The 70,776-nt window shown below is 36.8% G+C and overlaps 6 protein-coding genes across 13 annotated transcripts in view; 5 read left to right on the top strand and 1 right to left on the bottom strand.

Moving 5' to 3' along the window:
• The first annotated feature begins 1,100 nt into the window (after positions 1–1,100).
• On the top strand, positions 1,101–5,517 carry LOC136061326 (mechanosensitive ion channel protein 6-like). Its single transcript, XM_065782759.1, has 5 exons — positions 1,101–3,228; positions 3,559–3,682; positions 4,281–4,574; positions 4,663–4,865; positions 4,994–5,517. Exons 1-5 carry the CDS (start codon positions 1,379–1,381, stop codon positions 5,310–5,312), a joined length of 2,790 nt encoding a protein of 929 aa, XP_065638831.1. The 5' UTR covers positions 1,101–1,378; the 3' UTR covers positions 5,313–5,517.
• An 11,480-nt stretch (positions 5,518–16,997) lies between these two features.
• On the top strand, positions 16,998–32,683 carry LOC112000780 (serine/threonine-protein kinase ATR). Of its 5 annotated transcripts, XM_065782760.1 has the most exons (16): positions 16,998–17,308; positions 17,407–17,551; positions 17,636–17,748; positions 18,344–18,678; positions 18,837–18,961; positions 19,648–19,792; positions 20,009–20,587; positions 20,668–20,743; positions 21,207–21,522; positions 22,638–23,894; positions 24,189–27,537; positions 27,642–27,909; positions 28,144–28,211; positions 28,534–29,157; positions 29,559–29,753; positions 31,797–32,683. In XM_065782760.1, the coding sequence occupies exons 1-16, from the start codon at positions 17,125–17,127 to the stop codon at positions 31,962–31,964; spliced, it is 7,947 nt and encodes a 2,648-aa protein (XP_065638832.1). In that variant the 5' UTR covers positions 16,998–17,124; the 3' UTR covers positions 31,965–32,683. The 5 variants fall into 5 exon arrangements, 4 of the variants coding, with proteins under 4 accessions (XP_065638832.1, XP_023888711.1, XP_023888709.1 ...); XM_024032943.2 differs by having other exon boundaries at positions 20,668–20,772; positions 21,230–21,522; positions 27,642–28,211; positions 31,797–32,682; XM_024032941.2 differs by having other exon boundaries at positions 27,642–28,211; positions 31,797–32,682.
• A 66-nt stretch (positions 32,684–32,749) lies between these two features.
• On the bottom strand, positions 32,750–34,681 carry LOC112000812 (pentatricopeptide repeat-containing protein At2g17033). The gene is made up of 2 exons (XM_024032983.2): positions 34,337–34,681; positions 32,750–34,059 (listed from the first exon to the last, which is right to left on the bottom strand). The coding sequence occupies exons 1-2, from the start codon at positions 34,640–34,642 to the stop codon at positions 32,980–32,982; spliced, it is 1,386 nt and encodes a 461-aa protein (XP_023888751.1). The 5' UTR covers positions 34,643–34,681; the 3' UTR covers positions 32,750–32,979.
• Positions 34,682–36,686: 2,005 nt separating this feature from the next.
• On the top strand, positions 36,687–43,867 carry LOC112000818 (pentatricopeptide repeat-containing protein At1g62260, mitochondrial). 3 transcript variants are annotated; one of them, XM_065782762.1, is made up of 4 exons: positions 36,687–39,210; positions 40,319–41,573; positions 41,922–42,476; positions 42,726–43,867. In XM_065782762.1, the coding sequence occupies exon 1, from the start codon at positions 37,058–37,060 to the stop codon at positions 39,044–39,046; it is 1,989 nt and encodes a 662-aa protein (XP_065638834.1). In that variant the 5' UTR covers positions 36,687–37,057; the 3' UTR covers positions 39,047–39,210; positions 40,319–41,573; positions 41,922–42,476; positions 42,726–43,867. The 3 variants fall into 3 exon arrangements, with proteins under 3 accessions (XP_065638834.1, XP_065638835.1, XP_023888757.1); XM_065782763.1 differs by having other exon boundaries at positions 40,319–41,422; positions 41,501–41,573; positions 41,922–43,867; XM_024032989.2 differs by having other exon boundaries at positions 41,922–43,867.
• A 5,691-nt stretch (positions 43,868–49,558) lies between these two features.
• On the top strand, positions 49,559–54,651 carry LOC112000811 (uncharacterized). 2 transcript variants are annotated; one of them, XM_024032981.2, is made up of 5 exons: positions 49,559–49,957; positions 51,060–51,311; positions 51,763–51,906; positions 52,343–53,095; positions 53,799–54,260. In XM_024032981.2, exons 1-5 carry the CDS (start codon positions 49,838–49,840, stop codon positions 54,141–54,143), a joined length of 1,614 nt encoding a protein of 537 aa, XP_023888749.2. In that variant the 5' UTR covers positions 49,559–49,837; the 3' UTR covers positions 54,144–54,260. The 2 variants fall into 2 exon arrangements, with proteins under 2 accessions (XP_023888749.2, XP_023888750.1); XM_024032982.2 differs by having other exon boundaries at positions 49,562–49,957; positions 54,179–54,651.
• Positions 54,652–69,034: 14,383 nt separating this feature from the next.
• LOC112000808 (uncharacterized) overlaps positions 69,035–70,776 on the top strand; it is a 3,492-nt gene continuing 1,750 nt past the window's right edge. The window contains exons 1-2 of the mRNA XM_024032977.2: positions 69,035–69,278; positions 69,385–69,488. Coding sequence (XP_023888745.1) covers positions 69,158–69,278; positions 69,385–69,488 — 225 coding nt within the window. The 5' untranslated portion in view covers positions 69,035–69,157. The remainder of the gene's footprint in view (positions 69,279–69,384; positions 69,489–70,776) is intronic.

Here is a 70,776-nt window from a genome sequence, read left to right on the forward strand (position 1 = left end):
TTGTTCTACTGCCTTTAATATCACTCGAAAACAAATAATATTGGCTAACACAATAATTAATAGTACCATTTATCACTTAGTCTTCTGCCTCATGTGAATTCCACACACCTACAAAATTTGTATATTGTGAGAGGGTCACTTCACAAAATGCAAATGAAAATGCCTTAATGTAACACAAAATAAGATTATCTCTATTTTAAAATTTTTATATTTAACTATAAAATACATCTAATATATCCATTTTTTTAAGAAGCTTCTATTAAATCCATTTGAAATTGGTTTTGAGGAGTCCACTTTTTATGGTATAAAGGGTGATGAATACCCTCCCTACATTTGAAGGAAAATAAAAAACCATGTGTGACCTAAAGAAAAATCACAAACCTTCCTATTTATAGCCAAGTTTACGATGAGTATATATATACATTGGAATGGACCTTTGTACAGTTTCAATGAAATTTTGAAAGAGAAGTACCATTTTGGTTTTTTTTTTTTTTTTTAAATGATATGCATACTATTGTCATTTGTCAATCTGTTTTATTTTTGGATACGTCAAAATATGGTATAATTTATAAATATATAATATATTATACTAATAATAACTTTTCAAATGTATCTTTACTTTTTTTTTTCTAGAAGTTAAATATTTTTCTTATTCTCAATATCACAAGACAATCTATTAAAATAATACTCTCAAAATAACTCCACTTTGTCTTTTTCCTTTTCCTTTTCATTTTATTTAAAAAAAAAAGTGGCACTAAAGTAAATTGTGCAGAAAATCAAGACCTTTTTTTCTCAAGGTAAAAAGACTACTCAAAACTCACAAAAAATCTAAAATTAAAATAAATAAATAAAACCCTAGGACAATCTATTAAAGTAAATTCTCATAATAATTACTTTAAGGAAAATATTCTCAAAATAACTCCACTTTTTCTTTTTCCTATTTCATTTTATTTAAAAAAAGAAAGTGGCACTAACGTAAATTGTGTAGAAAATCAAGACCCTTTTTTCTCAAGGTCAAACACCTAATTAAAAAAAAAAAAAAAAAAAACAACCCTCATGCGCGGCGACCATTTTTTTCTCTTTCATATCCCCGAGTCTTCTGGCACTACATGCTCTCAGCTTCACAAACGAACTCCCTCCTGAAAAAGCAAAACTCTCCATATTTAAATTTTAATTCACACTCAACCAACAAAAAAAAAAGTAACACGCGTCAAACACACTTTCCTTACAAAACCTTAAACAATGTCCTCCACTTTTTCATCTGATTCCGGCACCAAACCCTAGCACCTTCCTCACTTAACACTCTCCCAAATTATTATTATTATTTTTTTAATTTTTTAATTTTTTTTTTATCCCCTAAAATATTCCATTGATTCACATGGATTTCTCACTCAGAAAATCCTTCAAATCCCACAACTCTTACAAACACCTCAGAAAGCTTTCCGCGGATAAATCCAACAACAGCCACGAACACCTCCCTATGCTCTCCCACCACGACGACGACTCAATGCGAGCCGTTGATTTGTCTGACCACCGCGAAGAAGTCATTGTCAAGATCGACGACGGAGATTCCTCGGCGATGAAAGGCTCTGAAACCACCACTGGCGGCAAGATTTGGAGAGAGAATAGTTACGACTTTTGGAAAGGCGAAGACAAGTTGGGTTTTGATTTCGTGCGACGCGGCGGCGGCGAGAATAGTAATGCGGTGGCGGCGGAGGATGAGAAAGATCCGCCGTCCAAATTGATCAAGCAGTTCCTGCACAAGCAAAAGGCTTCGGGCGAGATGTCGTTGGACATGGATTTGGAAATGGACGAGCTCTGCAACGAAAACGACAGGCAATTGCGTCCCGTTTCCGAGTCCCCACACAAAGCGACGCCCTCGAGAGAGCTCCGGGTGTCGTTTCAAGAATCCGAATCTTCAACCCCCACCCTCACCGCCAACAACAACAACAACAACAACGACTCAGTACGACGCCGTTTTAGCAACGACGACAATAACAACAGCAACAACAATGACGTGGTGACGTGTACGGCAAACGCGTCGATTCAGAGGAAATCGAGCTTGTTGAGAGCGAAGACTCGGTCGAGGTTGATGGACCCGCCGCCCGCTGAAATGGAAAAGCCTTCGGGTCGGATTCCCAAGTCGGGTCAGGTTCCCAAGTCGGGTCAGTTCCGATCCGGGATGTTGCCGAAAATGGAGGACGAAGACGACGACCCGTTTTTGGAAGATGATGTGCCGAACGAGTTCAAAGGTGGGAATGTGAATGCATGGACTATTTTGCAATGGCTGGGCTTGGTTGTGATTATAGGAGCTTTGGTTTGCACGCTCAGTGTACATTACTTGCGGCACAAGAATCTGTGGAAACTGAAGCTGTGGAAATGGGAAGTTATGGTTTTGGTTTTGATTTGTGGGAGATTGGTTTCTGGGTGGGGAATTAGGATTATAGTTTTTTTTATTGAAAGGAATTTCCTTTTGCGGAAAAGGGTGCTTTACTTTGTATATGGGGTCAGAAAGCCTGTGCAGAATTGTCTTTGGTTGGGACTTGTTTTGATGGCTTGGCATTTTTTGTTTGATAAGAAGGTTGAGAGGGAGACGAAGAGTGATAACCTTAAGTATTTTACTAAGGTTTTGGTTTGTTTGTTGGTGGGTACTTTGGTTTGGTTGGTTAAGACACTTGTGGTTAAGGTTTTAGCTTCATCTTTTCATGTGAGTACTTATTTCGATAGGATTCAGGAATCTTTGTTTAATCAGTATGTGATCGAGACGTTGTCCGGGCCGCCCTTGATTGAGATACAGAACGCGAAGGATGATGAGTTTAAGCTTGTTAATGAGGTTAGGCAGTTGCAAAATGCGGGTGCTACTATGCCTCCGGATTTGAAGGCGACTGCTCTTCCTTCGATGATGAGCGGAAGGGTTATTGGGAGTGGTGGGCTGCAGAAAAGTCCGAAAGTGAGGAGTGGGAAGTTGTCGAGGACACAGTCGAAGAAGGAGGATGAGGGGATAACTATTGATCATTTACATAGGTTGAATCCTAAGAATGTGTCAGCGTGGAATATGAAGAGGTTGATGAGGATTGTGAGGCATGGGACAATTACCACATTGGATGAGCAGATAATGGATACTACCCCTTCTGGGGGCGATGATTCTTCTACGCAGATTAGGAGTGAAGTTGAGGCAAAAGCCGCAGCAAAGAAAATTTTTCAGAATGTTGCTAGGCGCGGGTCCAAGTAAGTCCTTTTTCCTTTGACATTGATTCAATTCAATTTACATCATGTGAGGTGATGATTGCCTCTCCATTTGAAACTTCTTTTATTGCAATGTTGCCTTATTTACTTTCATCGCGAGTACTTGAACTTATGTGATGAATTTTGTTATTAATTGTTGCTTCCTGATACGGAAAACTATGAGTCATTCTGTTTCTTGTTCAATTTACTTTGTTATATTTGTTAAGTAGATGGAGAACGTATGGTGCTGTTGTAATTATCCTTAACTTGACTTCTCATGCATATATGATGTCACTCTTCCTAATAAATTTCAATGAACTGTTTCTCTGACAGGTTCATCTACATGGAGGACTTGATGCGTTTCTTGCGAGAAGATGAGGCTATGAAAACCTTGAGTCTCTTTGAAGGAGCCTCTGAGACCAGGAGAATCAGTAAATCATCCTTGAAGAACTGGGTGGTAAGGATTGGGCAAGAAATGGTTTAATTTTTATTGCTTTTTTTCCTTTTTCTTGGTCAATGCTAGAAGTGAATCTCTTAGTCGATAAGTTGGAATAATCATGATTTACACTACATAAGTTTCACCATGACAAAAGTTTGTTTGTGCATTCCTCTGCATGCATTTTTGTTACTCTTTACCTATCAAGCAAGGTTCAAGCATCAGGGAACTCAGAAGCCTGGCAGTGAAATCTGCGGCCACATATGTTGAGCATTGATCATATAGTTGATCACAGCAGTTTTAGATTGGGATATACAAATTTTTAGAAGCCTGGTCTATAAAAAAACTGATTAGAGCATCAATGCTCTAGACACTTATGATGATTTCCTCTCATTTGAACATGCCATCAAGGATAGCTGCTTAAAAAGATTTGATGAAAATGTTGTTTTTAAGGTTTTAAATCTTTGTTATGTTCTTTTGGTCATAAGAAAATTAAATCTTCAAACAATGTCTATTTTCATATTATGTGGATGCCCTCCTAAAAATTATCTTGATTTTGACAAAGTTGTGTTTGTGTTTTACTCGGTGCTTATAATGGTAATGTATTTGATTGTTCCAGGTCAATGCCTTCAGAGAGCGAAGAGCACTCGCTTTGACGTTGAATGATACCAAAACAGCCGTGAACAAGCTTCATCGAGTGTTGAACATTCTAGTTGGCCTTGGCATATTTGTGGTTTGGCTTCTGATATTGGGAATTGCCACAACCAAATTTCTGCTCTACATAAGCTCTCAGCTCGTCCTCGTTGCATTTATTTTTGGAAACACCTGCAAGACAGTGTTTGAAGCAATCGTCTTCTTATTTGTAATGCATCCGTATGATGTTGGAGATAGGTGTGAAATTGAAGGGGTTCAGGTAATTTTCCATCTTTTTCTGTGTTAATATCTTGCAAGTTTTTGCCCTTTTATGTGTGGGGACTAATATGTTCTAAAATAAATTTCAGGTGGTTGTAGAAGAGATGAACATCTTGACTACCGTATTTCTGAGATATGACAATACAAAGCTCATTTACCCAAACAGTGTTCTTGCTACTAAGCCCATCAATAACTTCTATCGTAGTCCTGACATGGGAGATGCCATTGAATTCTTTATCCATATAGCAACACCTGCAGAAAAGATTGCAGCTATGAGGCAAAGAATAATTAGGTATGTACAAAATGATTTATGGCTAGGTCACTATGATTCATGCCTAGGCCACTTTACGTTGACTGTACACCTGCTAGGTAAGTATCTGAGTTGATGATTCTTTTCTTCATTTATTGTTGCCACTGCAGTTATGTTGAGAGCAAGAAGGAGCACTGGTATACTGCACCTATGATTATATTGAAGGATTTTGAAGAGTTAAACAGACTGAGGTTGGCCTTGTGGCTGACACACAAAATGAACTACCAAGACATAGGTGAGAGGTTTGCAAGGAGATCTCTTTTGATGGAAGAGATGGTTAAGATTTTCCGTGAGCTTGACATTCAATACCGCCTGCTTCCAATTGACATTAATGTCCGTGCCATGCCTCCTGTGATCTCTACCCGGCTTCCAACCACTAGGGTGGAAAATACGCCTTTGAGTGAGGAAACAAGCAAGTTTGCCAACTAATTGTATCTCCATGGTATGCACATGACAGTTGGCAATTGACTTGCAAGGCACCATTTGAGTAGCATTCTGTATAAAATGACAGTGATTTTGTATATGATTCTGTTTAGTTGGCTTATCTTGTCTGAATTTTGTCTTCAGGCTTTTATGTATTATGAACCTACTACCTATCAAATAAGAGTAATTTATTTCTATCTTTTTCTCATTATTCTATTTCTCTTTTGAAACATGTCAATGGTTTATAGGGAATTTGAGTCTCTCTCTGAACATAAGTTCAAATTTGATCTTGGAACTGTTAAATTCGATTGATCATTATTGGGTGTTGACTTGGTGAGGGTGGAAGATGTTCGTATGACCCTCTATGTAGCACGCAATTTAGAGGCCTTGGTAGATTAGGATTTTTTTTTTTTTTTTAGGGTGGTGGTTTGAAGGAGGAGAGGTAAAACCGAAAAAGTATGGTAAAACAATGATTACTTTTTATTACCAAATAAATACAAACTAATTGGTGTTTCTCAAATTTTTTATTCGACGGCCAAGATATTTTACCAATTTAACTAATTAGAACTAACTTTTTTGTTCTCATATTTATGTATAATTTTTAGAGCTTCAGATAACATTATTATTATTATTATTGTTCATTTTCTCTTGTTTTTGTTATATATATATATATAATGGGTTGTGTGGGCATTATATGGTCAGTTGTCTTCTCTGTTAAATCTAGGCCCAAGAGTAAGCCTGTCAAGCACGGACCCGTATATGGGCCGTATGTGCAGAACAGTGTTAAGTAATATTTAGTGGGCTTTCTAGCATATAACCCCAACCTCAATTGCTTAAATGGACTACAAGTGCAAAATTAGTTTGGTGTTTTTTTCAATTATTCCAGAATTTGTTACTTAATAATAAATATTGATGAACTTCTCTCAAAGTCAAGTTTTGCTTTTAGGCGTAAATACACTTTTAATCCCTACATTTTGGCGTCATTTTCATTTTAGTCCTTACCGTTACTCACTTAACAGAAGAATCTTACGTGGCAAACAGAGTGCACTATTAGTACAGTAAATGCTGATATGTCCATTAAAATACTATTAAAAAAAATTAAAAATGCCACGTCAACTTAGAATTTTAAAAATTAATTTATCAAAAAAAAATTAATTTATTAATTTTAACAAAAAAAGAAAAGAAGGAAAAAACAGAACTAAAAATAAAAAACACACAAATTCAGATCTAAATCAAACAAACCCAGAAAATCATACAAACCCATCAAGAACAAACAAGAGCACAAACCCAGAAAATCAAACACAGAAAAATCATAAAAGGAATATTGTGAAAAACATAATCAATCCATATATATATGCACAAACCAAATCATCCAAAAGAAAAAATAGATTTAAATCCAAAATTTAATCAATACAATCATTAACAAAATATCCACAAAATTGAACAAATCCAGTTCAATCTCTCAACCATACCAACAACAACAAACACAACTCCCACCCAAACAAAATACCCTCAAAACCATTAACCCAGCAAACCTCAAACTCTTTCTCTAAGTAAACTCCCTTGACCGAATCTTAAGCCCTCATTAGCAAACCAAATTTGAACATGGTGAAAACCCCCACTCAGATCAACAAAAATCATCAACCACAAACCTACCATCGGAGTGCACTGCCACCTATCTCCATCGAAATCTCTACCACTGAACTGAGAGATAGAGAGATGAAATAGAGAAAGACCCACCGATTTGAGACAAAAACCACCTACCGATCCAAGAGCACCCATTGATCTGAGGTAGAGACCCACCGATCTGAAAGAGAGACCCACTGCTCTGAGAGAGATAGTGATCTGAGATAGAGAAAGAGAAACCTAATTGAGAGAGAGAAGGATTTGGGGTTTTCAGCTAAGAGATTTAGAGAGTTTGAGAGAGAAAGAGAGAGAGTTTGAGCAAGATATTTTAAGCTCAAAAAGGAGAGTTCGGGGAAGAACATGAACAATCATGTTCTAGTGAAGAACATGTCTTCCAAAAATATAATGAAAAGAATATTTTATTTTATTTAAAAAAAATAATAAGTTTATTTTAATGATTTTATTTTATTTTTTCTGATTTGGCTTTATATATATATATATTTAAAATGCTAATTTGTCATTTATTAATTGCCAAATTATTTTTATATTATTATTTTAATAGCCACATCAGCATAAAGTGTGTCAGCACTCTACTCCGTTTGCCACATAGGATTCTTCCGTTAAGTGAATGACGGTAAGGACCAAAATGGAACGTGTTTTTCATTTTAGGGATTAAAATTGATAAAATAGAAATGTAGGGACCAAAATAGAAATGACCCCAAAATATATGAATCAAAAGTACATTTATACCCTACTTTTATATGTATAGAATGGTGAGTGTTCTCATTTGGTACATGTGTTTAAATAACAATTTTCATTTTTTTGGAAATATTTGCGGGTGAAAAAGTGTGTGAAAATTCGTATAATATTATTTAAATACTGAAAACATGTGTTTGAATTCTCATACCAAACGAGACCTAGATTTTAGAGTATCTCTCTTAAGAGTGAGTGCTTTTGATATTTTAGATCAATAATTCATAAAAATTGAGAGATTGAAAAAATAGTTTAATCACATGCAAAGATTATCAATTAATGCATTAATGAGAAATAGTGAATTAGTTTCAAGTCAAGGGAAAGAAAAAAAAAAAAACCTAAAATAACATTAATAGAAGTAATAAAAAATAATTTCTTTTCCATAATGAAAAAATAAATAGTGCAATATATATAATTGTGACTAAATTTATCAGTTTATTAATGATACATGTTTGCAAGTTGTAGTTCTTTGTTGTTAGAACTCTTAATAACTAAGCCTCAATGTTGCACGTGAAATCACCCAATTGAATGGATGAATCTCTAACGTAATTTTCATTTTATAAAAGTTATGATACAGTATAAGGGTTAATATTCTATGGTGATATCTAAATTGTATTGCCATGTTTAGTATGTTTGGCTTTAGTCAGAGTTTGATTCAATTTACATAATTCACTATTGCCATGGTTGGATATATCTAATGAATTCATAAATGACAACAGTATTTATAATTGTCTAGAAGGTCATTCAATAACCATTACATTCTTCTAATGTTGTGTTTTCTTCTGCATTGGATTGTGTTTTGCTTGTTATTCTAGAAACCTCTTATATGTCTGAATATAAGATAACAGATTCTAATAAAACTAGTAAGAAAGAATACAAGTTGTTCATGATACATTATTGTCATGTTCGTAGGTATGGTAACATTGTAGCTCACTTGTTAGCGAGACGAGCAATTTTTATTTCTCAAATGCAAACCTGGATGAAAGATCTACCATCAAATATTATTCATGTATTTCAGGCACTTTAACAGCCTTTCCGTGAGCTTGACATTCAATGCCGCCTGCTTCCAGTTGTCATTAATGTCCGCACCATGCCTACTGTGATCTCTACCCGGCTTCCAACCACTAGGGTGGAAAATACGCCTTTGAGTGAGGAAACAAGCACGTTTGCCAACTAATTGTATCTCCATGGTATGCATGTCCGCACCATGCCTACTGTGATCTCTACCCGGCTTCCAACCACTAGGGTGGAAAATACGCCTTTGAGTGAGGAAACAAGCACGTTTGCCAACTAATTGTATCTCCATGGTATGCATATGACAGTTGACAATCAACTTGCAAGGCACCATTTTCATAGAGTAGCATTCTGCATAAAATGACAGTGATTTTGTGTATGATTCTGTTTAGTTGGCTTATCTTGTCTGAATTTAGTCTTCAGGCTTTTATATATTATGAACCTAATACCTATCAAACTAGAGTAATCTCTTTCTATCTTTTTCGCATTATTCTATTTCTCTTTTGAAACACATGTCAATGGTTTAGAGGGAATTTGAGTCTCTCTCTGAACATAAGTTCAAATTTGATCTTGGAACTGTTAAATTCGATTGATCATTATTGGGTGTGGACTTGAAGAGGTCAGAAGATGTTCATATGACCCTATATGTAGCACGCAATTTAGAGGCCTTGGTAGATTAGGGTTTTTTTTTTTTTTTTTGGGGGGGGGGGGGGGGGGGGGGCATCAAGCTTGAAAAACGAAAACATGTGAAACACCCGAAACCCAGTAGAGAATATCACCAACCGTTATGACAGTTTTATCAAAAATCGGCTGACTGCTACCCTAATTAGCTTGCGTGGAGGAACAAGTTCTGCCCAAGATCGATCCATGACATTGTATACGTAGAAAGTAGTAGTATAATTACTCTTATAAAATTCACTGTATGTGTCACGGTGAAGTAAAACAACGAGAATCTGTTTTTTATAAGCAAGAGAAGCAGTGACATCTCATGACCGCGCTTCCAGCCACGGTAATCAGTGGCTGTCTCAAGCATCCAAATCTCGATGGAGTTATCGGAATTAACGGAAAAACACAGAGAGTGGAGGAGCCGAGTGCGGAGAACGAGCTTGCTTCGAGAGAGCAATGTCGAAAAGGGAGTGAGAACTGCGTTCCTTTCCGAAGGTGGAGGTTCTTTTTTTTTTTTTTTTTTTTTTTGCGGAATCAATGTCTGGGATTTCTGGGGATGAGAGCGGCGCGGTTAGGAGTCCTTGCCCCGATATATATATACACANACCTCTAACATAATTTTCTTTTTGTAAAAGTTATGATACAGTATAAGGGTTAATATTCTATGATGATATCTAAATTGTATTGCCATGTTTAGTATGTTTGGCTTTAGTCAGAGTTTGAATCAATTTACATAATTCACTATTGCCATGGTTGGATATATCTAATGAATTCATAAATGACAACAGTATTTATAATTGTCTGGAAGGTCATTCAATAACCATCACATTCTTCTAATGTTGTGTTTTCTTCTGCATTGGATTGTGTTTTGCTTGTTATTCTAGAAACCTCTTATATGTCTGAATATAAGATAACAGATTCTAATAAAAATAGTAAGAAAGAATACAAGTTGTTCATGATACGTTATTGTCATGTTCGTAGGTATTGTAACACTATAGCTCACTCGTTAGCATAACGAGCAATTTTTATTTCTCAAATGCAATCCTAGATGGAAGATGTGCCATTAAATATTATTCATATACTTCAGCCCCTTTAACAGCCTTCCATAAATGACAAGTTTTGTCTTTCTTCTAAAAAAAACAAGGTTCTAATAAAAATTATGAAGATTAGCACCACTTTAAGTTGGTCCATAAGAGAGTAATAAAAGATATTTTACACCAACAGGGCACCTTTAATTACTAGATGGCGAGGTACAAGATATTTTTCCATGGACACAACTGCAATATTCAACTCCCTGAAGCCTTCAGGGTCCTTGTCCTTCTCTAAATTAGGAGAAAGCTCAAGTATCATTGAATATAAATAAAAATCGAATTCCCGTAGCTTGAAATACTGACTTCTCCTCCTATCCTTATCCTTATTATTAGGAGAGATGGAACACTGTAAGAGTATGCAAAATTTCTGATCACATAAATGGATAAGACGGTAAGGATTCAAATTTTCACGATTTCACCCATTTCAAAAATTTCTTCGGAAACATTCAGACAGCCCTCGAACCACTCGTCCTTAAGCAGATCATAAGCTTGAAAAACGAAAACATGTGAAACACCCGAAACCCAGTAGAGAATATCACCAACCGTTATGACAGTTTTATCAAAAATCGGCTGACTGCTACCCCTAATTAGCTTGCGTGGAGGAACAAGTTCTGCCCAAGATCGATCCATGACATTGTATACGTAGAAAGTAGTAGTATAATTACTCTTATAAAATTCACTGTATGTGTCACGGTGAAGTAAAACAACGAGAATCTGTTTTTTATAAGCAAGAGAAGCAGTGACATCTCATGACCGCGCTTCCAGCCACGGTAATCAGTGGCTGTCTCAAGCATCCAAATCTCGATGGAGTTATCGGAATTAACGGAAAAAACACAGAGAGTGGAGGAGCCGAGTGCGGAGAACGAGCTTGCTTCGAGAGAGCAATGTCGAAAAGGGAGTGAGAACTGCGTTCCTTTCCGAAGGTGGAGGTTCTTTTTTTTTTTTTTTTTTTTTTCTGCGGAATCAATGTCTGGGATTTCTGGGGATGAGAGCGGCGCGGTTAGGAGTCCTTGCCCCGATATATATATACACAGACAATAGTATTTTACTGTACAGTTTATTTTTGTTACTGATTATTCGATCGTATTTTTTGATATTATTCATAAGTCTCACTACACTATTCAACTAACTTTTACTTTTATTTATAATATTTTCAGTAATAATTTTTTATTTTCAACAAAATAAACGGTATTTAAACACACCCTAAGTGTGCATTTGGAAAGCAATGAAAATTATAAATTATATCAATATTTAGCTTGTTTTTGTTACTATTTATGGGCATAATTGCACTTTTTGATATTATTCATGGGCCTTACTATACTATTTCAACTAATTTTTTCCTTTATCTACAGTATTTTCAGTAATAAGTTTTCAATTTCAGCAAAATAAGTGGTATCTAAACAGACCCTAATTTTCATTTCAAATTTTCAATCCTCTAATTTTTAATTTATTCAATTGAAGTTTGTTTGTTAACTTCCATTCAAAATTTTTTTTTTTTAATTTTGGGAAAATATTTTAATTATTAATTATATTTTTGGTGAAACATAGAGTCTACATGAATCCTCCGATGATAAAGTCAATGGATTTGTAATTCATCATAAGAAGGAAATGTTATTGAAAGTTCTCCAAAAAAATGTCTGACTCCCCTACCATTTCATTTGGGAGTGTTTATATATTGTTTATGGAGCGGTTACTTGTTTAATAACCGTTCCTATTGTTAAGGAATTCAGAAGGTTTGAAGATAACTTCTCTAATTGTCATGGAAGTTACTTCGTTGGGACCTGTGCTTCATAACGGTTGGCAAAGGGTTAGGTTCGTAACGACACAACCCGTCCCTGATGGATTCTTTGGTGAAGACTTAGTTATCAAAAAGCCCAATATGCTCAGGGTCCAGTAACCTCGTCCGACCATTACTAAGGATGGACAACGTTCATATTGGGGACGAGCATAGGAGGGACGAGGTTATAAGGTATATTCACCTCGTCCCATCCTCCATGCTTTTGTCTCATGGACGTCCCATCTTCCATCTTTTTTGTCATGGATGGCCTATTTGGACGACATAAGACCGAACATTTTACTTACGCTATCAATTATTATCATGTGTTAGCCTCTTTTAATTCAAGACTAAGTGCTCATTTGGCTTGCGCGTCCACGATTTGCGTTTGCATTTTCACCTTTTTTTTAATTTTATTTTTACGCTTTTTCAGCTAAATTTGACTGTAGCAGTACTGTAGCGGCTACTATTCATTGAACAGTAGCCGCAAAGTTTGACTTTTCAGCACAAATTTTACTGTTCATGGACCCACAAATTTCACTTTTCAGTAACTTTTTCATTAAAAATGGGTCATACGATACTATTCACACATTTAAAAATTATTTTGCTACAGTATTTTTCAATTTTCAGTTTCAGTTTTCAGTTTTCAACTGTATCCAAACGGACCCTTTGATTTAAACATTTAAAAAAATATATCAATTGTATTTATAAAATTGTATCTTGCATCTTGCCTACAATTATTTAGTTTGCATTCGAGGACCATGTCAGTAATGTCAGATGGTTCTTCCACTTGATAGTTGATAGTATAACATCATGTCTGCCAATTAATTGAGTTAGATTTTGGGCGCAGGAAACCCCTGCAAATTTCCACTACTAACATTAATCCCATTGCCATGTTGCCTCTGCAGCTGATTCTGCAAGTGCTTCTGAGATTTTGGGCGAATTAATTGAGTTAGATGTTTGTCCCAATCATGATATGCCGTTATCCTTATTAGTTTCGTCGCTTTTCTTGCAAGATTGGATAACATCCTCGTCAATTCTTTATTATTATGATCTTTTCGACATCAATTCTTTATTGTTTCTATCTTTTTTTAGAAAAATATGTTCTAAAAGATTTGGTATTTGAAGATTTGGTGTACATATACACTTTTTTTTAATGAATAAGTACTGTTTGTACTTAAATAAGTAAATTGGTATTTTTGAAAAATCTTGATAGTAATTAATAGGTGAAATTAAATTATTGGTTTCTAAAATTTACTCTATGATAGTAATTAACTCATGAAGTTTCGAGTAAGCATTATTAGTTGCTAAAGTTTGAAAAATGAGTTCTATTGATTCCTCAACTAAAGTTAGTTTCTTGCTCTTGCCTATGTGTTTAATAGAATACTGATTTGTCAATTTTTTTTAAGTGATGTGACAACTTTTTTGTCATAAAAAAATTACACATTAGCACCAACTCATAACGTGACTTGTCAAACACTTTTAACCTATGTTATTCCAATCCCCAAACAATTCAAATCCCTTCAAAGGCTCAGGGCGGCTTAACAAATTTGGGGGCCTTAGGCGAAAAATTTAGGCGAGACTTTTTTTAATTATTTAAATATTAATTAAATAATATTTATTTAACTTTCAATTTTTTTATTATTTAGAATCTATATATCATTCTCTTTGAGATGCAAAATTATTAATTAAATTTTTATATTCAAGTTTCATTAACATTTCCTTTTACTATCACTTAATCTTTTAGTAAACATTTATAATTAAAATAAAACATGATTTATAATAGAAAAATTATAAATTATTTGAAATAAAACAAAAATTAAAGTATAGAAACTTAAATAAGTAAATTGGTATTTTTGAAAAATCTTGATAGTAATTAATAGGTGAAATTAAATTATTGGTTTCTAAAATTTACTCTATGATAGTAATTAACTCATGAAGTTTCGAGTAAGCATTATTAGTTGCTAAAGTTTGAAAAATGAGTTCTATTGATTCCTCAACTAAAGTTAGTTTCTTGCTCTTGCCTATGTGTTTAATAGAATACTGATTTGTCAATTTTTTTTAAGTGATGTGACAACTTTTTTGTCATAAAAAAATTACACATTAGCACCAACTCATAACGTGACTTGTCAAACACTTTTAACCTATGTTATTCCAATCCCCAAACAATTCAAATCCCTTCAAAGGCTCAGGGCGGCTTAACAAATTTGGGGGCCTTAGGCGAAAAATTTAGGCGAGACTTTTTTTAATTATTTAAATATTAATTAAATAATATTTATTTAACTTTCAATTTTTTTATTATTTAGAATCTATATATCATTCTCTTTGAGATGCAAAATTATTAATTAAATTTTTATATTCAAGTTTCATTAACATTTCCTTTTACTATCACTTAATCTTTTAGTAAACATTTATAATTAAAATAAAACATGATTTATAATAGAAAAATTATAAATTATTTGAAATAAAACAAAAATTAAAGTATAGAATAATAAAACCTGGTTTATCCAAACGCAATTTACAACCTTAGAAAATAATATGATCACTTTACACTCTAAACTTGCACAAATAAAAAATTATTTATCACATAACTTAACAAATTAATTTTAATATAAAATATATTATCCTAAACTTATAATTTTATTTAATTAAGATAACACCTGTACATGTAACAAATTAATGACTTTCTAAATGGATGGGAAAAAAAGCAAAAAATAATAATAATAATAATAGTAATAATAATAATAATTACTAGATAGTCATAGTCTACGTGTACGTTGAACAAATAGAAGCACTAAAATAAAAACAGGTGACCGGCCAACTCAGTATTAAAGCTCGAATTAAAACAAAAAATATATAAAAATTAATTTTCAAAAATTGCTTAATTGTAAGAAACGTGTATATATAGTCTGCAATTCACATGGGTTCTGATAAGTCTTGCAGATTGACATGATAACTCGTAGCATGGAAAAAAGTGGAATGCTTCCTAGCCATAAACGTATACACTTTGGACTTTGGAGAAAAATATTAAAATTTTTAAAAGTCTAATAAAAAGACTTGCAGTGGTGACTATGACTAAAGAGTGTTTAGTTCCAATTCCTTAACAGAGAGAGAGAGAGAGAGAGAGAGAGAGTCCCAAATCAGTGAAACTCAGCAACAAGTAAAAAAAAAAAAAAAACTCAGTAGCAAGAAGAATAAAAAGAAAGGAAGAGCAAATAGAAGCAAACCTGAATGAAGATCAAAGAAGAGTAGCTAGCAAACAACGAAGAATGCTATAAAAATAGAATCAAGATGGAGACTAGAGAGAAGCAAGGTGAGCAGGGAAAAAAAAATACTAATTGATACTGTTTTTGATTTCTTGAGATTTAAGATTGAGAGAATATACGTTTTTGCTGTCTATTTTTTCCTTAGATTCAAGTAATAAATGTTAGTTTTTATCAATGAAGTTATTTATAAAGCCATTAATTCAGATTTTAAAATGGAACATTATCTCTTCAATTTCTATGTTTTGGGAAAGGGGGCTTTAAATTTATTTAATTTTTTTTTTGATAAACCATCAGTTACGAAGGTGCCTGATTTTCTCTCTTCAAGGGCCCCTAATTTTCGTTCTTCGTATCAATTTATTTCTATTAGTGGTGCCTTCAATTTTTTTCCTAGGTGAAGGAGCCGTAATGAATTTGTTTCGAGGGGCCTTCTTTTATTTGGGGGCCTTAGGCGATTGCATCTTCTATGATTGAGCCGGCCCTGCAAAGGCTCATAGTCCCAAGGACTCCAAGAGGCTTCCAAGTTCGACTAGGACTGCAATGGTATTTGTGGTAGTGTGGTATTTGGTTTTGGTATGGATGTCGACAAAAGATTGTGGGTTGAAGAGACTTGGATTGTTTGGGGATTGGAAGAAGTTTAATCTATTAACGGTGTTTGGCAACTCACATCGTGATATGTAAAATAATTTTTGTAAAGTTTTCTTTAAAAATATCAAGTCACTATTTTGTTAATTACATAAGCAACACTACTAACGAAGGTTAACAAAAAGATTAATACCACTCATTTTTTTAACTTGAAGTATAGGACTAAAAGTTCAAAATTTGTATATTTAATATTTTTTTTTTCAAACATGAGCCGAGCTTGAACGCATTACCAAACAAGGTTTCATGTTTAAATTTAGCTTAATTTCTTGTTGAGCAAGCTCGAACTTATTCACAAGTTTCTTGGTTAACTTATTATATTTCATATATATTGTCAAACTATGACTAAAATATTTTATTTATTGACAAATTTATGAATTTTTACTATGAATATATTTTAGTTTTTCCTATTATTATTATATATATGGGTTGAGTTCAAGTTATACCTGGTATAACTTTAAGTAATATTACACCAACTAATAGTTTTTAATTGGATGCAAATTTAGATAAATCAATTGTTAGATTACATTATCTTCGTATATTTTTCATACTTACAAAATTTCAAGGTGATCGAAACTTAATAGCTNTATTAATATTGTTCAGTGGGTCTCGTGTACTGTTCACGAACCATAAACCTCTTTTTTTAACAAAATTTTCATTAAAAATAAGTCTCACATTATTATTTACATATTTAAAAATTATTTTGTTACAGTATTTTTAGTAAAATAGGTGATATTCAAATAGACAGGTGTAACTTTAAAAAAAAAAAAAATCCTATTGCACGCGCAAACGCGTGTCAGGAAGCTAATATATATTATATATATATATAGCAAGCATAAAATATGTTCTATAGGCACTTTTCGAAATTAGGAGGGAAGAGAGAGAGAGAGAGAGAGAGAGAGAGAGAGAGAGGCAGACAGTCATAGAGAGTGGGGAAAGTGGAATTCATTGAGGGCATGAAATGAAGTAAAGTGAAGTGAAGTTAAGAAATGGCGAACCTATCAAGCCTTGTACACGAGCTTCGCGAACGCATAGCCGCCACCTCATCCACTCCGCCAACCGCCACCACCACCACCGCCGCCACTTCACCACCAAACGACGACGCTTTAGAACTCCGCTTCCGCTCCGTCCTCCCCAATCTCCTCCACACCTACGTCGTCCCATCTCCCTCCGGTACACTCTCCCACACTCAAACCAAACCTCTCTAATTAATTAATTATTTTTTTTTTCAAAAAATTGTATATAATCGATTTTATTCAAATTCATCGCAGCCAATGAGAGAGAAGTAATCGCAGTATTGAAGCTAATCTCTCACACCGCGAAAAACTTTCCCGGAGTTTTTTACCACGGCAAGGCTTCGGCGATTTTGCCTGTGATCGGTCGAGTTCTTCCTTTCTTCGCCGAGCCTTCGTTTCGGTTTGTATTTTGTTCAATTTGTGAAGTTTTGGTTTCAGTTTGTTTTGTTTGTTTTCTGATTGAGAATTTATTTATTGCTTTCAGTTCTAGACATGGAGTTATATTCGAAACGATTGGATCGCTTCTGTCGTTGCTTCGCGGCGGCTCGCGTGAGGCGTACAGGCAGTTTTTTGTTGATGCAATGGTGGTTGTTGAAGGTATATAAATGGTGGAATTGAGTGTATTTAACTATGTGACTTGATTTTAATTGGTTTGTGGTATCGATTTTCTATGGTTAATTGATTGATTATGACTAATTCTAGTGACATTGCAAGTCAGAAGTTATCAAATTATGAAAAAAGTTATGAAAAAAGTTGTGTAACTAGCGGAGTTTAAGACAATTTTGGAGAGCATATGCCAATGAACTATAGCTCAAATGGTACTTTTACCCTTTGTGGTTATAAGTTTAAGTCGCGCTACGTGTGTAAATTAGTAATAATAATTGTTAAAGATATCAAGGCCAATTCATAGTTAAGAGTGAAGACCCAAGTCTTGTAATCAATATTAGTCTAGGATTTAGCTTACTATAAATAGATTCATATAGCCTTGTGGGTTTTTCTTCGTGGACATAGGCTGTTAGGTCGAACCATATTATTTCCCTATGTTCTCATTTCTTTCTCTTGCTTCTGTTTTGCCTCTCTACATTGTTTTGTTTTCTTCTTTCTATTTTCACATGGTACTTGACAATAATAATATTTAAGGAAAAAAGGCAAATGCATAGAAGAAAGCTAATTTTCCTTTCTCTTTTGACAGATATTTTGTATGTGGCTTCACTATATGTTGACAATTCAAATAACATGGAATCTGCTAGTTTGAATTTAAAGTGTTTTTGTGAGTCGTTTGCTGGAATTTTTAGCGATCCTGATCATCTCGGTGATCTTCCGGCAAGTAATAAACCAGCTGATGGCGTTGGTATCACGATTAACCTTACGGGAAAAAGGAGGTGGCGGCCTTTTGCAACTTGGATCATTAAGCTTATTAATAAATGCTTAACTGATGGAACTTTGTATGTTGAAGGACTAATCGATGTGGCGTTTGTCTCGGCTGCATGTTCACTTTTATGTTATGGGGATGCTGATTTGCATATGGTGGGTAGCAACAGCTACAAATTCTTGTTGTTAGTTTAATTGGATTCATTAGATAGCTAATGCAGTTATTGGTCTAATATGGTCTGTTTTTAATTTAATAAATATGATTCATGGTATCCTTATAATACAATTGCCTGACAATTAAAATTCTGTGGAAGGCATGCTTTGACTTTGCACGCATCGTTGGATCAGTGATAAATTACGATATCATTCCCCATCATAACTTAATCCAGTCAATAACCACCATATTAAGCGAGGACAAAGAGGGGCTTCCCGTATTCAGGTATGCACTAACATGTTTGCAAGTTGTAGTTCTCTATTTTTAGAGCTCTTAACAACTAAGCCTTAATGTTGCACGTGAATTCACCAAACTGAATTGATGAACCTCTTAACATATTACATAATTATTATTTTATTTTTTTGAAGTTATGATACTGTATATATGAGTTAATATTCTATGATGATTATCTACATCGTATTGCCGTGTTTAGTATGTTTGGCTTTTGTCAGAGGTTGAAATCAATTCAAATAATTTTAATATTGCCATGGTTGGATTTCTAATGAATTCATAAATGAGAACAAGTATTTGTAATTGTCTGGAAGGTCCTTCAATTACCATAATATTCTTCTAATGCTGTATTTTCTGCTGCATTGGATTGTTTTGCTTGTAATTCTAGAAACATCTAATATATCTATCAGATATTGTGGTAGTCCTAGTGGGTGGGGTCAATTGCGGTAGGTTTTACTGGCTTGGGGTGAGTCCTAGGGGCTCTTCTTTAGAAAGGTTTCCTACATTATCATATACATATATGGTGGTAGAAGTCTGTTGTTTTTGACTATTATCTCTTATTTTTGGTCTTTGGGAATGTAACTTACGGGGTCATCTTTGGGGGAGCACGAATGATGTTATTCAAAATGTATCATTTGCTTATTTTTGCTTAGTACACTAACACTAAGCTTGCATTTCAGAAATACAGTTTATGATTCGTCCATCGGTGGTTGTCTTAATGTATTATACTCTAGTTGTGCCGATGATGTTGTGAAGCTAACAGCTGCAGAGTTAGTTGGTGTTTTTCCTCAGTCAATCTGGAGAACCAAAAGTCAGGAGCTTAAGGTTAATTATAACCAATGTCCTTTTTCTGAAAACTTAACTATTCTTGTTAGGAATTTTCTTCTTTTGTTTTTGTTTTTAGTTTTTATTTTTTATTTTTAAATTTTTTTATAGCTTTATTTTTTTTTAATTTTTTTTATAGCTGATAGATGTGAGAGATTAAATTTTTTCAGGGGACTTAATAATGATTTCTAATTTTATGATTTTATCTTTTTCCAGGTTGCCTTGTGCAATGCATACAAACGTATTGCTCAAATCTGCCCCCCTCATGTCTGGAAGCCAGAATCTCTTATTCGCACTCTTTGTTTCCCAGAACCTTGCTTTCCACTGATAGATTGCTTTAGAGTGGCTTTGTCTGTTCTTGGTCCTGATCGTGTTGGGGGGGAACCAATAAATTACAGCGGTCTAGAATCATTAACATCAAGTGATAAATCAATTGAAAACTTGAGGGTTGGGGAAAAGAGGCCTATTCAAGATGTGGTTACTTGCAAGGTCAAACGACAAAAGTTGGATGAAGATGTTGTGGCTTCAGATGCTAATGTTCTGGTGGAGAGCAAGCATACTTGCTTAGTAAATTGTGAAACAGAAGAGAAATATGCAATTGATATGCACAAATCACTTCTTTCATTTGTTAAGTATCTAAACTCTCCTGCTGTTGAACCTGATTCTTTAAGTCCAGATGTCGCTTTGACAGCTCTTAGCATGCTTTGTATTGCCTTCTGTAGATTCCCAGAGACCAATCTGTCAGTCCGCATCTTTCAACAGATGTATGCATGGATCCCCTTGATATGTGAGATGGTGGGTAGGCTCAAATGTGCAAATCTCTCAAAAAGTTACTAAATTTTCCCTCTATTATTAATGGAGTTTACATCATGCAGGCAAAGCAAGAAAATTCAATCACACTTAATGTTTTCATTTATCTGGAAGGAATTCACAGCATTTTGCTCTTGCAGAGTAAGGCAATGGAAATAATCTTCATCAAGGCTTCGGTAACCTTGTTCTTGTTGTAATGGATATGTTATCTTGGTTCTGTTTCTTAAAGAATTCCAGATTATTAATTTCTTGTGACAATATCTAAATATTTTTTAGGTGAAAGGAAGTGCACATATTTATATTGTACTAGGTGATGCTTTCTGGTAGCCCGTATATTGCACATGCTTAAAACTTTAATCATAACAATGTTGAAATAATGAAACTTTTGATTCATTGAAAAATGCCGGTCTACTTCTACAAAAAAATTTTCTTGAAAACAAGAGGATAAGTAAGATAAATATAAAATTTGATAGAGATAATTTACCTATGAGAATTTCGAATCTCCTTATATTGCTCTATCTCTATAATTTTGTTACATAAACATAATCTACTCTGTTTGCTGCTATTCTATTGTCTGTGACTGATTTCCATTCTCTTTGATTAGGTACACCTTTTATGGAGAACAAGCTGTTCAAAAATACAGATGATGATGCAGACCTTCTGCATGTGGTACTAAAGCTTCCTTGGACCCATTCTCTTATAGTTGCTGAACCTCATCATCCCTGGAAAACAAAATGTATCTCTGTTCAAGTTGCATCCAAGCTTGGCCCTAGCTTAAAGACTGAAACTGATCTTGAAATCTTGGATTTTAGTCTTCATGATGAAGTTGAAGAAGTAAGAGTTGAAGCTGTGCTTTCCATGCCTGTGATTGTCCTGTGGTCTGGTCTTGGTTTACTAACACATATATTCAGAAGGCTGGAGTAAGTGAACTGTGGAAGTTATTTATATACTTGTTTTTTTATTTTATTTTATTTTATTTTTTAACTTTTATATATATATATATATATATTTAAAGCAAAGGTTTATGCCATTTGAGTTGTATTGATTTTTCTTTCCTTGGGAATTCCCGTTCACAACTTATTTAGGTCTGGCTATGTTCACTTGTCACTTGTGAAGTGCCAATATCGGTAGTGCATTAGTTTTATTTAAAGCAGGAGATTTCATATTTACTCTATTCATGTTGTATGACCGTTTCTTTCCCTTGGAATTCCAGTTCACAAATTGTTTTGGCTTGGCTAGGTTCACTTGTGAAGTGCCACTGTAATTTTTAGGGATTGGTTGTGCATTAGTTTTATAACAAGTCAAGTGCATAGACTGTAGCATGTGATATTGTATGACGCTTGCATGCATAAATAGAGGAGTTAGATTGCAGTTTTGGTTTCATGCAGAGCGCATTTGTTTTTCATGGTGTAATTTTTTTCTGCGCCGTGAATGAGCTCTTGCTCAAATGGTGCTTCCTCCTTCCATAATAATGGGATGGATGGAGAGGTTGTGGGTTCTAAACCCTCTGAGTGTGTACCTAAATTACCAATATAAAAAAATCCTCTTTAGTATCAGTATTAGCCTTCTGAAAAATCCTTTATAGGCAATGACCACCTCCCATAAATTTTTTTGGATGGTTTGCATAATCATATTGCTTGATAAATTCCAAATGTATTTCTCCACCTTGAATTGGTTGTGCATAGAGTTTAGATAGAATAAAGCATCTCAAATATTCAATACACATATATGTATACATGTATACCTACCCAAAAACACATACACCAACATATCCGTATATATTATATTCTTTTTTCTACAGTTCAGAGTTGTGACTGATTGTCAGCTGTCATTTTGTGTTATCTTCTGTTCAATAGCTGCACTCTCATATTCTAGAATCCTGTAGGTGTTCATGTGAGCAGCAAAGCAGGACGCACTTAAGTTATTGTTACATGATTTATTTGTTTTGTGCTTCTAGTGCTTAAAATTATCAAATGAAAGGACTTCTAAGTTCTAACTTTATTGTTTGTTTGTTTACCTCTCTTTCAATTTGCAGGTTATTGGGGAAAGAGAAGAATGAGAAGGTTAAGAATATTATTCCCCTTACTCTTGGTTTTTTGTCATGCCTCTATGGATCTTGTAATGCTGTAGATGGTCTTTCCAAAAGCACATGCAAATTATTTCTGAATATAAACAACGACAAACATAGTCAGACAGTTGATTATTTACTGCAAGGATTCTGGTGTTCAAAGTGTGACAGAAGCATTGCACACAATCCTGAACTATATTCAAAAATTATACATCAACCTGATATGCAAAGGACAGAAATTAGTTTGGACTGTGATTTTCTCCACCTACAGTCTCTCTTTTTTAAGCTTCTTTATGATGAGTCATCAGAAGAGGTTCAAGTTGCCTGTGTCGGCGTAATTCGACGGATACTTACACATGGGAATACAGATGTTCTGCTTAAAACAAGATCTGAATGGACTAAATGCATTGAATTTTTGCTTCTTAACAGAAAAAAGGCCGTAAGAGAAGCATTTTGTAGTCAGATAAATTCCTTCCTTGAGGATCCTATTTTGCCTTGTCTATTTTGTGATGAGGAGAAACCAACTAAAATCAAAGAACAGAAGTTTCTGGACATTATTAAACATGCCTTATCAGCTGCTGAAGATCCCCAGATCTTTGATACTCTTTTGGAATCTACTGCTGAAATTATGATTGCAGTTGATATTCACAGTCAACTTTTCTTGTTTTCTCTTTTCTTGTTGGTCGACCAGCTTGATAATCCACACGTGACAGTGAGAATGAATGCATCAAGGTTAATACACAAATCGTGCTACTTTCATCTTAAAGGAGGATTTGAACTTGTCTTATCAAAAGTTGTTCATATTCGTAATGAACTGTTTGATTATTTATCTCTGAGGCTTGCCAGCCGTCCAAAAATGGTCAAAGAATTTGCAGAAGCTGTTTTTGGTGTTGAAACTGAAGAACTTGTGAGGAAAATGATTCCTATTGTTCTTCCAAAGCTTGTGGTGTCTCAGCAGGATAATGATCAAGCAATTGAAACCTTGGATGAATTGGCCAAGTATTTAAGTACTGATATGGTGCCTTTGATAGTTAATTGGCTACCAAAAGTGCTGGCTTTTGCTCTCCATCAAGCTGATGGCCAGGAGTTGCTTTCGGCTTTGCAATTTTACCTTATTCATACTGGTTCTGACAAGCAAGAAATTTTTGCAGCTGCATTGCCTGCACTCTTGGATGAACTTGTTTGCTTTTTGGATGGGGGTGATTCAGATGAGATAAGGAAAAGGTATAAAACTCTATAGAAGATCACAAGAACTTAGTGAGTGGTTATGGAATTTGCTAGTTGATCTGGTTATTTGTTGTCGCTTTTATTTTTATTTTGGTAGGGTGGGTAAGTTGAAAATTTGCTGACCTGGGTTGCATTCAGCTACATATTGCCCTTTTTTTTTTGTTACTCATTTGTGTAGATTCAAGGGACCAAATTATTAATTTATTAGCTGATTTTTTTATAGGTCCAATCTTATCAGTTGCCACTATTATTAGTCATTCTGCCAAGCATTCTAATTTTTATCTGATACAGGATAGCAAGAGTACCTCAGATGATTAAAGAGGTTGCTAGAGTTCTAACAGGTGGTGAAGATCTACCAGGATTTTTGAGAAATCATTTTGTTGGCCTCCTTAACAGTATTGATAGAAAAATGCTCCATGCTGAAGATACTTTGCTGCAGCAACAAGCTTTAAAGCGTATTGAGATGCTGATTGAAATGATGGGTTCTCACCTTAGTACTTATGTGCCAAAACTAATGGTTCTTCTTATGCATGCTATTGATAAAGAACCACTGCAAAGTGAGGGTCTCTCCATCTTGCATTTCTTCATTGAGCAGCTAGCGAAAGTATCGCCATCTAGCGCGAAACATGTAATTTCTCAAGTTTTTGCTGCTCTTATTCCTTTCTTAGAGAGAGAGAAAGAACATCCTTCAAATAATTTGGATAAAGTGGTGAAAATTTTGAAAGAACTTGTTTTAAAAAACAAGGTTGTCCTAAAGGAGCATATTCGTGAGTTCCCTCCATTGCCCAGTATTCCAGCTCTGACAGAAGTTAACAAAGCTATACAAGAAGCACGTGGATCAATGACTTTAAAGGATCAATTAAGAGACGTTGTTGACGGTTTGAATCATGAGAACTTGAATGTGCGCTATATGGTAGTCTGTGAGTTGAGCAAATTGCTAAACCTAAGAAGGGAGGAGGTTACAGCTCTAATCACAGCTGAAGCTCGTTCAGACATGGATGTTTTGAGCTCTTTGATCACATCCTTACTAAGAGGATGTGCAGAAGAATCAAGGACTGCAGTAGGACAGCGGCTGAAGCTGGTCTGTGCTGATTGCCTTGGAGCACTAGGTGCGGTTGACCCTGCCAAAGTGAAGGGTTTTACATGCCAACGTTTTAAGATTGAATGCTCTGATGATGATCTTATCTTTGAGTTGATCCACAAGCATCTAGCCAGGGCTTTCAGAGCTGCACCAGACACCATTATTCAAGACTCAGCTGCATTGGCTATACAGGAGCTTCTAAAAATTGCAGGTTGTGAGGCATCACTGGATGCCAGTGCTGCTGCTTCTATGTCACAGAAATTGAAGGATAAGAAATCTTTGGATAATAGAAGGGGTCAAAAACTATGGGACCGGTTCTCTAATTATGTTAAAGAGATAATTGCCCCTTGCTTGACATCTAGATTTCAGCTTCCAAATGTGGCTGATTCTGCTTGCACTGGCCCAATTTATCGCCCAAATATGTCATTCAGGAGGTGGATATACAATTGGATAAGAAAATTGACTGTGCATGCAACTGGATCTCGTGCTAGCATTTTTAATGCTTGTCGAGGTATAGTGCGGCATGATATGCAAACAGCCATATATCTACTGCCATATTTAGTCCTTGAGGCTGTCTGTCATGGTACTGAGGAGGCGCGGCATAGCATAACAGAAGAAATTCTTTCCGTTCTTGATGCTGCAGCATCAGAGAACAGTGGGGCTACAGTTCATGGAGTCAGTGGTGGGCAAAGTGAAGTTTGCATTCAGGCTGTGTTCACTCTTCTTGATAATCTTGGGCAATGGGTTGATGACGTTGAACAGGAACTAGCTCTTTCCCAGTCATTTCAATCATCAGCTTCTAAGCATCAATCATCCAAGTCAAAGGATCAAAGTCCAACTTCTTTGATAGATCAGGAGCAACTCCTTGTACAATGTAAATATGTTTCAGAGCTTTTGACTGCAATCCCAAAGGTGACGCTTGCCCGGGCCTCCTTTAGGTGTCAGGCATATGCTAGGTCTTTGATGTACTTTGAGTCTCACGTGCGGGTAAAGTCAGGTTCTTTCAATCCTGCAGCTGAAAGGAGTGGTGTTTTTGAGGATGAAGATGTTTCATATCTAATGGAAATATACAGCTGGCTGGATGAGCCTGATGGTCTTTCTGGATTGGCATGTTTGCGTAAATCATTAAGGTTACAAGACCAGCTATTAATAAACAAAAGAGCAGGAAATTGGGCAGAAGTTTTAACTTCTTGTGAACAAGCCCTGCAAATGGAGCCTACTTCAGTTCAGAGGCATTCAGATGTCCTTAACTGTTTGCTAAACATGTGCCACCTTCAGGCCATGGTGACTCATGTGGATGGTTTAATTTGTAGGATACCCCAATATAAGAAAACATGGTGCATGCAAGGTGTGCAAGCAGCATGGAGGCTTGGTAGGTGGGACCTGATGGATGAGTACCTTAGTGGAGCTGATGATGAAGGTTTAGTTTGTAGCAGCTCTGAGTGTAATGCTTCCTTTGACATGGATGTTGCAAAGATTCTCCAGGCAATGATGAAGAAGGATCAGTTCTCGGTTGCTGAGAAAATTGCACTGTCCAAGCAAGCTCTGATTGCTCCTCTGGCTGCTGCAGGCATGGATTCCTATACACGTGCTTACCCATTTGTTGTGAAACTTCACTTACTACGGGAGCTAGAAGACTTCCAGAGTCTTCTTGTTGATGACTCTTTCTTGGAGAAAACCTTTGATTTGGGTGATCTGGGATTCTCAAAAGTGATGGAGAACTGGGAGAATCGACTCAGATTTGCACAGCCATTACTTTGGACAAGGGAGCCACTTTTAGCTTTCCGAAGATTGGTTTTTAGTGCCAGTGGTCTTGGTGCTCAAGTTGGGAACTGCTGGCTTCAATATGCAAAACTCTGTCGCTTGGCTGGTCACTATGAAACTGCAAACCGAGCAATTCTTGAAGCTCAGGCTTCAGGTGCACCTAATGTTCAAATGGAAAAGGCTAAGCTTTTGTGGAGTACTAGGCGATCTGATGGTGCCATTGCAGAGTTGCAACAATCTCTCCTCAACATGCCTGTTGAGGTTGTAGGCTCCACTGCAATATCATCAATTACTAGCCTTTCCCTGGTTCCATTGAACCCACCACCTTTAATTTGTGATACTCAGGCTTTAAACGAGAATCGAGATATTGCGAAGACCCTTCTCCTCTATTCTAGATGGATCCATTACACGGGGCAGAAGCAAAAAGAGGATGTGATAAGTCTTTATTCCAGGGTGAAGGAACTGCAGCCTAAGTGGGAGAAAGGATACTTCTATATGGCTAAATATTGTGATGAACTGCTTGCTGATGCCAGGAAACGTCAGGAAGAATCTGATTTAGGTCCCAGGATGGTCCCATCAGCTTCTTCTGCTGGTTCTTCAAATGTAAATACTGAGAAGCGTTGGTGGTCTTATGTGCCTGACGTACTATTATTCTATGCAAAGGGGCTTCATAGGGGCCACAAGAATCTCTTTCAAGCACTTCCAAGACTTTTAACCCTCTGGTTTGAGTTTGGGAGCTTTTATCTTAGAACAGGTTCATCATCCAATAAAGATTTGAAAAGTGTCCATGCAAAGGTAAGTGTAGTACTACAAAAATGAACTTTAATTCTTACGAGAAATTGAGATTCTGCCTCCATTTTTAAATATTGTTCTCTCTTTGTTTTTTCTTATTTTGGCAGGCACTGAGTATTATGCGGGGCTGTCTGAATGATTTGCCAGCATATCAGTGGTTAACAGTACTGCCTCAGTTAGTTTCCAGAATTTGCCACCAAAATGAAGAAATTGTTCGATTGGTCAAGATCATCATCACCTCAGTTCTTAGGCAATACCCACAACAAGCCCTATGGATTATGGCAGCAGTTTCAAAATCCACAGTTCCATCAAGGCGTGAGGCAGCTGCAGAAATCATACAAGCTGCACGGAAAGGGTTCAGCCAAGGAAATAGTGGTAATAATTTGTTTGTTCAGTTTGCTAGCCTGATTGATCATCTAATCAAGTTGTGCTTCCATGCTGGTCAGCCAAAAGCAAAGACAATTAATATCTCAACTGAATTTAGTGCCTTGAAGAGGATGATGCCGCTGGGAATTATCATGCCAACTCAGCAATCTCTTACTGTTAGCCTACCAACATATGAAGTAAATGGCATAGACTCACTTAACTCTAATATTTTTTCTGCCACAGATCTTCCTACAATATCAGGAATATCTGATGAGGCTGAGATTCTTTCATCTCTTCAGAGACCTAAGAAAGTAAGTTCTTCTGTGGTAGTGGTTTTGGCAAATGAATGTTTCTAATATTCAGTTCTTTATTTATTGATTTTATGGTGTGCTTGGTTCACATTCCCAGTATGCCTTCACTTAGATATCTGGAGGCCTACGCATAAATTGAACGGGTCGGTTATGCCTAGAAATGTGTACATCATGATTTTTAAGGTCATCAATCTGTTGCCGTTGCCTAATTTTCATTACAGGAGTAGAATTACCTTTTTCTCCCCTAGGTTATCTTAAATATTGATATAATAGGTACTCAAAATTTTGGAACTAAAGATTGGTTGTTGTTATTGTTGTTCAGATTGTTCTATTGGGAAGTGATGGCAGTCAACGTCCATTCCTCTGCAAACCCAAGGATGACCTCAGGAAAGATGCACGTATGATGGAGTTTACTGCAACTATTAATCGTTTGTTATCCAAATACCCTGAAAGTCGTCGAAGGAAGCTTTACATTCGTACCTTTGCAGTGATTCCTCTAACAGAGGATTGTGGTATGGTAGAATGGGTGCCTCATACTCGTGGTCTACGGCATATACTTCAAGACATTTACATAACCAGTGGAAAATTTGATAAGCAGAAAACAAATCCTCAAATTAAACGGATTTATGATCAATGTCAAGGTAAAATGCAAGAAGATGAGATGCTCAAAAACAAAATTCTTCCAATGTTCCCACCAGCCTTTCATAAATGGTTCTTGAACACCTTTTCTGAGCCGGCTGCTTGGTTTAGGGCCCGGGTTGCTTATGCACATACCACTGCAGTTTGGTCCATGGTTGGGCATATTGTGGGGCTGGGTGACCGACATGGTGAAAACATTCTTTTTGATTCTACCACGGGTGACTGTGTTCATGTGGATTTCAGTTGCTTATTTGACAGAGGCTTGCAGTTGGAGAAGCCTGAGCTGGTGCCTTTCAGGCTAACCCAGGTAAGAAAGTGCAATGTGTTTTAGGGAATTGATTGATTAATATCTCATGTTTTGCAAATAAATAGCATTAATCGGCTTATTTGAGGGTTTCTTTTTTTTTGTTTGGGGGGGGGGGGGTGTCTGTTTCTCTTGTATGCATTACTACCTTATGTGGAATTGTTAAATTGTTTGAAATAAAGATAGTGGCAAAATATTCGTATTGAACATTCTTTCCAACAAGTATTCTTATTTTTACCTGCTTGTGTTTTCTTTCAGTTAAATATGTCCAATATTAACTCATTTTAATGAAATTTTCATTGTCTACATTTATGAATGATTTAGTAAATTTATATTATTTCTGATGATGCATTATTTTCCAAACCTGGGTTTTCATACTGATGGACATCTTGTGGAACCTACAGAACATGATTGATGGGTTGGGCATCACTGGATATGAGGGAATTTTCTTGAGGGTCTGTGAAATCACTCTGTCAGTACTGAGAACACACAGGGAGACCTTGATGAGTGTTCTTGAAACTTTCATCCATGATCCACTCGTGGAATGGACGAAATCTCATAAGTCCAGTGGGGTAGAAGTTCAGAATCCACATGCACAGGTTTAGATCTTCATTGATTTGTTGTTTTATTGTAACAAGCTTTCTATCTATTCTTTCTTAAACTAAGCAATTACAATTACTTTTGGTTCATCATTGCATTACTGGATTAGTTGGCATATACTAAGGCTGAACAAATCCCTTTTTTTCTCGACTTTATTAAAATTGAAATATGCTTTTCAGAGCAAATCAATTCGTAGCAAGCAAAGAATTAAGGATAAAATACATAACTGACCCTCTAACTTTCACATTTTGTCATATCAGTCGTTTAAGTTTTAGTTTTGTCATTTTAGTCTTCTAAGTTTCAAATTTTGTCAATTCAGTTCTTCGTTAGGACTCTGTTAACTGCTGCCGTCTACTAACCAAAACGACACCGTTTTGGACTCTTTTTTTTTTTTTTTAATAAAATTTCTTAATTAAAAAAAACTGAAAACATTAATTAAAAAAAAAAAAAGAAGCTTAGGGACTGCCAACTGAAAAACATTAAAAAAAACCCCACCCCCACCCACCGATATGACACCTAGCCTCAAATCATGAAACCGCTTTCTCTGAGAAACAAATTAAGGGGCTGGGACTGAGGGAGAAACCGAGAAAGAAAGAGGGAGAAAGAGAGAGTGAGAGTGAGGGATAGGGAGAGGGATAAGGACCAGTGTGATGTAATTGAAGAAGGACTTCTTGAAGATGAAGAGTGTGTAAAGGGTCTTCTTTGACGTTGCTTGTTCTTGCTTTTGTGCCTGGGTTTCTCATTCTGTGCACTATCTTTTCTTTGATTTTGTTGGGTGCTGGTAAGATTCTTTTCAGTTGGCAGGGAACAACGTTGCTCCCCTAAGTCTCATTTTTTTTTTTTTCATTTTTTTGTAATTAATGTTTTCAGCTTTTATTTTTTTATTTTTTAATTAAGAAACAAAAAAAAAAAAAAAGTCCAAAACTGTGTTGTTTTGGTTAGTAGACGGTAGTCATTAACAGTCCTAACGGAGGACTGAATTGACAAAACTGAAATTTAGAGGATTGGAATAACAAAACTGAAATTTAGAGGGTTGAAATGACAAAAGGTGAAAGTTAGAGGGTCAGTTTTGCATTTTAGTCAAGAATTAATTGCATCATACCTCAATTATAAATTTACTCCTATTCCAACATAGTATTGCCATTGTTAGAAGTATGTAGTTAAATGATTAAATTACCATATCCTAATAGCTTAAGTTTTTGGGACAATCGGTAATTTAGAGTCTGTTTGAGATCAGCTTATTTTGTTGAAACTGAATTTTTTTTGCTGAAAGTACTGTAGATAAAGGTAAAAGTTAGCTAAAATAGTATAATGAGATCCATGACTAGTATCAAAAAGTGTAGTGAGACCCATAAATAGTAGCAAAAATAAGCTGAAAAATAAAATAAGTTGGCAAAATTAATCATGCCAAACGGACACTTAATATGATATCAAAATAAGAGGTCTTGAGTTTGATCTCTGACTTCTCCACTCGATTTTTCATTTAAAATCCGACGTGTTGGACCTCACATATTAAAAGGGAGTTTGAGCTCGCACATGAGGAAAAGTGTTAGAAGTATGCGGTTAAATGATTAAATTTATCATATCCAAATAGTTTAAGTTTTTGGGACAATCAGTAATTTAATAGCCATTATTAAAGTTGCTGCATTTTTTATACATATTATCAATCTAATGGAAAAATGGCTTGTAGTCAATGAGTTGAAGCTTAAGTTAAGGTGCCAAGAGGCTTGTAGCTTAGTGGCATTGCTTCCTCTTCTTTATGAGGAGAACTAGGGTCCGAATCCCCCCTCCCCATTATTGTATTTATTGAATTTATCAATAAAAAAAAGAGTTGAAGCTTGAACTGGGGGTAATTTTTGTATTCTTTATAATTGGAACCTAATTCAGTGAGAAAGCTTTTTAAGTGACTTGAATCACTGAATTGGCTTGCCAATCAAAATGTTGAAGCCAACTGATATCCTGATTTTTGCATTAAGAGATCAGAATGTAAGATCTATGGTTGTAAACTAACCACTAAACATTTCCCTGTTTGGATCTTGCAGCGAGCCATCAGCAATATTGAGGCAAGGTTGCAAGGAGTGGTTGTTGGTGTCGGGGCTGCGCCATCTTTGCCTCTAGCTGTAGAAGGCCAGGCTCGTCGATTAATTGCAGAAGCAGTATCACACAAAAATCTTGGCAAGATGTATATATGGTGGATGCCATGGTTTTAAGAGTTGAGAAAATAGAGTGGTTTTTCTGTATTGAGTCCAGGTCAGGCATGCCATGATTTCAATGCCTGTCCAATCGCTTGCACCAGTTAACCGTCAGTTAACTGTTTTAGCTAGGAGTGCATCCGGGATTAGGATACAGAGAATATAGGACCCTCTGTAATGTGATATTTCCTTTTTGGTAGGCATTGGCCTTTTGCTTTTTTTTTTTTTTTTTTTTTTGATGTAAAATGACATGTAATTAAATGTCATTTATTCCTTTATACATCTATGTAACATATCGTCTCTGCTCTGGTAATACTGTCGATGGAAATGCTTTAAAAGGTTGATCCTATGGCTAACTAACAGTGAACAATATCATTGCTAGGATGCTTAGCACAAGATTCCAATCGCTGCGGTTTGATTTATGGTATCATAAAGTTCAAAATCATGAGAATATGCCACCAATGCTTGTCAATGAGAAGATAAATTGTGAAGTATATAGATGGTTGAGAGAGAGATCAAGTTTTCTTTAGATAAGAAAGCTAAGTAGGTTGACATCACATGGCCATATGAAATACTTCCCAGGCAAATGAGAGGAAGAAACCACTTTCCCCTGAAGTTACTCATTCCCAACCAAATTTTGCATTCTGATCATGCAGTATAGACTTAATAGCCAATATGATGTAGTCAATAGTGTCTTATTCAAATTTCCTAATAAAGGCTGTGTGGAATATGATCCTCTTTATTTTAAATGGATTTATTTCATGGTTAAGATTAAATATTGTACTAATCTATTTTGAAAGATGTAATTCAAACTTAATATATACACAGATCTCTTCAGAAAAATTGTCATTGGTCCAACCTCAAATGTAGCTTCAGGTTTCAGATAACCAGATAAATATAGTAAAGACCAGGCAAATATTTGAAATCATTAAGTTAGTGGAATACCTACTCAAGACTAGGCTAGCATTTCCTCTCAAACATGAATTTTTCTGAGTTCTGAGGTAATCCATGAAAGAACACATTCTCCTTCCAATCAACATAACCAATCCCTCACAACTTTCCCCTTGGCAACAAAACAACCCACATTCTTCCTATCATTCCTCATTGGACTCTTCAACCGAACCAACATTTTCCTAACCAAAATTTTCACTGGTGATTCACCTCTAACATTGCTATGCTTTCCCAACCCACAAACAAGCGTAATCTCTCTTGGAATTACATACTTCCCATCCTTGAACCCATTCTGCAACTCCTCCATCCACTTCAGCATCATCAAGTAACATGAACCCAAATGCATCCCATGCAAATCTAACTTGCCTTCCAAGGAATCCCATGTCATTACCTCTTCCAAAACCGAATTGGACTCAACTAATTCTTTCACTACCAATGCCTCATCACCACTCAAAACGCCACTCAACTCCCCAATCGAAAGAGGTAGAGTGTCCATACCGGTCTCCATGTCTTGTACCATCATTGACATTATTGTCGGGCATGAATTCAAGACTGAATTGTAAGTCCTAATGGAGAAGGAAATCTGGGAAGCTCTCATTTTCCTAAGCCACAAAACCATCCTTGCCAACTCACAATGACATCCATAAGCCGAAAGTATCATATTACAACATATAGTATCCGCAACAAACCCTTCACTCTCCATTAGGTTCACAACCCTTTCCATATCTTCAAACAATCCCAACCGTCCATATCCATACAAAACACACCGAAATTCAAACCTCGACACTTTCACTCCTCTCACACGCATTTCATCAAACACCTTCTCTGCTTCACAAACCTGTCCCATTTCGCACAACCCACTAACCATAGCCTCAAAACCTCGTTGTTTCACGTATGCAGAGCTCGAATCATCAACAACCCTGTTCAAGCGAGTGAAAGATACATCAAACCCTCGCTTTGAACCTTGCTTGGAGTGAGACTCCACTAAGTTACAGTAAAAAAGAACCAGCTCCCGCTCTCGCAACTCTATCTTCGAAACCGCTTCGGAAATTAGCTTTTCTGACTCCTCATAACGTCCTTGCTTATCAAGCAAGGCCACCAGGTCTGCCACCAGCTTCGGATTCCAATCAAACCATGTTGCTTCAGTGATTCTCTTGTAGAACTGCAAAGCCAATGAGAGATTAGTTAAGTCAGAACTGCTCGTTTTAATTGCCTAGAAAATTCTGCTGAAGTAAAAAGAAAATTACAAGCTACTTAAATTTTTTTTTTTTTTTTAATTTAAATTGTTTATATTTTTATTTGGTAAAGTTTGCGGTTTATTTACTCAGCACACGTGTGCACACACATTTTGTATTAAGTTAAGTTTGAGGTTAATTTTATTTACTCAGCACACATGCGCACAACAGATAAAAAGGTAGAAGTGGTTAGTTAGGACTTACGGGGAGGGCGAGGGCGGAGAGGTGGGGGTAGGAGGTGTGGGGGGTGAGGAGATGGGAGAGGGTGTTGAGAGAAACAGATTTTGGTGAGGTTGCAACAAATTTTTGTATTAGTTTGTGTGTGGCTGAGGAAGAGGCCGAGGGGTCTCTCGCGGTGGTGGAGAGGGTGGAGAGGAAGCGGTGGGCTTGTTTGGTGAGTGCACATTTGGGGGACAATAATTTCGAGGTTAGTTTTTGTGGTGGTTGGTGGAGGTTACATGGTAATGGGAGAGGCAGTTTAAGATTGCCTCCTAATCCTATTACTATCATTTTCGCTCGGTATAGGTAGCTGAGGAGTGAGGTGTTAAATGTTTTGAAGTGGCATCTTTTATAACTCTTGTATGCATGGCATGCAACGCTGCACTACCGACTAATAGTACTCTATATATCTTATTCTTCTCTTTTCTTAATTTCTGTCTTTTTTTTTTTTTTCTTTTTTCTTTTTTTATATATATAAAAAAAAGAGAAAAAAAGAAGAAGAGAAAACCGTAAATTTTATTTAGTCAAATGGGATACATCATCATGAACATATTTAACAAGAGAAGGCAGTGTCTCCCCTCTTTCGACTAATGGTTCAAAGGATTATTACTGGGTCCACATTTTTCCATGTTTTCTTCCTACTACACATGTATAATAAATTAAAATTTTTTTTTTTTTTTTTTCTGTCGCAATATTTAGAGTTAGAATTACAATAACAACCGGCTCTTTTTTCATGCATTACTACCAAATTAAATAGAAAGAAACAAAGAAAAGATAAAATGATTAACATTATAATATCCTACGCAAATTTTCCATGGATAGGATATTTTTAATAGAAAGACAATTTCTTTGCTTTTGCATTATTCAATTGCAAAATAAATAGATAAATTACCCAAATCAAAGTTTCATATATAGGAGAAAAATGGAACCTATTAGAGGTTTACAAGAAGTGTAATATTTATAATTTTACAAATTAAAAAAAAATGGTTTTACTAACATATGACCACAAGACATATATTAGTAAACTATTATTTTAAGAAACTCTATGAGAAATGCAAGTTTGACTAATTTTTTGACAGATTTTTCAATTTTTCATTAAATATTTTTTAAAATGGATCGAATGAAACCAAAGTGGACCAAATAAGACGGAATAGAACCAAAGTGAACAGAATGAATTGAATAAGACCAACATAGAATGAATGGACCGAATAAAACCAAATAAAACCAAAGTTGATTGAATAGGACAAAATTTGACAAAAGTAGAAAGAATGGACTGAATAGGACCAATGTGAACCGAATAAACCAAAATGGACTGAATAGAACCAAAGTAGACCGAATCAGTCCAAAGTGAACCGAATAGGACCAAACTGGACTGAATAGAACCAAAGTGGACCGATCCAAAGTGAACCGAATAGGACCAAACTGGACTGAATAGAACTAAAGTGGACCGAATAGAACTGAAGTGATCGAAGTGGATAAACTGGACCGAACAAGTCTAATGTGGACCATATAAGAGCAAAGTAGACCAAATGGAACGAATAGAACAAAATTTGACAAAAGTAGACAGAATGGAATAAATAGGACCAATGTAGATTGAATGGACAGAATAAGACCAAAGTATACCGAATCGACCGAATAGAACAAAATTTGACAGAAGCAGACAGAATAGACCGAATAGGACCAATGTGAACTGAATAAGATCAAAATGGACCTCATAGAACCAAAGTGGACCATATAGGACCAAAGCAGACTGAATAAGACTGAATAGGACCAAAGTTGGCAGAATAGACTGAATAGAGCCAAAGTGGACCAAATAGGACTGAAGTTGATCGAAGCAGATAAAATGAATTGAATGGGCCGAACTGGACAGAATGGACCGAATAAGACCAATGTCAATCGAAAAAACAAGTGGACCAAAGTGGACCGAATAGAACCAAAGTGGACAGAATGAATTGAATAGAACCAAAGTGGACTGAATAGGACCAAAGTGAACTGAATAAAACCAGAGTGTGTCGAATAAGACCAAATGTGACCGAAATGGACAATAGAAATATAAGAGAAACATGTTGTAAATGTCATGAGTTACGATAAATTTTTTTTTAAAAGATGAGTGATGCTAATTTTGTTAGGTAGCATTGAGCTAAGTGATTACCGTTTTAATCCTAAGTGGCTAGACAAAGTTGGAACATGTTGTCTTTACTTCAACGACAACCAAAGGCTGTCGTTGTTGGAGAATACAATTAAATTTTAGGCGCGCGTACGCAAGTCTAGTATCTTGCGTAATTGTGTAGAGTACCCACACTCTCACACACACACACACACACACACACACACACACACACCCACAACAAAACAAACATGAGCCACAAGGCCCAAAACCAAATACGAAAAAACAGAGAGAAGGGAAGTCGAAAAGCGAGGTAGAGAGAGTGAGAGTTTGAGAGACCCACCGGCGGTAAGTAGGAGGAGGAGCTCTTGCAATCTGGCTGTGCAAATATCGGTGGCGGCTGGCAAGGTCAGTTCAGCCTTCGGTCCTTCAGAGCAGAGATCGAGAGTCGAGAGTCGAGAGTGAGAGATTGAGGGCTTAGCAAGGAGAGAGTCGATACTCTCCGGGTACGTTCGTACCGGTATCCCACCCGTATCCGTATTGGATACCGATACGATGGCATTTTTGCAGTCTGTAACTCAGTGATTACTTGGAGAACAATGCTCAACTCAAACGTCGTCGCTTCCAGACTCAGGAAATTACAGCTTCTTGTTCATTGTTGCCCAATACTGAAACCCAAAACTAACCGTAATTCTGTTCCATCATTTTGTTTTGGCTCAGCTTCGAAATCCACTGTCTTGTATTCACTGAACAAAAAGATATCGCATTTGGTCCGTACGGGTCGGCTTGGTGAGGCCAGAGGGGTGTTTGATAACATGAAGCATCGAAACACAGTCTCGTGGAATTCGATGATAAGTGGGTATGTTAAACGAGGAGAAATGGGCAATGCGCGGAAGCTGTTTGATGAAATGCCTGAAAGAGATACAGTGTCGTGGAATTTGATGATTTCGGGTTATATATCGTGTCGTGGAAAAGGGTATATTGAGGAAGGGAGGAACTTGTTTGATAAGATGCCGGAAAGAGATTGCGTTTCGTGGAACACGATGATTAGTGGCTATGCAAAGAATGGGAGGATGGATGAGGCATTACGGCTTTTTAATAGTATGCGTGAGCGGAATGTGGTTTCTTGGAATGCTATGGTTACTGGGTTTTTACGTAATGGTGATGTGGTGCGTGCCATTGAGTATTTTGAGAGAATGCCGGAAAGGGATGCGGCTTCTCTTAGTGCATTTGTATCGGGTCTTATTCAGAATGATGAATTGGATAAAGCTGCAAGAGTTCTGCTTGAAATTGGTAATAAGGATGAAGGGAGAGAAGATTTAGTGCATGCATATAATACTTTGATTGCAGGTTATGGTCAGAGGGGAAGGGTTGGAGAAGCTCGGCACCTTTTTGATCAGATTCCATTTTATGGTGATCGTGGGAAAAAGGGAAGCAGGAGGTTCGAGAGAAATGTGGTGTCATGGAATTCTATGATTATGTGCTATGTTAAAGCAGAAGATATTGCTTCTGCCAGGGAAATTTTTGACCAAATGACCGAAAGAGATATTATTTCATGGAATACTATGATAAGTGGCTACGTGCATTCATCAAATATGGAAGAGGCCTCATATCTCTTTGGTAAAATGCCGAATCCTGATACCCTGTCTTGGAATACAATGGTCTCAGGGTTTGCAGAAATTGGTAGTTTGGAACAAGCCAATGATTTCTTCAGGAGGATGCCCCAGAAAAACCTGGTATCGTGGAATTCCATGATAGCAGGGTATGAGAAAAATGAGAACTATAAAGGAGCGATTAAGCTCTTCTCTCAGATGCTACTTGCAGGAGAGAAACCTGATAGACACACTTTGTCTTCAGTTCTCAGTGTGAGTACTGGGCTGGTTGATCTTCACCTGGGTATGCAAATTCATCAGCTGGTAGCGAAGACAGTTATTCCAGATCTGCCAATAAATAACTCTCTCATTACCATGTATTCAAGATGTGGGGCAATAAATGAGGCCCAGACCATTTTTGATGAGATGAAACTGTGGAAAGATGTGATCTCTTGGAATGCAATGATTGGAGGTTACGCATCTCATGGTTTTTCTGAAGAGGCTCTGGAACTTTTCAAATTGATGAAGAGGCTTAATGTACAACCTACATATATAACGTTCATTTCAGTTCTGAATGCATGTGCTAATGCAGGATTAGTTGAAGAAGGCCGGAAGCAGTTCAAGTCCATGTCTAGTGAATATGGTATTGAACCACGGGTTGAACACTTTGCTACACTTGTAGACATTGTGGGTCGGCATGGGCAGCTTGAGGAGGCCATGGATTTGATCAATAGCATGCCCTGTGAACCAGATACGGCTGTGTGGGGTGCATTGTTAGGTGCTTGTAGGGTGCATCACAATGTAGAGTTGGCCCGAGTTGCAGCTGAAGCATTGATGAGACTTGAACCTGAAAGTTCAGCGCCATATGTTTTGCTATATAATATGTATGCTGATGCGGGACAGTGGGACAATGCAGCAGAAGTGAGAATGATGATGGAAAATAATAATATCAGAAAGCAACCAGGGTATAGCTGGGTAGATTCTTCACATAACTAATGATAATTTTGCATTGATAAAATCAATGCATTGATTAATTGGATTCAATGGAGTCATTTTCCCAACTGTTAATGTCAGTTTCCTCTGATCAAGAGAAGATAAAATCAGTCTACAGAATTCAGTATACTTGTTTAAATCACTTTTGAAAGACAGAGAGAGAAAAGGTAGATCAAGGTCAACTTAAATGAATTATTTCAGTATCTTGTTTGAGTTGTATTGATTTTTCTTTCCTTGGGAATTCCTGCTCACAAATTATTTAGGTCTGGCTACGTTCACCTGTCACTTGTGAAGTGCCAATATTGGTACTGCATTAGTTTTATAACATTAGTTTTATTTAAAGCAGGAGATTTCAAATTTACTTTATTCATGTTGTATGACCATTTCTTTCCCTTGGAATTCCAGTTCACAAATTGTTTTGGCTTGGCTAGGTTCACTTGTGAAGTGCCAATGTAATTTTTAGGGATTGATTGTTCATTAGTTTTATAACAAGTCAAGTGCATGGACTGTAGCATGTGATATTGTATGATGCTTGTGTGCATAAATAGAGGAATTAGATTGCAGTTTTGGTTTCATGCAAAGCGCATTTGTTTCTGTGTAATTTTTTCTGTGCTGCCAATGAGCTCTTGCTCAAATGGCACTTCATCCTTCCATAATAATGGGATGGACGGTGACATTGTGGGTTCTAAACCCTCTGGGTGTGTACGTAAATTACCATTATAAAAAAAATCCTCTTTAGTATTAGTATTAGCCTTCTGAAAAATCCTTTATAGAAGCTTTTCATGGTTTTTGCCAATTTGAGTTGTAGGCAATGACCACCTCCCATAAATTTTTTTCGATGGTTTGCATAATCATATCACTTGATAAATTCCAAATGTATTTCTCCACCTTGAATTAGTTGTGCATAAAGTTTAGATAGAATAAAGCATCTCAAATATTCAATACACATTTATGTATACATGTATACCTACCCAAAAGCACATACACCAACATGTCCATATGTATTATACATTTTTTTTCTAGGGTTCTGAGTTGTGCCCGAATGGTCAGCTGTTATTTTGTGTTATTCTCTGTTCAATAGCTGCACTCTCATATTTGACGAATCCTGTAAGTGTTCACGTGAGCAGCAAAGCAGGACGCACTTAACTTATTGTTACATGATATATTTGTTTTGTGCTTCTAGTGCTTAAAATTATCAAATGGAAGGACTCATAAGTTCTAACTTTATTGTGTGCTTTTTTGTTTGTTTGTTTACCTCTCTCTTTCAATTTGCAGGTTATTAGGGAAAGAGAAGAATGAGAAGGTTAAGATTATTATTCCCCTTACTCCTGGTTTTTTGTCATGCCTCTATGGATCTTGTAATGCTGTAGATGGTCTTTCCAAAAGCACATGCAAATTATTTCTGAATATTAACAATGAGAAACATAGTCAGACAGTTGATTATTTACTGCAAGGATTCTGGTGTTCAAAGTGTGACAGAAGCATTGCACACAATCCTGAACTATATTAAAAAATTATACATCAACCTAATATGCAAAGGACAGAAGTTAGTTTGGACTGTGATTCTCTCCACCTACAGTCTCTATTTTTTAAGCTTCTTTGTGATGAGTCATCAGAAGAGGTTCAAGTTGCCTGTGTCAGCCTAATTCAACGGATCCATATACATGGGAATACAGATGTTCTGCTTAAAACAAGATCTGAATGGACTAAATGTATTGACTTTTTGCTTCTTAACAGGAAAAAGGCTGTAAGAGAAGCATTTTGTACTCAGATAAATTCCTTCATTAGGATCCTATTTTGCCTTGTCTATTTTGTGATGAGGAGAAACCAACTAAAATCAAAGAACAGAAGTTTCTGGACATAATTAAACATGCCTTATCAGCTGCTGAAGATCCCCCGATCTTTGATACTCTTTTGGAATCTACTGCTGAAATTATGATTGCAGTTGATATCTACAGTCAACTTTTCTTGTTTTCTCTTTTCTTGTTGGTCGACCAGCTTGATAATCCACACGTGACAGTGAGAATGAATGTGTCAAGGTTAATACACAAATCGTGCTACTTTCATCTTAAAGGAGGATTTGAACTAGTCTTATCAAAAGTTGTTCATATTTGTAATGAACTGTTTGATTATTTATCTCTGAGGCTTGCCAGCTGTCCAAAAATGGTCAAAGAATTTGCAGAAGCTGTTTTTGGTGTTGAAACTGAAGAACTTGTGAGGAAAATGATTCCTTTGTTCTTCCAAAGCTTGTGGTGTCTCAGCAGGATAATGAACAAGCAATTGAAACCTTGTATGAATTGGCCAAGTATTTAAATACTGATATGGTGCTTTTGATAGTTAATTGGCTACCAAAAGTGCTTGCTTTTGCTCTCCATCAAGGTGATGGCCAGGGGTTACTTTCGGCTTTGCAATTTTACCTTGCTTATACTGGTTCTGACGAGCAAGAAATTTTTGCAGCTGCATTACCTGCACTCTTGGATGAACTTGTTTGCTTTCTGGATGAAGGTGGTTCAGATGAGATAAGGAAAAGGTATAAAACTCTACAGAAGTTCACAAGAACTTAGTGAGTAGTAATGGAACTTGCTAGTTGATCTCGTTTTTAATTGTTGTTGTTTTTTTTTTTTTTTTTTTGGGGTTGAGGGAGGGGGGGGTGGGAAGGGGGTGGTTGTTTAAATAATTTTTCCATATTGATTATAAGTTGAAAATTTGCTGACCTGGGTTGCATTTATCTACTGATTGCCTTTTTTTTGTTACTCATTTGTATAGATTCAAGGGAACAAATTATTAATTTATTAGCTGATTTATTATATGTCCAATCTTATCAGTTGCCACTATTATTAGTCATTCTGCCAAGCATTCTAATTTTTATCTGATACAGGTTAGCAAGAGTACCTCAGATGATTAAAGAGGTTGCTAGAGTTCTAACTGATGGTGAAGATCTACCAGGATTTTTGAGGAATCATTTTGTTGGCCTCAACATTATTGATAGAAAAATGCTCCATGCTGAAGATACTTCGCTGCAGCAACAAACTTTAAAGCAGATTGAGATCCTTATTAAAATGATGGGTTCTCAGCTTAGTACTTCTGTGCCAAAACTAATGGTTCTTCTTATGCATGCTATTGATGAAGAACCACTGCAAAGTGAGGGTCTCTCCATCTTGCTGATGCCAGGAAACGTCAGGAAGAATCTGATTTAGGTCCCAGGATGGTCCCATCAGCTTCTACTGTTGGTTCTTCAAATGTAAATACTGAGAAGCGTTGGTGGTCTTATGTGCCTGATGTAATATTATTCTATGCAAAGGGGCTTCATAGGGGCCACAAGAATCTCTTTCAAGAACTTCCAAGACTTTTAACCCTCTGGTTTGAGTTTGGGAGCTTTTATCTAAGAAGAGGTTCATCATCCAAAAAAGATTTGAAAAGTGTCCATGCAAAGGTAAATGTAAATAAATAACTCTCTCATTACCATGTATTCAAGATGTGGGGCAATAAATGAGGCCCGGACCATTTTTGATGAGATGAAACTGTGGAAAGATGTGATCTCTTGGAATGCAATGATTGGAGGTTACACATCTCATGGTTTTTTTTGAAGAGTCTCTGGAACTTTTCAAATTGATGAAGAGGCTTAATGTACGACCTACATATATAATGTTTATTTCCGTTCTGAATGTGCGTGCTAATGCAGGATTAGTTGAAGAAGGCTGGAAGCAATTTAAGTCCATGTCTAGTGAATTTGGTATTGAACCACGGGTTGAACACTTTGCTACACTTGTAGATATTATGGGTCGGCATGGGCAGCTTGAGGAGGCCATGGATTTGATCAATAGCATGCCCTGTGAACCAGATACAGCTGTGTGGGGTGCATTGTTAGGTGCTTGTAGGGTGCATCGCAATGTAGAGTTGGCCCGAGTTGCAGCTGAAGCATTGATGAGACTTGAACCTGAAAGTTCAGCACCATATGTTTTGCTATATGATATGTATGCTGATGCGGGACAGTGGGATAATGCAGCAGAAGTGAGAATGATGATGGAAAATAATAATATCAGAAAGCAACCAGGGTATAGTTGGGTATATTCTTCACATAACTAATGATAATTTTGCACTGATAAAATAAATGCATCGAGTAATTGGATTCAATGGAGTCATTTTCCTCTGATCAAGAGAAGATAAAATCAGTCCACAGAATTCAGTATACTTGTTTGAATCACTGTTGAAAGACAGAGAGAGAAAAGGTAGATCAAGATCAACTTAAATGAATTATTTCAACACTGCTCCTGATGTTGGCTGAATTCAAATGAAGGAAGACTATAATTGAGAAAAGCAAGTAAAATCAACTTTTTTGTACTGGCATATTTGCTTTTCTGAATGATCATATAGAAGCTGGGGCAAAGGCGTTATAATGATGATGGATGGGGCAAACTCTGTGAATATTGAATTATAGACGCTGCTGCAGCAGATCTTTTATAGTTTGAAGGCGTTCAAAATTCTTCCTATTTGTTTCACTCATAAGCATCACAATGTGTCCCCTCAGTTGGATGGCCCAAAGGAAAGGTATGTTCTTACTTTAAACTCTAGTTAGTCCTAGTCTTTATACTTTGTACTGCAACCAAATGAGCTAATAAGTGCTTTAGAGCATGAAGTTCAATTACTCTGGTATGATTCAAGGCTTTTAAAAATAACACCTAGAATACTTATGTAAGTCCTGTCATCTTGTGGCACTACACTTAAATATTAGAATAGCGAGGCTGACCACTATACATGGATATATTATAGCTTTATTAGAAATTGTAAGTCACTGCAATACATCAATAATAAATATTTGCTTCATCTTTCCCTTTCCTAGAATTCAATTTCTGGACTTTCTTTAACTTATATATATATATATATATATTATTTTGAAAATCTGGACTTTCTTTAACTTATTTGTGAGATTTTCCCCCCTCTTAAATATTTGAAAGCTGACAGCAGGTTCCTCTCGGATCATATTTTCTTTCCAGACAATTGTTTGGACTTTTTAGGGTGGTGGTGTGGGAATTTTTGATATTGTTGTTGGCAGGCATTTTTTTCATAGGAAGCATCAGGATGCATAGGGAGAGTCTATTGATTTTTAATGGCGCTTCCATCATAGTCTCACCTGTGGACTAACTGTTTGGAATTTTCATGACAGCTGGGGTTTTTGTGTCTCATGTCCTTGTTTTGACATGTTTAGCTTTATCAATGGTCCATAACTTTAGCCTTTGTCTTTGATTAGCTCATCATTTCATGACTTCATACAACCGTGAAGATCAATGAATTTAATTAATATTCAGGCTGAACAATGTATACCTGTGTACTGGAGAGTTTTTACAAGGTCAATCACTTGCCAAGTTGGTGATAATTGGTAAATTGGTCTTGTTTTATCATTTGAATAAAATGTAAAATATTGACTGGGGAGATCAATATAACATTGTCATGAAAATGCCACATGGACCTGAATGACATTATACTTGTACAATGGGGGCCTTTCATCATCCAACGAACACTCACTGTTTGGTTTTAAAAGAAATTTGATATAGGTTTAGATTTAGTTTTACTTATCAAAAAAAAAAAAAAAAAAATTGATGTAGGCTTCATTTGGCATCTGTGAAATTAGATCTTGATAATGATATGGGAGACATCATCCATTTTACTGTTAACAAGAAATTAAGAATAAGGAATATCAATTTAAGTATCATGTTTTTTTTTTTTTTTTTCAACAATTTAAGTATCATGTAGACTAGATGTTTTGCAGACCAATTTAAAATCATGTGATTGTTTCAGTGAATACCATTTGACATTTCAAATATATCTTTTTTTTGATAAGTAACTGAATATATATATATATATATTAAAGAAAAACACAGCTCCGTACATAGGAAATGTACAAGACAAGCAAAAACATAAAGAAACCAAATTACAATGATCAAACAAAACAGGAAGAGAGAAGCAAGAAAAAGATGGTATAGCTAAACACCATTGGAGAAGAGAAAAAAAGACTTAAACTCAAGAATGGACCGTTCGTGACCCTCAAAGCTTTTGGCATTCCGTTCCTGCCAGATACACCACATCAAATAGTGCGGTACCATCCTCCATATAACTATATTACGATGACGCCTGAAGTTACAAGACCAACAATCCAACAAGTCCACTACCCTTTGCGGCATCACCCAACAAATACCAAACAAGCAAAAGACCATACTCCACATCTCAAAAGCCAAAAGACAATGAAGAAGGAGATGATCAACAGATTTCCCACACCTTTTGCACATAAAGCACCACTCCAGGACAACAAAATGTCTCTTCCGAAGGTTATCAACAGTTAGAATCTTGCCTAAAGCCGTTGTCTAAGAGAAAAAAGCTACCTGGGGGGGGACCTTCGATTGCCACACCATTTTCCACGGGAAGGAACTGGCGGTAGAGGGGGCTAGGGAGTGATAATACCTGATTACTACAAAACCCCTACTGTTGGCCGGCTTCCAACAAAGTTTGTTAGAACCAACCCCTCGCACCTTAGTGGAGTAGATCAAGACCATACACGAATCCAAAGATTGTGACTCTTGATCATTCACTAGGCGATGAAACTGTAGGTCCCAAAAAATTCTCCCATTAGCAAAGCACATAACCTTAGAGACTGAAGCATCCCTTGTCCTACTAATATTATATCTTAAATTTCATTAGCCAATGAGGTTTAGCTCAAATGACACCATTTCCCCTTCTAAGAGCAAGTAGAGGGTAAAGACGTGAACTCAAGACCACCGTATGCATGTGTAACTTACGAGTGATAAAATAAATAACCCTTTTTAAAGGTAATTAATGAAGTTCTTGTTAAATCTCAAGGTGATGCCACCTTAGATTTGATCAAGGCTACTTAACTGGACAGCATTCAGTGTCCTAACCTTCTTTACCCCCCTCTTATCTTTTGTCCTCCTTTTCTTGCACTAATATCACCTTGCCTCTATTTTATAAGAACAAATGTTTAAATGTTTTAGAAGCAAGATTCATTATTAATTCCTAAGTAAGTTAACAATTGAAATATCTATGAAACTGAAACCTCAAAGTTCCTTGAATGCTAGCTGTGATTTTAGAGAATGGATGAGATCTCGATATGGCTCTGTCCTTTCACAATTGTCGTTTGTGGATCATCATGGCATGCTAATTTAATACTGTAAGCAATTTAACACTTGAGTGATCTGCAAAATCTTAAAATTACTTGAATATTAGCCCTGTTTATTGAGATCCTATATTCTCCATTGCAAATTTGCAACTGACCAAGATGTGTTTTTGTCCTGATACAATTGTCACCTTGTGAATTATGATGAAGTAGTCCCTTGATTTGAAACCATGTTTAAAAAACTTCTTAATAGTGTGCAGATAAAATTTATGGAATGTCTTCTTTTGAAAGTGACTCCCTCCATTTTAGTGTACACCTTCGAGCATCTATTGGTATGTTCTATTGTTCATTGAGTTGCCTTTTCTAAGCACAATATAGGTTATGAAAATCTTTAGTTGTTTGTTAATAGTCCTTGTTTCCTGGGTCCTAGTCATTGTCTCCTTGTTAAACATGATGCCGTAGTTCCTTGATTTGAAACCATGTTCAAAACACTTCCTAATAGTGTGCAGATAAAATTTATGGAATGTCTCCTTTTGAAAGTGACTCCCTCCATTTTAGTGCACACCTTCGAGCATCTATCGGTGTGTTCTATTGTTCATTGAGTTGCCTTTTCTAAGCACAATATAGGTTATGATAATCTTTTGTTGTTTGTTAATAGTCATTGATTCCTGGGTCCTAAGTGAAAACAAAAGAAAACAAGTTATTGCAATGTTTTTTTTTTTTTTAATTTTTTTTTATGTGATATGGCCTGTTTTCAGTAGATCAAATGCAACAATGTGAGACCCTTGTAAATGATCGAATATCTTTATTTCTCGCAAGATGCAAGTCTCACAAAGTTTGTATTTGCATAACTTTCTAGTAGGGATTTTATTTTTTTAACTGCATTTGGCTGCAAAGGTAAATGGTGGAGACTAGAAAAGAATGGTGTTTGGATGTGTAGAAGCATATTGGAAGCTTGGTTGCATTTTCATTTTCCCATTAATCTTCCTTCCAAAACTACGTGTAACATTCCATCACCCCCATTGTGCGTGTATATATTTATATGAAAGAAGTGTTTTAGCATTTAACTAAATTATTTTACTCTCTGTTTATGAGACACTTTGAAAACTCAATGGACAAACAGAGACACTTTGAAAACTCAATGGACTGAATCGACTGATAGCGTGTCTGGGTCGTGATATTTTCTTCATAATATTATGCATTTTACTCACTGGTCTAACAATCAAATCCAATCCAACTAAACTCAACTTGATGTTGATATTTTTCAAAGATTGATGGGATGGGTTAATTTTTTTTTTTTTTGAAAACTCTTTACAAAAATTTCAACCCAATCAATCTGATCCAACTAACGTAATTAATCATTTGAAAAAAATAATTGTATTTTTATAATTTCAAACTTATTTTGTATTATTAATTTAATTTATTATGGCATTTTAAGAATTAGAATTATTAGAACCAACTGTAAATGTTGTAATAATTAATTGAAGAAAAAAAAATTAAATTGTTAAATTAAAATTCAAACTTTTTAAATTAAAATCCCAATCAACTAGTCAAATCTAATTCTTCAATCCTATCAACAAGGGTTGATTTTTAGAGCCACAAATAGATTAGATTGTACTACAAATTTCTCAAACGATAAAGTTGAATTGGGTCCAAAGATAGTGTAAGATACCAAAACGGCGTATCAAAAAAAAAAAAAAAATGAAGATACCAAAATGGACCCTACCCTACAATAGCCTAAAGTTGTCCAGTAAGCTCACCTACGTGGACCTCCATAAGAGAGCTCGAGACTGGAGAGAGAATTTATATAAATAGGTATAAGATAAAATCATAAAATAAAGAAAGATTAGGAGCAGAAACTATATTATAAAATTCTATTTACGGAGGAGCTCACAATCTTAGTAGTTCTTAAAATTTCATGACCACCTCTAGTGCTGTTGGGTGATGTATAAGATGCGCTGAGTGCATGGTCCTAGGTTTGACTCCGAATATGTAAGTGCTTAGGTTATCTCCCTTAGCAACTCAGGATCACTAGAGTTCCTCATGGGTTTGAAATGTTATGGTTCACTGTGGTCCCCTTATATCCCAACAAGGCCCTAGACCCAGCGAGTAGGGTTCTACTATAATAAGGCTCAGGTTGGATTGCCATGTTGGTCACTGGCCTACCCATTTTCATTCATAAAAAAAAAAAAAAAAAAAAAGAAAAAAAAAGAAAAAAAAAAGAAAAAGAAAAATTCTTAAAATCTCATGATATTTGTCAGATCTTAAGTTTGAAATCTTGAGGCAGTGTGCGTGGAATAGGGACTATATAGGCTCTATAGAGCCAACTACTCGAAGAGATTTGGATATCAGTGGTGGCTCTAGAAATTCTTTTCAGGGTGGTCATTAAAAAAAATTAAATAATAATAAAACTTGAATATATTAATATCACAAAAAAAATAAATGCAAATATATAAAGTTTTAAAATTTTCTTTCACAAGTTTTCATATTTTGAAATCATTGTATGATATGATAGTTTCATTACCAATGTTATCATCTACATCTTTTTCAATGTACACAATCAAGTAATTATTAAGCTACTAATCTCTCGTTCAACATATTGCCTAAATAAGTACTAATATAAACAAAATGCATTATCTTTTTGAAAAAATATATCACACAAATTTAATAAATTTGGCTAAAGACTAAAGTAAGCACTAACAGATTAGCTATTTAAAAAGTGTGCATTTTTATATATAAAAAAAATAGCAATTTTAAAATATGCCATTTGAAAACGCAATTTAAAAAATATCAATTAAATATTTTATTTGAGATTTTAGGCTAATTTGTTTGTTTGGGAAATTTTTGAAAAGTATTATATCTACAACATTTTTGCAATACTTTTACAACAAAGTCTAGGTAGTAAGTTTTTTCTAGTTCTAATTTGAACTTATCATTGAAATTATTATTTTTGTTTACCAGTAATAACCTGCTATTTAGAATTTATTACGAAAATATTGAGAAGATATTATGAACATTGCATTTCTTGCAATTTATTTGTTCAACATTCAATGGACCAAAAGTTTGGAGAGGTTCAATTTTATTTTTAATGAGCTCAATTGTTATTAAGGGTATTCAAGTTTTTTTTTTTTTTTTTTCTTTCTTTTTAGGGTGATCAAAAAACCCATATTAATTTGAAACTCAAAATTTTGTAAGGTATATTAAAAAAAAAAAAAAAATTCATGGACCGCCCACATTAGTACTTCGTGCCGCCCCCTGCTGGATATCCTCATTTATTTTAAAAAAAAAAATCTTAAAACATTTTAGTAATTTTCAATAATAAAAGCAAAATTAGACCAAAACCCGAAGCTTCTATAATATACACAGAGTAACTATATGTATTAATGTCACCACTCATCACTAACTCAACATCGAATCCAATACTTACGCCCTTACGTGCGCCAATATACTCGACACTGAGTCCGACACCTTCGACACATCAATCGTTAACAATCACAACCACCTCTCTCTCTCTCTCTCTGTGTTTGACTCGCTCCGATTCACAACTCGCCCACTCATCCATCTCATCTTATATATATATATATATATATGCTCCAATCCTCTCTCTCTCTCTCTCTCATACAAAAATAGTCGAACTGATTGGAAAACACAGAAAAAAAAAAGAAGCGATGACTAATAAGAGACCCAGAAGTGGCAGCAGCATCGACAAGGCCGTGGTCGATGTTTGGCAACGAGAACTCGGCCAGCTCTCCTCTCGAAGCTTCGCTCATCGACTCGGTGGTTCCGAGGTCTTATCCTTGATAACCTTATCCCCCGTTTTGTTTCTTTTCGTTTCTGTTTGGATGATTAACTGTTTATCAAAATTTTCCTGTTTGGGGGGTTTTTGATTACTTGTCATCATAATGGTATTGGGTATAGCTTGATTTCTCAATTGGGTTTTCGGATTATTGTATATATTGTTTATGATATTGGGTTTCTGAATTGTGTTTTATTAGTTACCGGTTAATTACTATTAAGCTGATTTAAGTGAATCACAATGGGTTTATTTACACTGCTTCTCGGATTACCCGCCAACTGGTTTTACGGGCTAAAGGCGGGTCCAAAGGGCTCGTCTTTAGAAAATGTTTCCAATGTTATGATCATAGGAAAAATGCTCAAACCTGGTTTTTTGAGTGTCATTCAAGAACTTTTTGTTTAGGAATCAAACAAAGGTTTAATGAAAATGGCTTATAATAATCTTGAGCACTAAGGCATGTAGTGGATCAATTCATAATTCATATTAAAGTAAATTTTACACCAGCCGTCGAAAAAAATATATGGTGAGGAATATAGCGAAGAATCTCAAGTATATGTATGACAATGCATGCTATACTCCATATTACCAATAGATACGATTTGTTTTGCTTATATAAGTGGAAGTTGCACGCATGTAATATAATTCATCCTACTCTGAAGTAGGTGATGATACATTGATCGCTACGGCTCTGATCTACTGATGTTTATTTTAACATTCAGGTGGGTTGTGGGGGGGGGGGGGGGTGTTTGCTGATACCAGTTTGTTGTGAAACCCTTGCTGTGAAATTTATCTATATTAATTGGAGATGCTGATGAGGGTCACATCCTTGAGTCTTCTCTAATCTATAATAGGGAGCTACAAAAGAGGGTGAAATATAGAATCACCTCTGGGATGTGTTTAATTGGAGATGGTTGTGTTTAAGCTGACATCAAGCTCCAGATATTAGTTTGCTCTGTCTGTTCTTATCAATTATTTATGTTAATAACAAATCTTGTTTGGATTTTGATATAGTGACCATTCTTTAGTCCACTTCTGTTATCTTGTGGCTGAGTTGATATCATACAAGGTATAATTAGATGAATTTTATGTTCCAGGATCTTGTGCTTCGACTTGATCTCTACAGGAAGTTGGAAAAGCACAAAGGTTGTGTGAACACTGTAAGCTTCAATGCAGATGGTGACATTCTGGTTTCAGGCTCAGATGACAGGCGGGTTATACTTTGGGATTGGGAAACTGGGCGTATCAAGCTTTCATTTCATTCAGGTCATGATAACAACGTTTTTCAAGCAAAGATCATGCCTTGCACAGATGATCGAACCATTGTCACCTGTGCTGCAGATGGGCAGGTATTTCATTTATTCTAAAGCAGTTACTGTATGAAGCAAATATTGTGCTTTCATTCAAACGTGTATCAGGCATATATTAGAATATAATTAAAGGATGTTACAGGCCACAAATATGTTTTTGTCAGGTGATCTTCACCATTCCATAACTTAAGCTGATGTTTTCTCTTAATATTCTATAGAAAACTGTTCTATGATGAAGAAGGAACTGATCACTCATTCTCTAAGTTAATGGATTATGAGATCTTGGTGTGACAAATTTGATGATTTGATGACTGCTGCTTGTTTATCTCATCTTTCACCTTCTTTCCAGTAGTCTTTGAATTAAAAGAATTCACCTTGTTTTTCTTTAGCTATCAAGATTTAGAATTTTCTCTATTTTCTGTTGCGATCCACAAATTATTATTGTTATTATTATTATTTAAAATTCTTATATAACATTTGGTCAATTTAGGTGATACTCGCTCAGATTCTGGAACGCGGAGAAGTGGCAATTACAACACTTGGCAAACATCAGGGACGAGCTCATAAGTTGGCCATTGAGCCTGGGAGCCCTCATATATTTTACACCTGTGGTGAAGATGGACTGGTGCAGCATGTGAGTTATAATTTCCCCTTGCTACTCTAATTTTTTATTATGTTGTCTCATTTATTTGGAGAATTCAAGCACCATGGGACAGGGACTGTCATAGCAAAAGAATAAATCATATACTTTGAGGATGAGGTTGATCCATTTGAAATTCATGAGCTTCATTTAGAGGCTTTACAGTAGAGACTGAATTCTCTCTTCTCTGTTGATCCTCTCCTTGATTTTACTTGCTTTTGCAAACAATCTTGAATTTTTTTTTTTAAAATTAAATGACTTATTGATTCCCTGCATGCCTAATTGATAGTTATAAATGTAAATCCCTTGGTGTTCTCCTTGTGTTGTGCTTCTTGTGGATCGCTCATTTTTCCTCTGTTATTTTGATTTTTACCTTAGTTTTTAGTATTGCTGGGTTATATGGCCCTGTGACACTGTCATTGTTGTACAGTTTGATCTGAGAACTCGGACTGCCACAGAACTTTTCACATGCGAACCAGTTGATGATAGGAGGCGTTACAGATCAGTTTTTCAACTAAATGCAATTACAATTGATCCTAGGAATCCAAATCTCTTTGCGGTTGCAGGTTCTGATGAGTATGCTCGACTTTATGATATCCGCAAGTATAAGTGGGATGGATCAACCGATTTTAGTCAACCCACAGACTACTTTTGCCCTCCACACTTGCGTGGTAATGAACATGTTGGAATAACAGGCTTGGCCTTCTCAGAACAGAGCGAACTGCTAGTGTCATACAATGATGAGTTCATCTATCTTTTTACTCGTGATATGGGATTGGGGCCTAATCCACTTCCAGCCTCTCCGGTGTCTATGGGCAGTGATGCAAGTGAAATTGGAGCTGATCATCAATTGGCAGCATCTCCATTAGCTATGGATACTGATGAAAAAGTTATCCCCCAAGTTTACAAGGGGCACAGGAATTGTGAGACAGTGAAAGGTGTGAACTTCTTTGGGCCTAAATGTGAGTATGTAGTAAGTGGGTCAGACTGTGGCCGGATATTCATATGGAAGAAAAAAGGGGGGGAGCTAATTCGTGTCATGGAAGCTGATAATGCTATTGTAAACTGTATTGAGTGTCATCCTCATACCATGGTGCTTGCAAGTAGTGGAATTGATCATGACATCAAGATGTGGACTCCAAAGGCTTTGGACAGAGCTGTTCTGCCTACAAACATCGAACAGGTATGCTTTTTCATTTTGAGTTAATGATTTAAAGCTAAAAACTTTATAGGTTCTTTATTGAATTTGGTTTTTGCTGGTTTGGTCGGAAACTCCAAACATTGAAAAAATGCAGGAATCTTGAGAATTTTGAAAGTACATTGCTTCATTTGCCTACATGCATGATTAGAAAGTCCTATAAGTATATTTAAAATAAGTCTTCGATCAGTCATTTTCTCTCCACTGCATGGATTGGTGGTTTCATCATCCATCCTAGTTGAGTTCTTGGTGATGATACATTGTTGAAGATTCTTTATTTACTTTACCTTTTCTCCAACCACCAACACCCCCCCTTTCCTCCCCCCCCCCCCCCCCCACCCCCCCGGCGGTGGGTTTTTTTTGGCTTTTTGGGTGGGTTGGGCTGGTGGGGGAGGCCTCTTGAGGTAAAGTGGGTTGTTGGGTATGAACATTGTCTTTCACATTTTTTGTGTTTTGCTAGAAGAGTGAAACCACTTGTTAACTAGTGACTTGCACTTTCCACCCTAGTTTAGTTCACCCAGTCCACCCATCTAGTAAATTCCAATAAATACCTGATATTAGGCCAGTATTGGCATTATGATGTTGATGAACAATTAGATGTATTTATGGATAATGCTATAATGCCCATGCCACAACTCATACGGGCAGCAGAGGAACTAATTTCTCTGCTGTTACTTGTTTTGAAAAGGTTCTGAAACCTGATCGAATTCATTGCTTTGCATTTGATGACTACTACGATGACGACGATGATGATGACGATGATGATGATTGTTTGTTCAATGATGATTACTTTTCTTATGACGATGACGATGACGATGATGATGATGATGATGACGACGACGATGACGACGACGACGACGATGATGATGACGATGATAATGATGATGGTGATAATGACAATGATGTTGATGATGATTTTGGTTTCGATGTTGATGATGATGATCACAATGATGATGCTGGCAATTGCATTGATGATGTTGATGATAACATTGCCAATGATGGTAATTTTTTTGGTGGTCCTAATGAATGCTGATGGTAATTATGATTTACACTTTTTGTCTCCAACAGAAACCCAGGCCCGGGGGCTGGATGTATCGAATATCTTCTCCCCAGGACTTGCTGTTGCAACTATTTTCACTGCAAAGGCGGAGGACAAACTCTGAGCATAGTGGTGAAAGCTCTGCTCCAGATCGCGAGCTTTTAGAGCTGATTTTGAGGTTCAATGACAACAGTGATGCTTCTTCAGATGATGGAGGAGATACTGCCAGTCAGGACGATTTGTTTAGTTGAGATGTTGAGCAAACCTTTTGGCTATGAAAACAAATGCTAGTAATTGTACATAACATAGGGTATAAGTTAAAACTGTTCTGGATTTTCTCATGTCTACTGGTCATTTTGTACCTAACTTCTATAACATTCATTAATGCTTTTCTTCTTTTATTACTTTTTTGTGCATAAATTATAGGATTATTTATTTATTCATGTCCTGTAATCAATATTATGGAGGTCTCTTATAAATTGACCTTTATTTTTTTGGCTAAGATTCCTTGTTAATTTATTTGAGTGATTCTTAACTGCAATATGTTTTTATTTTTTTTTTGGGGGGGGGGGGGGTGGGGTTTCGATCCTGGCTCTCTAAACTGCAATAGTAATGTCAAACACTGTTCTTGGTGATATCTTTCAGGGCCTTTATGTTCACTTTACCCAAATATGAGTGAATGTGTTTGGTAATATGGGTCTTAAATTCGTGAGATGTATGATTGTAACTAGGTATGGCTGTTTTGCCAGGAGCATTGTGGCAAGAAGTTGGATTTTGAAATTTATCTTCTCTCTTACTTGATGTGAAGAAAAAAAAAAAAAAAAAAAAAAAAACTACCACCACATCTTTGTATCAAAAATAAACATAAATGGGATTCATATTGTAAAGGCAAGTTTTGGATCCTAAGCCCAAAAGGTGAATGGATTAAGGCCCAAAAAGCCCAATGCAATAAATTTGTAGAGAATGAGCTGAAAATTAGGCTTCAATGATTGGGATAACACCCACAATGGATTAAAGATGATAAGAAGACAAAGACAAGCAAGTTTTATGTGAAGAAATTCTTCCTCGGTAAAGTCCGAGGAAAGTAGTTCTTGAATAGAACTCTCTTAGACTTGATTATGATTACAGTTCTTTGTGCTACAATGTTTTCTTTACAAATTCTCAGATGCCCCCTTACAATAAGATTTTTCTTCTTTATATTATCCTTCTTCGCTCCATCTTAGCCATTCACGTGTTGATCAGATGGCTAACTTTAATTCTTGTCCCATTAGCACATTCTTGAAATTTTTAAAGGTAGCTGTAAGGCTGAATATCACTGTTCAGGTATCACTTTCAAATTAATGCGGTCAGAGAGCTAGCTACAGAGCATTCAATATGGTGATAGCAGTTTTCTTCTAAATATTTTTACCTTCCCCTAGTCCTATTCCTCCCTGATGCTTATCCTTATTAATAAAACTACTAAGAACGTTGCTCTTGATGGCAGGTCAACCCCTCTGACTTCTATCCTATTAAGTCGAGGAGGCATTTGTCCTCGGACCACCTTCCGGACTAGACCCCTTCCATCATTCATTTATTCGCACTTCCTCGTTAACGTTTACCTGTCCTCAGACTGTTGAATGTCCTTGGACAGGGTCCACGACCCAATACACATTTCTAGGCATATCATCCCTACAATAGCCTCTTGAAATTCTCCTCTTTTACTTCTCGAGAAAAAGGAGGATTTCAATATTACAACAGTTATCCTACTTTTCTCATACGCTACTTCTGTCTGTGCATTTGTCTTTTCAACTACCCAAAGCACGCTCTTGACGCTTCTGCATCTGGGACATGCCTGTATTAAATTTCTGCGACTCTATGTCCCCCACGTTTTATGGTACGATGAAGATCCAATAGCCAAGGATTTTATTGGAACTTGGGCGGGAATTCTCCCACTTGCCTTTCCGTCTGATACATATATTGCTTAAAGACCTCATTCGCTTCACTTTTTGCACTTTTAAATATCAAGAACCAGTTCAAGGAGACCTCATTCCCTTGTGTAAGTCATTTAAACATTTTCTCTTTTTTTCTCTCCTATTTGTCTTTATTCAGAGCCCTTCCTTCCTCGGCTCTCCTAATTTCCCTTAGCCTTCTTTTCACCTTCAACCCTTTCTTAAACATGGGTAGATTTGCTTACCTAGTAGATACCCCAGAGGGTATAGAAAGCTTTAAAGCTCAATATAAAATCCCCCCAAGGGTCTCCATTAGATATTGTAAACAAGGGGATTGGTATACCTAGGGGCAAGATGGAGAGGTGGTAATCTTGATGATTGCCTTCAAAGAGGGAGGGATGAGAATCTCCATGGGTAGAGTCACTAGGGATTACCTGATAGCTTATAGGCTAGCCCCCACCCAATGTGCCCCTAATATGTTTAGGATCTTAGGTAGCGTTGATGCCCTCAACGAGAAGATGGGTGTGAACCTTACCCATCACGATGCTAATCGGATTTATAACTATCACAAACTAACAGGGCAGGGGTACTACCTAAAAACTAGAGTTCTCGCAATTAGGCTTATATCATGTCTCCTTGAGTCTAATAAGGGCATTAATAAGGATTTTCTAATCGCCTTAGGAGAGTGGCATGATGGGCTTCACTTAGGAATGGCAACGGGTCGGGTTCAGGCCAGGTTTTTTCATACCCGGACCTGACCCGCGGGTCTGCCCAAAAAACCCGGACCCGACCCGTTTATTAAACGGGTTTTTTTCTTTACCCCAAACCCGGCCTGTCGGGTACCCACGGGCCCCGCGGGCCTCGGCAGCCATGCCACGATTTGGGCCCAAACCGTGGCCCAATCCTAAAAAAAAAAAATTTCTGCCTGAAGCCATACCGTGGCCCAAAAATTTTAAAAAAAAATGTTTGCCCAGATTTTTTGAGAATGTGTTTGCCCAAATTCAAGGCTTGAATCTGGGTAAACATAATTTTTTTTTTTTTTTTTTTATACTAGCAGGAGTATACTTAGGTAGAGAAAATCAAAGAAATCAAAGGATGAAAATTGAAAAATAAAAAGAACCACCAGGAAATCATGGATGAACAATGGCCAAAGATTTATGATTTTCCCTTTCAAAATCACAAAAACAAACACAAATCCTAACCCAAACACAAACCCAAAAATTTCAAATTTATAATTTTCCCATTCAAAATCACTAACACAAACACAAATTCAGATTTACGATTTTTCCCATTTAAAATCACAAACACAAACACACAAACACAAACAAAAAAATTTCAGATTTATGTTTTCCCTTTCAAAATCACAAACACAACACAAATCCTAACACAATCACAAACAACACAAATCCTAACACAATCACAAAACAACTCACATGACTGAGACGAAATGAACCCAGAAAAAAAGAAAAAGAAAAAAAAAAAGATAGAGAACGAGGTGGTCCGGTGGAGACAAATTGAGGAAGCGAGGCGGCTGGAGGTGCAATGATGGCCAGCGGTGAAGGGCTTCAGGCTAATCATGCTGGCAGTGACAGATGTTCAGGCCGGCGGTGACAAATCGGAGGTTGGGGGTGATGAAGACTTGAAGAGGGACTGACCAAGTGAGAGTGGGAGAGGAGAAAAAGAGTAGGCGGCGGCTCAGACCTCAGATTGTGTCAAATGGGAATATGGGGTTAGGGTTTTTTTTTTTTTTTTTTTTTTAACTTATATATATACTGGGGTATTTTAGTATTTTTAACTTATATATAAACGGGTCGGGTCGGGTCCGGGTTCGGGTCGGATTTTTGCAAAAACCCGGACTCGACCCAGACCCGTTTCGGGTTTTTTTTTTTTAAAACCCATACCCGACCCTATAATTTATCGGGCCGGGTAAAATCCGCCCCATTAGGGTCGGGCCAGGCCGGGTATCCGCGGGTCGGATATAAATTGCCATCCCTAGCTTCACTGTCCGACCAGAGAAAGGACACTAGGTGGGGTATTTTAGGTCTAGGCTTATGATTCTAAAAATACCCTCTCTCTTTACTAATACATTTTTTGTTCAATTATGTCATTTGTACTAATAATTTTATTTTCCTCTTAAATGTGCTGTTTTCTGACAATACTTTTATGTCTGATGACTTCACAAATAAATACTTTGCCATTTCGAACCTTAATTTTTTCAACGTGTTAGACCTCACAAAATACTCAGGACTGAAATATTCGTTCACAAAAATGGACAACTTAGGGTTGTTTATCTCATCCTCGGCTACAATTCCCTGTCATCCAACTTCCAAGCGCCCAAGTATGTGATCAAAAGGTGAAAGATCATCATTCGCACTTGATTAAGGTTGCTGTACCTAGCTTTCTCAACCCAGATCCTGCCCCAAAGGGTGTACTACAAGTAGAGCCACTCTCTTAATACATAGTCAAGGATGAGGCTACCCCTTCCCAGCTAGCCACCAAAGAAGAAGAAGAAGAAGAAGTGGTTGAAGTCTCTGATTCCGAGGATGACTTCGAGGTCTTCAACCAACCTTATTCCCCAGAGGCTCCTATTGGTGACTTCAGTCATCTATCCCCAGCCTAAGTAAGCCACACACAAGAAGCTCCTTCTATTCTAGATGCCATGGTGCTACAGCGAAAGACAAGAACAAGTCTTCTTGACCTGTTGGAGTCCTATGCTGGGGGCAACATGCCCGAGAAGGCAGTCTAAGCCAAACTCCTAACTCTTCCTCCTACTCAAGTTTCCCAACTTGACCCTGTTAACAAAAAGAGAAAGCAATACCAAAAGGGGAAAGAGGTGGTGGAGGAGAGGAGAAATCTTCCATCTAAGGAAGCCGAGCCTAGAGAAGGGGCAAACATGCTAGGGTCATGCAAATAAGATCCTCCAGTGAGGGAGCTATCATAAACAAGAGGGGTAACCACCAAATTGAAGTCCTAGCCTGGACCCCCTTCATAGTGTTGGACGAAGCTCCTCTACTCATTGATGCCTCCATTAGGGACTTTCAATAAGGCAGGGCTGGATACGTGGCCAACACCGTGGAATAGGCTCTGCTGCTATTTGTTGACATGGCTGACCTTAAGTCAATGAGGAAGCATGAAGTGCTCCTCAGCTTGAAGAGGGACCTTGCATTGGTAAGTCCTTTAACCAGTTTTCTTACGTTTAATATCACAACCCTTTTCTTTTTCTTTTTTTCTTTTTAAATTTTTTATTGATCCATTATAGCTCTTTCCTTAGCAGGCTATTCAAGCCGCATACAGGGTTGTAGAGATGGTAAATAGCTCCTATAGGTAGATGAAGGAAGAAGAAGGGAGGCGCATCACGGATGTGGATGCCTTCAATGTGACTGACAAGAAGATTCGAGAGCTGACCACAAATCTAAATAAGGCTAACAGGGATAAGAAAAATGCCGATACTGCCTTGCAAGGAGCTGAGAGGCAGGCAGAGAGCCAATGTAAGTAGCTCCACTAGACTGAGGACCAATTATTTGTAGCCAAAGAGCAGATTGCGGGCCTAAAGAAGAAGTTTGAAGAGGCCGAGAAGGCCAAGGACAAAGCCGAGTAGGATGGCTACAAGGTAAGGGTAGCAGAGACCAAAGAGGCATTCAGGGCTAAGGTTTCGGGGGTGTGTAGAACATATTGCCTCTAAGTGTGGAATGAGGCCCTCAGCCAAGCTAGGGCTGAGGCCTCCTCTGCCCTTAGGAGAGCATAGAATGTCTACTATCCCCCAACAATTCGTGCATTTGGCTTTCCAAGCTCTTCGGGCCCCTAAGTTGACATTGTCTCCAAAAAGGCAGATGATGATAAGGGCAGGTTGGCCAAGGTCTCACCTTCTTCTACTAGTCCCTTTAAGGAAGCAGAACAAGCTAAGGCCACTGAAAAAGAAAAAGACACATCGAAGGGAGTGGTTCCTGAAACCATCAAGCCTCTAGCTGTGCCCAAGGACCCTTCTAAGGGCAAAGAAATCCCTCAGAACCTTGAGATTGTTTTGGCTACCCTTCCTATGCCTGCCAAGGAGTAGGGTTGTCCAGATTCATTTGAGTACCCGACCCACCCCAAGAATCGACCAGATTCGACCCGAAACCAGCCGACCCGACTAACCCAGCAAGTCTTCATCACTAGAAACCGATTCCGGTGGGTCGGGTTTCGGTTTTCCTCCCTTAAAACTCGAACCGACCGAAAGATTTCTAGATTTCGGCCAATATTTCCAGAATCCAGTGAAAAAACGCAGATTCCGGTGATATTTTTCTAGATTCCGATGCTATTTCCCTTAGATCTGGTGAGATTTTGACCAGATCTGGCAAAATCTCATTGAATCTGGTGAGATTTTCATCGAATCTGGCGAAATCTCGTCGAATCCGGTGAGATTTTCATTGGATCTATGTTTTTTCCACCGTTTTCTCGCCATCCCAAATCTGACCGACTTGCCCGCCACCCGTTGATGTTTTGAACTGCCTGACCCGATTACTCCAACGGGTCGGTGGCGGGTGCCTTTTTTCTCCACCCGATTCCGGCGGGTCGGTTCCGGGTTGGGCACAAACCCGATCCGGACCGACCCGTGGACAACCCTACCAAGGAGGACCTTAAAGGCAAAGGTCCAGCCTTTATAGCGACTGAAGTTGCCAAATCCAACAAGGCCACAAGGAAGGAAAACCCTCCATTGATGACTAAGGACTTAGGCTAGAATCTATCAATTTTTTTGTTTTTTGTTTTTATTTTTATTTTTATGATAACTATAATTCATGTCTTCACGATTTGTACTTATTTTGCCCTTTTTTAAGGATTGATTTAATGAAAGTTATGAAGTTTCTGTTATACATTTAGTACTTATGCTAATTCTAACATAACCCCTACTTTATCTTACACTTAATTAACATAAGAATGAGATACAATTGCATTTGAATTAGAACATGTCTATATATCCTTGGCTTCAATAATCATCTATACAAGTGATAGTATTACTGCCTCAACTTACATAGTCAATCATAGAATAAGTCAAGCCCTCCAAGTTTACACCCTTTAATAAAAAAATAATTTTAACTTAAAAGATATACCTCACATACTTGGAACAAGTCATTCACCTGTCAATAGGTGCTCTAGGCCTTAGATAATAGTTGATCATGCATTTGCTTGTAGTTTACCTACTCATCCACTTAACAGAATATCACAACAGTGATGGATTAATTTAGCCACAGCATATGGTCTGAAGAACCAATCATGACTATGATTAACATCTAAGAAGCTATTGAATAATGTTAATTTACCCAAGGCATATGGTCCGAGGATCCCAATATGACCAAGGTTCTATTTAACACCTAGTTGATTGTTTAGAAAGCATTAATTTACCTAAGATATGTGGTCTGAGGAGTCAGACATGACCGTGGTTTTGTTTAAAACCTAAACAAATAATAAGGAATACCAATTTATCCAAGGTATGTGGTCTGATGAGTCAAGCATGACCATGGTTCTGTTTGTTACTCAAACAAACAAGGAGAAGCACTACTTTACCTAGGGTATGTGGTCCGAGAAGTCAGGCATAACCAATGTTTTGTTTAGTCCTTCCACAAATAGTCAAGAATATTGATTTACCCAAGGTATGTGGTTCGAGAAACCAAGCACAACCAATGTTTTGTTTAATATTCAAATAAGTAATAAACACAGTACATAACATCAGAAATAAAAACATGGCAAAGTTTCTTTTCATTAATAATAATACAGTCACGGGTTATTTATATTCCAGAGACGTGGTATAACATGCTCATCTAAATCTTCTAGAAAATAAGCCCTTATACCAACCACGGAAGTGATACGGTATGGCCCTTCCCAATTGGGCTCTAAATTTCTCCATGTTGGGTTTTTTTTGCAGTACCTACAACCTTCCTAAACACCAAGTCCCCAGGAGCTAATGGTCTTAACTTCATATTTGAGTCATACCCCTGTTTGAGTTTCTATTGATAATATGCTAATTGAACCATAGCACTTTCCCTCCATTCTTCAATTAGATCAAGACTCTTCTTTAATAGGTTGTCGTTGCTATCTGGAGTGAACAAAATTGTCCTCAATGTTGGAAATCCTGTCTCTAAAGGAATCACAGTCTCGGCCCTATAAGTCATTGAAAAGGGTGTCTCCCTTGTTGACCTATGAGGGGTAGTCCAATATGTTCAAAGAACATGTGGCAACTCTTCCACCCATTTACCTTTTGCATCATTCAATCTCTTCTTGAGTCCACTCACTATGACCTTATTAACAGTCTTGACTTGTCTATTCCCCTGTGGATAAGCCAGAGTGGAGTGCCTATTCTTGATGCCCAACTTACAATAGTATCTCATGAAAGCTTTATTATCAAACTGAAGCCTATTGTTCGAGATGAGAATATGAGGGATCCCAAACCGAGTGATAATATTTTTCACACAAATCTCTTGGCATCTACATCCTTAATATTTGCTAGTGGCTCAACTTCAACATACTTAGTGAAATAATCAGTGCCAATTAACAACCATCTCTTATTTCCAGCTGCTTTAGGGAAGGGCCCCACAATATCCAAGCCCCATTAAGAAAAATGCTAAGGGTTAGACAAAGAATTGAGGACACCCCCTGGTTAATGAATATGTGGAGCGAATCTCTGACATTGATCAATTCCTCACGTAATTTTGGGCTTCTTTTTGCATATTTGGCCGCTAATACCCTTGACTAAGGGCCCTGTGAGACAGTGATCTGCCCCCTGTATGATTTCCACAAATCTTTTCATGTAACTCCTTTAAAAATGGTTCCACTGCCTCAGGGTGGATGCATAGCGAATAGGGCCTAGAAAAAGAGCGCTTGTATAACTTTTGATCATCAGATAACTAGAACCGAGGAGCTTTTCTCCACACTTTATCGGCCTCCCCTTTCTCCTCGTGTAAAATGTCATCCTTAAGAAACAGCATAATAGGATCCATTCAACTAGGCCCTACCCTAATTTGGTGAATATGGACCTTCTCCCCCATCATCATGGTAAGCTTACATAGATCCTCAACCAAGATAACCTGAGGTAAACTCTGTGTTGAGGAGGTCACCAGAGTGGCAAGAGAATCAGCATGCGTATTTCTGCTTTGAGAGATTTTCTGTAAGGAGAAAAAGTCAAACTTTGATTGCAAATGCCTAACTTGGTTCAGGTACTCTTACATTCTTAAATCTCTGGCTTCCAATTCTACCCTTACCTGGCCTACAACCAATCTTGAATATAAAAATACTTCCACTATTTTTCCTCCCATCCTCATTCTCAATCTCATTATTTGTGGCTGAGAAACCCAACTTTAAGGATTTTTCAATGATGATCTTCTCGGGAGATACTATAACTAACCCCACTTCAAATCCTCTTTGATTTAATGCACCATCAACGTATATCTTCCAAGTTAGAGGTTCTCATGTGGAGATCATCCCAACTGATTTTTCATCCATGTCCTATCTTTCATCACTTTCTTTTAACAAAGGGTCGCCAAACTCAACCACCAAATCTGCAAGGACTTGGCCTTTTATAGAAGTGCGAGGCATATACTTGATATCAAAAGCTTCTAGGATCGTCCCTCATTTTACAATCCTCCTTGTATAAAAAGCTTTCCGAAGTAATGACTGAAGATGTAGTTGGGTTAGGATCATAACAGTGTGAGCTTGAAAATAATGAGGGAGCTTTCGTATAGCATGTACCATTGCTAAGAAGGCTTTCTCCAATGGTAGATAACGAACCTCTACCTCATGCAATGATTTACTCACATAGTAAACTGGCCTCTGTACCCCATCATTATCCCACACCAGTACCAGACTCACCACATGAGAGGCCACAACAATGTAAGTGAATAGAACCTCCTCCTTTTTGGGCTTGGACATAATGGGTGGTCAAGAAAGATATTCCTTCAACTATTGGAAGGCCGAGGCATATTCTTCGGTCCACTTAAATCCTTTTCACTTATGCAACAATTGAAAGAAAGGCCTACATTTGTCCGTTGATTGAGAAATTAATCGATTCAAAGCAACAGTCATTCCTGTCAACTTCTAGAACTCTTTAGGATTTCGAGGATGTTGAAGATTGTTAATTGCTCTAATCTGATTAGGATCAACTTCAATTCCATGATGGGTGACCATATAACCTATAAATTTGCCAGAGCTGATGCCAAAAGAACACTTAGAAGCATTAAGGCGCAATTTGTGTTTCCTTAGTATCTCAAAAATACTCCCGAGGTCATCTACATGCTTGGATTCTACTTTGCTCTTCACTACCATATCATTTATATAAATCTCAATATATTTGCTTAACTAAGGCTCAAATATCTTGGTCATCATTCTCTGGTAAGTAGACCTTACATTCTTTAATCCAAAGGGCATTACTTTGTAATGATAATTCCCAATGGGTGTAACAAAAGCAGTCTTTTCCTGATCGCTCAAAGTTAACGGTATCTGATGATAGCCTTGAAAGGCATCTAAAAAGCTCATCCGAGGATGGCCTACAGTTGCATCCACTAGGTGATCTATCCGAGGCATAGTGAAAGGATCTTTTGGGCAAGTTTTATTCAAATCCGAGAAGTCCACATATACTCGCCATTTCCCATTTTTTTTTTCACCACCACGGTATTGGCCAACCATTTGGGGTAAAACACCATTTTTATGGCCCCAACTCGCTTAAGCTTGAACACCTCCTCCTTGATAGCATCAGAATATTCCTTAAATGAGCACTGAGGAGGTTGCTTTTTGGGGATGATAGATGGATTGACGTTTAAATGATGACAAATGAAATTTGGATTCAACCTAGGAGCCTCGTAAGCATTCCATGCAAACATATCAATATTTTCCCTAAGAAATACTATCAACTCTTCCTTCTCCTGAAGAGGCAACTGAACTTCGACCTAGAAAAACTTCTCCTCATTATCACCAATAACAACCTTCTCTAACTCCTCACACTTTGCCCCTTCTACTACCATGTTACTAGACAATACTGACACCCTCGATTGCTATAAACCATGCGCAGCAAAGGTCAAGGACTCGCCCCCAGTTGGATGCCTAATTTTCGCTAGCAAACATTGTCTGGCCATAGATTGGCTCCTAACCAGCTCCTCAACTCAATCCCCAGATAGATATTTCACCTTCAAGTGTAGGGTGGAAGAAATAGCCCATATGGTGTGAAGCAGGGTCTGGCCACAATAGAGTAAGTATCCACCACAATGAAATCTATTTCCACCACTTCTGACCCTACCTGTATAGGTAACCTAATCTGGCCCTTTGGGATAACAATTTTACCATCAAAACCCACCAAAGGGGAATCATAGCAGGTCAGATCTTCGGGCTTCAACCTAAACCTCTTATATTAATTAGGGTATATTATCTCTGCTTTACTGCCCTGATCGACCGGCGCCCTCTTCACATCATATCCCCCTATCCTAAGGGTAACTACTAAGGTATCATCATATGGCTGCGAGGTCCTAACCTTGTTTTCATCAGAGAAGCTCAAAGTTAGTCGGACATCCATTTTGCTCCTCTTCAGATCAGAGGTTGAGTCTTTGGCAAATAGGCGATATATGGACATCACTCTAGACGGAAAGGAACCAGTTCTCCCTAAGGCAGCAAGAATAACACTGATTGTACCCAATGGGGGCCTTGAAGAAACATTTCTTTGGGTTCCTAACCCAGCTTGACTGCCTTGCCCGTTGGGCCAATACAAAAATTGTTTCAACTTCCCCATCTTAACCAATTGCTCCAGGTGACTCTATAAAGTTCTGTAATCCTCAGTAGTTTGCCCTCGTTCTTGGTGGTACTGGCAGTGAAGACTTTGGTTGCATTTCATGGGATCTCCTCCCATCTTATTTGGCCACTTAAAATATGGCTCTTTTTTGTTTTTTCCAAGATCTATTGCACGGGTTCTTGAAATACAGTGTTAACCACCTGAGCAACAGTTGGACCAGAATGCCAAGTGAAGTCGCTCTAGTGTTAGTTACTATTATACCTATCCAACCTGAAATCTCTTTGGTCTTGAGGGACTACCTTAGCTTTTCCCTTTCCTTGCTATTGATACTCTTCAACTCGCTTATACTCATTAATAAGATCCATAAGCTGACGCATACTCCTAACAGGCTTCCTGTTCATTGACTTCCTCAAATCATGCTCGATAGGCAGGTCGACCTTAAAAGTTCTTATGGACACGTCATCAAAGTCTCCATCTATCTCATTAAATACCACCTAATATCTGTCTAAATACATTTTTAGGGTCTCCCTCTCCCTCATGGTCATGGACAGTAGAAAGTCCAAAGGCCGAGGAACCCTACTACAAGTAACGAATCAAGCTCCAAATGCCCGAGTAAGCTCCTTAATGGAATTAATGGAGCCTTCATTTAGGCCATCGAACCACCTCATCGCTACAGGTCCCAAACTGGATGGGAACACCTTGCACATCAGGGCCTTATTCTTGGAGTGAATAGTCATTCTCTAGTTGAAGTGGCTCACATGCTCCACAGGGTTGGTTCTACCATTATACATGATAAATGTTGGCTGAGTAAACCACCAAAGAATTTTTCCTCCTTCAATTCTGCTCGTAAAAGGTGACTTGAAAATTTGGTTTAACGCCCTACTCATAGCATCGTTTCCTAGACCTTTACGAGATGGGCTCTTATTTCTGTGCTTATAATAGTGACCTTCATCATACGAGAAGGACTCACTGGGGGGAGTCCTTAACCTCAGCCTGTAACTATCATCTCTATCATCATTAGAGGAAAGGACAGAATTTGAAGGAGTCCTTCTCTGTCGCTCCCGTCGCAACCTCCTCTGTAAGCGGTTAATCTCCAGCTACATACTTCTAGTATTCTCCTCGTGAGAGAGGTGACTCCCACTTCGAGACTGACTACTACTAGTATGTACTCAAGATTAAGAAACTAATCTTGACTTTGGGAACCAACAGACTCTTCTTGGTTTGGTCCTGAACCTATCATAGTTGAATGTTGAACTCACCAAAGCTCAAGTTTCCCACAGACCGCGCCAATTGTAAGAGCAAGTTTTGGATCCTAAGCCCAAAAGGTGAATGGATTAAGGCCTAAAGAGCCCAATGCAATGAATTTGTAGAGAATGGGCTGAAAACTAGGCTTCAATGATTGGGACAACACCCACAATGGATTAAAGATGATAAGAAGACAAAGACAAGCAAGTTCTATGTGAAAAAATTCTTCCTCTATAATGTTCGAGGAAAGAAGTTCTTGAATAGAACTCTCTTAGACTTGATTATTATTACAGTTCTTTGTGCTATAGTGTTTTCTTTACAAATTCTCAGATGCCCCCTTACAATAGGATTTTTCTTCTTTATATTACCCTTCTTCGCTCCATCTCAACCATCCATGTGTTGATTAGATGGCTAGCTTTAATCCTTGTCCCATTAGCACCTTCTTGAAGTTCTTAGAGGTAGCTATAAGGTTGAATATCATTGTTCAGGTATCACTTTCACATTAATGCGACCAGAGAGTTAGCTACAGAGCATTCAATGCAGTGGTAGCAGCTTTCTCCTAGATATTTTTACCTTCCCCTTGTCCTACTCCTTCCTGATGTTTATCCTTATCAATAGAACTGCTCAGAACGTTGCTTTTGATGGCAGGTCAACCCCTCTGACCTCTATCCTATTAAGCCGAGGAGGCATTTGTCCTTGAACCACCTTCCTGAAACCTTATGATTAGACCCCTTCCATCATTCACTAATTCGCATTTCCTCGCTAACGTTTACCTGTTCTCGGATAGGGCCCACGACCTAATGCATAGTTCTGGGCTTATCAACCCTACACATATTATTATTATTATTATTTTTTGTGAACAGCTTCATAGACATAGATGGCTCTCATTTGAGCTAACAAAATAAGATAAATAAATAAATATATGAAAGGCTTTCTTTTGAGTTGTTTGTTATTGGATTGAGGCTACTACATAAATAAGGATTACTGGATTGAGGCAATTGCATCAATAGGTTTCAATAAGTTTTTCTTAGAGCATTCACATCAAAAGCACTAAAAAATTTAACATTTCATTTTACAATACACCCAATATCAAATACTCTATTATTTTACCACTTTATTTAAATATTATTTTTTATTCTTTCTTTTACCACTCAAGTTTCTCTCTCTAACTTTCATTTAATTACTTTTGTGTGTGTGTGTGTGTGTGTTTACTATCTAGTTACAATAAACTTCTAAAGATGACAGTTTACTATAACTAGGTGTTAAAAAATTATAGGTTTGACACCTTTGATGTGAATGTTCTTATTTGTAGTTTATTTTTTTGTTCTTCTAGCGAGTCAATTGTTAATAAATTTGTAAAAAGGGAAGTGAAAACCTTAATAACGAACAAGGATAAGACTAAGTATCGATATGTACAAGTGAAATAATGATAGATAGGACCTTTATTATACCAAGTTGTGTTACAGGAATACTCAAATTCTATTACCTCAAACATCTTTTACACTTGTGACAAAGAAAGTGAAAACCATAGTAAAGAACAAGGATAAAATTATTTTCAAAAACTAAGGATAAAACTAATAAATTAGTAAACATTTTTACTTTTTTGTAAACAAAGTTAACTGTTAACATATTTTTTCAAATTATGTGATATTTGATATTTCTTACCCTCAATAAAAATGAGGTATTTGGTGTGAACTGTGGACTCATTGAGTCCATGCCTTGATTCGAATTGCTCAACTTTTGTCAAGGGTCATATGAAGTGATACGATAACTTTTATCACCAAATCACATCAGTTCAAAACAATTGAATCAAAGAGAGAGAGAATTGGCAAGTTGGCCCTATAGTAAGTGGGCCAGGCTGAGAATTTTGTTCTATAACTAAACCCAACAACACTTAACTGGGCCAGTTTGGCCCAAAAGCTATGAAGCCCATCTCAATCCTCTCTGACTTATATACCACCACAACGATATTTTTCGACTCAGACAAACTGTACATTTGTAATTATATAGAAATACTATCTTCTTCCTAGCGAAGCGAGTCACACTGACTCACTGAGTTATCTTCTCTCTGTTGGACCGAGTCGATCCCCATGGAAACCGTAATGAGCTCTTCCTCTGCAACGATCATGTCCTCCTCGTCTCCTTTCTCGAATTTCTCTCTCAAACGAACACTTCCTTCGAGACCTTTCCATATCCCTCTCGCTTCCAAAGGTATTGATTTTTTTTTTTTTCCTTTCGTTTTCCAACAATTTCTCGGCAACCAAACAAAGTTTGTTTGTTATTTTTGTATCGATTCGTAATATGTTGCGATTTCCAGGTAAAGAGAATGAATCGATTAACAATCCTGAGTCTGATTCGAAGGAAATCAACAGTCTTCCAATTCTCAGCAATCGCCATCTCTCTCTCTCTCCTCTCTCAAAGGTATACTCTCTCTCTCTCTAAGATATGGAAAGAAAAATAGAAGAAATAATGAAAAGAAAATTTATGGTAAATGAAACCATGGTTCATGAAAGCTTTCATTTGTGATAGAATTCAATGCTAATAGTCAAATATATCAATTTATTCCTTTTTTTTTTTTCCATTAAAGTTTGTACAAAATTATTTGTATTCTACATGGGCTGAGAACATTTTAAAATCATAGCTGAAAAAAAAAAAATCAATAACAATTAACACTAACATTTTTTTTTTAATTTTTTAATTTTATAATATGATAGTTGGAAATACTAGGAAGTGCCATTTGAGCTACAAGGCTGTTGGCAATAATTAATGCTAGAGTTAAAAAAGTATATAGTTAAAATAGCTTGACGCGTATTGCAAAATATTTTCAAAATAGAGGCTAAGAAACTCATTATATCCAATATTTACAAATGTTTTTTCAAGAGATTATTATGATTGGAATGGTATATACACAAATGGGTTGCTCTAGAAAAAAAGTTGTAAATGGACAAATACATTAAAAAAAGAAATGTTGGCTATTCATTGCAACAAAATTATTTGTAAATATGGTACAAATATGATTGGAAGAGAACATAATCAAATGCATATAAGGTGAAGTTGGATACCAAAAAATGAATAAGAACTACATGTATAGCCATTACATAGTAAGATTTAAAGTATCTCTTGATGTACTGTAGAATTTATTTGAAACAGATTAAAAGCAAAAACCTACAGTGAAAATGTAGAAGTTTTCAATAGACTGGCTTGAAATTGAAAGGGGAAAAAATGTTGACCTTGAGAGTAAATTACAAAAGATACACATGAATAAAAGTAAATTCGACCAACCTCCAAACTGAATTGGAACAACCTCTGTGTGCAAAAAAAAAACATTGCGTAGAAAAGTTTCAAAGTAATTCTTCTGATTCTGTATGATGGAATTCTTCTGCCATCTGAAGCTTTGTTTCTTGAAAGGAATTTTCTAACAGTGTCTGATGGGATTTTATTTGTGTTTTACAATAGCAAACGTACTCTTCATCAAATGTGGCTAAATAGGTCCCTTTCAATTACTTTGCAAAGGACGTAATTTGGTCCAAATCAAATTGATTTTGATGATCTTTTAAGTGTTAGCAAATGTAATGTTAGCAAATGTGTCGCATGTTTGTTAGGACTTCAAAAATTCTGTAAAGTTAACATAGCTATGTGTCATAATATGAGACATTTTAGGGTTTTAGGTTTAGACATTCTCTTAACATCCACTTTATATATTATGTGA

Source organism: Quercus suber, unplaced genomic scaffold (assembly GCF_002906115.3).
Source record: "Quercus suber isolate HL8 unplaced genomic scaffold, Cork oak 2.0 scaffold_313, whole genome shotgun sequence".
NCBI classification, from domain to species: domain Eukaryota; kingdom Viridiplantae; phylum Streptophyta; class Magnoliopsida; order Fagales; family Fagaceae; genus Quercus; species Quercus suber.

What these genes read in the sequence shown, in the direction of transcription:
- LOC136061326 (XM_065782759.1), top strand. Translation starts at nt 1,379, where the DNA reads ATGGATTTCTCACTCAGAAAATCCTTCAAATCCCACAACTCTTACAAA. An exon ending in CATCCTTGAAGAACTGGGTG is followed by an intron (nt 3,683 to 4,280) that starts GTAAGGATTGGG and finishes TGATTGTTCCAG; the next exon opens with GTCAATGCCTTCAGAGAGCG. An exon ending in GTGAAATTGAAGGGGTTCAG is followed by an intron (nt 4,575 to 4,662) that starts GTAATTTTCCAT and finishes AATAAATTTCAG; the next exon opens with GTGGTTGTAGAAGAGATGAA.
- LOC112000780 (XM_024032943.2), top strand. Translation starts at nt 17,125, where the DNA reads ATGGCGAACCTATCAAGCCTTGTACACGAGCTTCGCGAACGCATAGCC. An exon ending in TGCAATGGTGGTTGTTGAAG is followed by an intron (nt 17,749 to 18,343) that starts GTATATAAATGG and finishes CTCTTTTGACAG; the next exon opens with ATATTTTGTATGTGGCTTCA. An exon ending in GGGATGCTGATTTGCATATG is followed by an intron (nt 18,679 to 18,836) that starts GTGGGTAGCAAC and finishes ATTCTGTGGAAG; the next exon opens with GCATGCTTTGACTTTGCACG.
- LOC112000812 (XM_024032983.2), bottom strand. Translation starts at nt 34,642, where the DNA reads ATGATAGTAATAGGATTAGGAGGCAATCTTAAACTGCCTCTCCCATTA. An exon ending in TCTCCGCCCTCGCCCTCCCC is followed by an intron (nt 34,060 to 34,336) that starts GTAAGTCCTAAC and finishes TTGGCTTTGCAG; the next exon opens with TTCTACAAGAGAATCACTGA.
- LOC112000818 (XM_024032989.2), top strand. Translation starts at nt 37,058, where the DNA reads ATGCTCAACTCAAACGTCGTCGCTTCCAGACTCAGGAAATTACAGCTT.
- LOC112000811 (XM_024032981.2), top strand. Translation starts at nt 49,838, where the DNA reads ATGACTAATAAGAGACCCAGAAGTGGCAGCAGCATCGACAAGGCCGTG. An exon ending in ATCGACTCGGTGGTTCCGAG is followed by an intron (nt 49,958 to 51,059) that starts GTCTTATCCTTG and finishes TTTATGTTCCAG; the next exon opens with GATCTTGTGCTTCGACTTGA. An exon ending in CCTGTGCTGCAGATGGGCAG is followed by an intron (nt 51,312 to 51,762) that starts GTATTTCATTTA and finishes TGGTCAATTTAG; the next exon opens with GTGATACTCGCTCAGATTCT.